The following is a 72,089-nucleotide window of genomic DNA, read 5'->3' on the forward strand; positions in this document are numbered from 1 at the left end:
GATTTCAGATTATAGGGTATTTGGTGGAGTGGTTATAGAATATACTTTCTTAAAAGGCAGAAACCACTTGCAAAGTGCTGAGTTGCAAGCTATGGATAGAAAAGAACTCAAAACACACTCTCATCTTCTTATAATGTGGTTGATTATTATGCAGGCATGGATATATCATAAACTAGCCATTATTAAGAATGGGCAGGCATTGGAGGTTCTTTAGTTAACCAAAGATAGTCATTCTCCAATTTTAAAGGTCTTACATATATTTCATTCAATTTATCTGACATCCTTTAAGTGCTTATTATGAGCAAGGCTCTGTTTAGACTCTGGGGATACCAAAATGAAAAATTACCCAGTCCCAGCACTCAAGGAGCTTACAAACTAATGTAGGGGATAAGATACACACACAAATATATACTAATAATACTTGACATTTTTATAGCACTTTAAGATATACAAAGCACTGTCTCTTATTTGATCCTTAGAACACTCTGGTGAAGTAGGTACAATAGGTATTATTATCTCCATTCTCCATTTTCTGGACAAGGAAATTGAGGCTCAGAGAGTTTTCTCAGAAAGGTTTTTCTAATAGCCATATAGCTGACAAATGACAGAGGCAAAATTTAAACTCAGGTCTTACTCTACTACTCAAGATATAAGTAAAAATGTGAAGAGGCCAAAGGACATATCTAGACAAACATATTTTTGGAAGGAGGATTAAGGAAGTCTTCTTGTAGGAAGTAGTGTTTGTACTTAGCCTTGAAGAAAGAGATGGATATTTTCACAAGCCAAAATCTAATGTGAGTACATTCTACACATGCCTGGGGTAGGGAGAGTATAAGACAAGATCAAGAAATAGCTAGCCATTCACTTTGGTTGAACAGAGAATGTGCCAAGGGGAGAACTGTAAAAACTGTTTGGGAAAATAGAATAGAGTCAGATTGTTATATGAGTGATCAGCCAGTACTACTATCCATGTCAGCATTATAGTCTTCCTTAGGTGCTAATAAAACTAAAAGCATTCTCTGAAATGCCAGATTCTTTTCTTGTTGGGCAACTAGTGATCCCCACGACTAAAGATAAAAGAATGAATGAGGAGTGGGAAGGAGCTATTTCTTCACATCTTTTGCATGGTAGGAAATGATTATAATTGTTGAATTAAATGTTCATACTGTGATAGGGAAGCCATTCCCAATATCCTATGTTCTGATTTATGTAGATCAGTGTGGTCTTGATCAAGTCAATTCACAGAAGCACAGAATTTGTGCTGGAATGAACTTCAGTAGCCATCTGATCCAACCACACCCCAAAAGAAAACCTAATGTAACATACCAGGTGAGTGGTCATTCAGACTATTTTGAAAATTTCCCAAGAAATGGAGTCCTTTCTACTTTTGGATTGCTTTAAGACATCCTTCGTAATTGGTGTATAGGTATACAATTTTAGAAGCATTAGACAGTGGCAGTAATCTATTGTCATGTGGAACAAAAGAAAAAAAGAACTTAATTCGTTCCAAAATGGCAAGGAAATCTTTTTTTGTCACAATGTCTATTTTTACAGATAGGTGATTATCCATACAAACATTGCTAATTTTCATAAATGCTAACATAGGTTTTAAGCTAAAGGTGGATGAAGTGTCAGTGCATAAATCATTGTCTTTTCCAGAATGGATATCCATGAAGGCTTTTCTTTGTTGTATGGTAGAACCTACAATTTGGATCATTCTCCTAATACCCAGAATTCTGTCTCTAAAGTTTGTTCATGTCCTAATCATTTGCTCAAGAAGAATGCTCAATTCCCTTAATTGCTTATTATTATAGACCAGAATGGCCTGGTTTCATTTTTGTGAAGCAATGTGTGCATGATTTTCCCTATACAGTTAGGGCTGTATTTCCAGGACTACTGGAATGGATGTAATGGATATGAGAAAATAGTCTCTCCCCACTTCCCATGAATGGAATATTCTTCTGCTCTCCTGGTTTGCAGTTGTCCCAGTACCACTCACCATTCAAGAGCTATTGAGGGAGTTAGCTAGGTGGCTCAGTTGTTTGAGAGCCAAGCCCAGAGACAGAAGGTCCTGGGATCAATTCTGGCTTCAGACACTTCCTAGCTGTGTGGCCCTGGGCAAGTCACTTAACCTCCATTGCCTAGCCCTTACCACTCTTCTGCCTTAGAACCAATATACAGTATTGATTCTAAGACAAAAGGTAAGGGTTTAAAACAAAGCTGTTGGGCTTTTTTTTGTTTGTTTTTAAGGAGCTATTGAGGTATCCTGTTATCCCTCTTTCTCCACATATTCTCACTCCTAATAAATTATGTTATTCAAATGCTGTGGTTCTAGGGCCTCACTGTTATCAGTTCAAAATTGGGAAATAGTACAGAATAGAATAAAATGTTGCTAGAATTTATATAACACTTTAAAATTTGCAAAAGACTTTAATCTCATTTGATCTTCACAACAACTTTGTGTAATAGGTCCTAGTATCTTCATTTTCCTAGATGAGGAAACTGAAGCTGAGAGAAATTAAGCGACTTGCCCAAGGTCACATTGCTAAGACATGTGGAAGGCAGGATTCAAATCAAATCTTCTGAATCCAAAGCTCTTCTCCACTGCTCCAGCTAGTTGCCTGCCTAACCCACTGGACAAGGAGTCAAAAAGCCAGAACTCTGAAGTTGGACTTTAATAATTTGCTAGTAATTCATTTTAAGCAAGTGATTTAACCTCTCCGAGACTCAGTTTCCTCATCTGAAAAATGAAAGGGATGGACTTGGGCTCTGATATCCATTCCAATGCTGAATCTATGATCCCATGACCTTCTTCAGGCCTCTACTTATTCAACAATCTGAGTCATCAAATCCACAGTACCCAAAGGAAAGCTGTTGTCTCTGGAATTACAAGACCCAGATTCAAATTCCACCTCTTAAATGTTAGACAAATCACTTACCTTTTGTTGAGCTATCTCAGGGGTAATGAATGGCTCTTAAATCCTCTGATCTCATAGTAATGTTTTGAGAATATAGCAAGGGGGCATATATGCAAAAGCATTTGGTTTAATATATGAATGCACATAGAAGAATCATTACTACTGTAGATCTCACAGCTGATTCTGACCAAGTTAAAGCAGGAATCAGACCTGACTTCTGTGGAAGAGTCACATCTCAAAGTTAGATGTTCCAAGAAGTATTAAATATCTCTAGGAAGTCATTCTGTCCTTTTAGGAGGCTGTCAGACTATATGATAAAAACTTTGCATCCAGGTACACACTACACTAGTAATTGGACCATCTTGCACTGGAGCTCAGCCTGCCAACACTAATATTTTTCAAATTCCATAGATAAGGAATATAGGTGAGGATAATCTATAGAGGACTCTTTTCAAATTTCCTCATGTCTTTTTCTCTCTTTTTTCTAATATTTTATTACTTCTAATTACAAGTGAAAATGATTTTAACATTCATTTTTAATTTTAAATTCCAAATTCTCTCCCTTCTTCCCTTTCCCCTTCATTGAGAAAGAAAACAATTTGAAATACATTATACATATACAGTCATGCAAAATATATTTCCATCTTGTGAAAGAAAACAAGACAAAAAAAACACAAAAAAAATCTTTTTGGGGAAGAAAACCTTTTATTTTTATTCATATCTTTTGTTTTCATATCACTTTCATTCATGAATACATCCCACCCACCTCTTCTCCCCAGCTTGCCAGTCTTTGTAACAAAGATTTTAAAAAGAAAGTAAATTCAGTAAGATAAGTCAACATAGCACTCATGTATAATAATATAAAAAATATTCCTCAACCATAGTCTTTCACCTCTCCAACAGTAGAGAGGGGTTCAAATTTCTCAGATCTACTACTCTGTGGTGAAGCTTAGTCAAAATAATGACATAATATCTTTAGTATTGTTTCATTTTGGTTCTTTTCATTTACATTGTTGAATACAAGGAGAACAGGATTGGTGATTTCATTGATATAAGGAACACTCAGATAAAGTAACACCCTTTGCTCATGCAGGTTGGTATCTTCTATGAAATTTTTAATCTTAAAGCACTGAGATATTAACTGATTAGCCCAGAGTCACACACTCAGTATGTGTCAGAATAGCCCAGCTTGGCAAGTCACTTAACCCCTTAGAATCTCGATTTCCTCATTAGTAAAATGGAGATAATAGTACCTGCTTCCCAGGACCAATGTGAGGGTCAGATAAGATGATATGTAAAGTGCCTGGTAAATTTGAAAGCACCATGTGTTAGCTTATTTCTGTTAATGTCATTATGATGAACATCATCATAATCATCATCATTATTTTCCCTGGCTTTAAGTCACCTCTTTATCCATTACACTAATACTTCTTCTCATTGTTTTATATATTGTCTTCCAGACTCTTGTTTTCTTCACTCTGGATCAGTTCATATAAATCTTCCCCTACTTCTCAAGATTCTTTATGTTCATCCTTTATTAAAGCACAATGATATTATATGACATCCATGTTCCACCACAGTTTAGGGCTCTTCCCAAGTCAATGGGCATTTTTATTATTTCCAGCTATCTGCTGCCACAAAAAGTGTTGCTACAAATACTTCCCATACCTAGCTTTTTCAGTTTCACTTCCCTAAATGTTCTCTGGCTTACTTAACCATTCCATGTCTTATTGGCTAATGATTCAGTGAGTTTTCATTTATTATTTTAAAGTTTGTACCTGTGCACTGAAAAAAAATTTTCATACAAAGAGCATAAATTGTATATTCAATTAACTAGACAACCACTCATGAGTATTTTAAATAAAAACATATTCATTTGTACCATTTCTTCTCTTCTTACTTTTTCTTGAACTAAACAATTCCTGACTGGCATTCCCCAAGCACACCTGCCTACATGCTCAAGCAGTTAAGTTTGAAGACTTCCCTTGCTTCTTTGTTCTCTCCACTAGGATCCACTTGATCTTGAGGAATCTATGGTCATGGTTCTATGACTTTAGTTTGAAGTTTTATTGTGAATGAAATGTAATCTAGTTTTTAGTTGAATAATGAAGCATTTCTTAATAGTCTATCATTTTGGCTCCTAAGAGCAATGATAAAAGTTTGCTTTCTCCCTAAAACTATATTTAGTTTCATTACTGAAATGTATTTATATTATGTAGAAATCCCAAATTTCATTATACTCTTAACCCAAAGAATCTTGGAACATGAGGAGTTAACAGGGTCATGGAATCCTATCCTAGTATTACTAGTTAGGGATTAGAGAAACCTATAAGCAGAGAGCTTTTCCACCCTGAGGATCAGAGTTCTTTCTAATGTGGCCTTGAAGCAGGCAGAAGAAAAGTGTTTAATACCAGTAGAGATTGGAGACCAGAGAGGATCAGAGAGGCAAGACATCCTTCACTAGGTGAAATTAAACAGGGAGAAAATAGGGGAATCAAGGCCCACAAAGAAGATCTAAGATGAGAATTAGGTCCAAAAGTCAAAACAACTCAATGTGAAGACAAAGATCTGAGGATAATTAAGGCCAACAATTCTTTAGTGGCTTCCACCCCCTTTTGTCTACAGGAATATTGTGGGGTATGGCTAAGGGAGAAGAAAATTGAGAGTGAGGAGGTTCTTGTGACCCAGTTCACTGATCCCTAGTATGTGACTATTGTTGTTCAGTCTTTTCAGCTTGTCATTTCCTTCTCCATTTTATAAATGAGGAACTGAGATGAATAAGATTTAGTGACTTGCCTAAGGTCACATAGCTAGTAAGTGTCTGAAGCTGGATTATGAACTAGTGAAGATGAGTTTTCCTGATTATAAGCCAAAGGCTTCATTCATTTGACCATCTTGATATTCTCTTACCTGGACAGACTTTAACTCTTTTGGAATTGTGCCTAGGTAATATTTTGACCATAGTAATAAACTGTCTTTCTAAGGATAAACAAGTTAAAAAGAAGTAAAACCAAAAGCCAAATAGGATTAAAACTAATCTCATTAGTTCAGGACTGGTGTATGTGTGTGTGTGTGTGTGTGTGTGAATGTATGTGTAGGGTCCCCTATCAGTGTGGAATACATTCCAAGACCTACTGTAGATGGCTGAAACCATAGATATAAGTGAACACCTTATATGTGCTCTCTCTCTCTCTTCTCATCTTTGGCTCATTGCTCCACAACCTCTCTCACCTTCCACTCCACAAATAACAACAACAAACAACAAACAACAAACAAAAACATCAACAACAACAACCAAAAAAGCAAAAATGAAAAAAGTAAAAGAGAAAACAGAAAAGATCATAGAGTGGGGAGACCTTTGCTCCAGGTGGATCTTCCATGTTTCACACACATATTTGGGTATATGTATGTATGTAAGTTTATAGGAGACAGAGAGAGAGAGAGGGAGATCAAAATCAAAGGCTGATCTTTTTGAAGAATTTCTTCTTAGAAGAGAATTATAGCTTGTTTCTGACATAACTCCTAAAAATCTATTCCTCTGGGAAAACAGAAGTTTTCTCTTTTAAATTTAATCTTCATAAAGAACCATAAGTATCCAAGTTCAAATCCTATTTTTGTTGCTTACAACTAGTTTGATGGGCAAGTCACTTTCCAACCTTCCTTAACCTCAGTTTCTTCATCAGTATAATGAGAGGAATTAATTTAGCTGCCCTATAAGGTCCCTTCTAGCTCCTGATTTATTATTCTAAATGATTCTTGTGTTTGTTGTTAATGTAATTTGTTTTTGTTTTTAAGCTTTTGTTCTTAGCAAAGGAAGAACTTTCTAAATATTCATGAGAGTTTAAAAACTCTTTTGTTCTAGGCAACTGACAGTTAAAAAAGAAGTTGTATTAAGTTCAAACTTGTTTTAGGTAGCATTAAAATCCATCCATAAATATGGGGAAATCTCTGTACTTTTTCCCAGACCTATAATTTCATTTATGTATTGAGGTTCTGGTAGGGAAATTTCATCTCCCAAAACAATTCTACGTCTATTAGAGGCTTACAGGTTTCCTCGAGTAGATAGGGAGAGATTAATGACTCATTCAAGGACATACAGCCATGTAGAAATAGAAGTTGAACCCCTGTTTCCTGATCCTGACATCAGTTCTCTATCCATTTCACCACACTGTATCTCTTTCCTTATTCATTTGTAATTCTCAAAGATACCCCTCAATGGCTTGCTCCATAAACTTCAAGCAGAATCAATGAAATTCACTCTTAAGGATAACAATAATATATATTTGAATAGAAATATTAAACTCTGAAAGAGTTCCCACCCTAAACAAAAACAAACCAATGAGAGAGATCATGTTGCGTCATTCTCCCTTGATTTCTTCCCTTCATTTCCCAACATTCTTTAAGTTTGCCCTCATCCAGGAGACCATTGATAGGAGATGAATCAGCCACAATAATCTCAATCAAATAATCAAGTTAGCAACCAACAACCCCTGTATTACATACTGGAATTACAAAGACAAAAACCAAACAGTCCTTGCCTTCAAGGAACATATTCTAATGAAGGACATGACATCTGCATATTTAAGTTGACACAAAATATATGCAAAGTAAAGAAAATGAAATTTCTAAAAGCCAAGGAGGATAGAACTATGAACAGCTTGTAGTTGGATGGGAATGGATTAAAGGTCATGTAAGAGATAACACTGGATTTGAGTTCTGAAGAAAGCTAAGAATTTTCAGTGATGGAATTGAAGCACTGTACAAAGGAAAAACTCTTAATCTACAGTCAGAGGATTTGAGTCCAAGTCTCACCTTGAATGCCTTCAACCTGGGTGGTCTTTGGGTCATCATTTAAAGACAATAAAATTTAGTTTCTTTTTTTTTCCCTTAGAATGAGAGGGCTGGACTTGCTAACTGCCAACCTGCAAGCTGTAAACCTATGAGCCCAGGCATGAGGAACAGTTGATTCAAAAGTATGGAGGCCAAAAATAAATAAATAAATAAAAAATTGAAAAAAACAAAAGTATCGAAGCCAGAGATACAATGCCATCTGTGATAAACAGCAAGATGGTCAGTCAGACAGGAGTGAAGAATGCATGAAGAAAAGTAATTTTTAAAAATTCCCAGGGAGATCCAGAATCTTTACTTTCAGGATATCATTGCTTATTCAGTTCCTAGTGCTAAAGTCCATCCCATTTCCTGGCAGATAGTCTCAGGCAAAATCATGAAGTGAGCAAAGTTTCCGTCTTGCACACCCTGACTTTAGCATACTTTTCCTTTCAGCAGTCTTTTTTATTGGCATCTTTATGTCGAAGATACCCTATCATCTATGGCTTGACATCTGCTAACGAAATGCCTTTCTTGATAGAAATCCTCCTCCTAATAGACATGACTCATAGTCACTATTAATATGGAAAGTCAAGAGGGCTCAGTGTAAAGAGCATTGGGTTAGCAGTCAGGATTCAACTCATAAATCTGCCATTGGCTCTCTGTGACCCTGAATACATTTCTTAAAGTCATTGTATTTCTGCTTCCTTATCTATAATATGGGGATAATCTTACTATTTAGTACCTGTCTCATGGCTGTTCTTAGGATCAAATGAGATAATAGACATAAAACACTTTGAAGACCATAAAGGGCCAGAAAAAGTCTTGTTCTTAATATTACTATTATTAATTACTGGTAATTAAAGATGAGAGAGCAATTAGGTGGCATAGTAGATGGAGTGGAAGAACTTGACTCTGGAAGATTCATCTTTTGGGATTTGAATGTGACCTCAGATATTTAAGTAGCTGTGTAACCCTGGGCAAATCACCCAGTTTGCCTCATTTTCTTCATCTGTAAAATGAGCTGGAAGGAAATGGCAAACCACTCCAGTATCTTTGTCAAGATGTCAAATGGGATCACAAAGAGTTGGACATGCTTGAAACAGCTGAACAACAATAAAAGGATGAGAAGGTACAACTAGTTCTCAACATGTATCAATTTTTTCTTAGTTCTAGCCTAGCAGCATTTGAACAGTATTTCGCCCCTATTATATGCCGACTCAACCATGAGAATCTTATGCCATAATGATTCAGGGCTTAGAAGTAGCAAGTGCTAGGAAAACAGGGGGACTATGTGTTATCCTTCCAGAGACCTCCAGAAACTTCAAAGCCCTTGAACTTGGTGACTTCTGGCTCATCATGCAGGAAACAACATTAAACAGAGATTTGCTTTGTTCCTCCAAATTCCAGGTATGCGATCATCATCCAAAACTGACTTTGACAGATGAGGTTCAATCTGGTACAAATGAAGTAAGAGAAACTTGGTGACTTTTTTTTTTTTATAAAATTCAGTCATGATCTGAGTGTTTATAGCATAGCCTTTTCTAAGGACAAGCTCAAGAAGAGCCAAATTTCTGTGATCAGAGGAAATTCAACTTCATCTAGATTGTGAGTGACAGTAATGAATCCCTCTAGTTAGTGCTATAATTAAATTCACCTTCAAAACTCTCTTTGAATGCAGTCTGAAATAATATAAAAAACATTGGCCTAGAAATTAAGAGATTTGGATCCTTACTTTATGACCTTAACAAGTCACTTTCCTTTTCTAGTCTCAGTTTCTCCATACACAAAATGGAAAGAGCAGACTAGATGATCACTAGAGACAATTCCTACTCTAACATTCTATGGCTATGGTCGAATTTGCCCAAGATATTCAACCTATAATGGAAACTACTGAACTCTCGACATGAATATTACCAGAACTTTAGGCATTCATTTTTAGAAGGGCCATTTGGTAAAATGGAATGTTCTAATTTTTTTTAAACCCTTACTTTCTGTCTTAGAATCAATGCTGTGTATTGATTCTAAGGCAGAAGAGTGGTAAAGGTTAGGCAATGGGGGTTAAGTAACTTGACCAGGGTCACATAGCTAGGAAGTGTCTGAGGGCAGATTTGAACTCAGGACCTCAAGTCTCTGGGTCTTTCAGACCAAGCGCCTGAATGTTCTATTTTTTTCTGCATTCATGGATGGCCCTTTGAGTAGGCAGAGTAAGTGATTGCCTAGTTGAGTTGATTTGAAAGAAGCTGATAAAAGTATCCCTGCAAATTGTAATATTGACCTTGCAGGACTGTTGTGAGGTTCAAATGAAAGAATATACATAAATCATTTTGCAAACTTTAAATACCAATGTCAGTGCCAACTCTTGTTATTACATAGTACTAATAATATGTAATGTAATATAATAATTACAAACTTATTGAACAAAAACTCAACGTTTTTCTTGGTTTAATTAATTCAGTAAAATCTTGTATGAAATATTGAGCCCAAAATAGGAAAAAAAGAGATTAAATCCTACTACCATCAAGAGGGTATACAAGTAGTTTTATTATTATCATAATTATAGATCTGGAGCTGGAAAGGACCTCAGAGACCCTCTAATTTAACTTCTTCATTTAATAGATAAGAAACTGAGGCCCAAGCAGATTAAATAACTTGCCCACACTCATACAGTGTCTGAAGTAGGATTTGAACTCAGGTATTCTGACTGTATTCTTTCCATTCCACTACTTTTCTGAAATAGTTTATGGAAGTAGATAATGAAAGGGATTCTTACCATGGTGTAGGTTGGTTCCTTTCTGGCCCCAAATCTGTGTCACATAGAACAGTCACCTGAAAACATTTTCTCTGAGATGGTAGATACACAATCAATTACTCAGAGAACATTACAGCTAAAAAGGACCAAAGAGATATTTTGTACAACCCCCTCATTTTACAGAGAAAAAAAAATAGAAACCTAAAGAAGGCAGGCAGCAAGGTGAAGATAACAAACTGAGAATAGAAGCCTTGTCAATTGGCTCTTACTCTGAGGATCCCTATTAAATGATGCAAAAAGAAGAGATATCAAACATTTAGACAGAAATATTTCTTGCAACTTGCCTTCATTATGTGTGTGTGTGTCCTTCTCTATGAGTTCTGCCTCTAGAAGAAAAAATAAAAAAGCAATTCCATTCAGGATATAAGTGACAAAATTTTCATGGTAGTGTTTGTATTTCTGTTATATCCACTTTGAAATTTCCAGCTAATTGGAGTTAATCACTGGCAGTGAAGTTAGGTAATTACCTATTAACAGTTAATGTTTGATAGGATGGAGAAAAGAGCCAGAGAGGCTATTTGGGGATTTCATAGCTCTTTGTCCTAAGCTCTATCCGTGACTCTTCTTTCCTAATATCAGATTTCGAGCCTAAGGTTCTCAAATCCCCAAATCCAACCCCCTCATTTTACAGATGCGGAAATATAAGCCTAGTGAAGATAATTGACTTCTCCAAGTTTTCCAAATCTCCAGGATTCTCCAAAATAATCTCCAGGATTCAAACTCAGGCCATTTGTCACTAATGCCAGGACTTTTGATGCTTTACCAAACTTTTATTTTCCAATGTAATCTTAAGCTTTGACTAAGAAGGTGCAAGTCTTGAATGCCGATACAAGGCAGAGGTTATTTCACAAACCTAATCTATGCTTGATTATGGAGTATTTTTTAAATGAAATGTTATTTTCATGATCCACAAATATCTATTCTCTCCCTCTCCATCCCATCCCATTGGAGGGGGGGCGGAACAAAAAGCAATAAATTCTTCATAATAAATGTGCTTAAAAAAGCAAGATTCTATTATTGTTCATGTTCAAAGATATATATATATATACATATATATATATGTATATATATATAATTTTACACTCTGTGCCCATCACTTCTCTGTTAGGATTTGGGTTACTTGCATCATCAATCTCCTGAAATCATGTTTATTGTGTTGATCAAAGAAATGGCTTTAAAAATAGGTTGTCTTAACAATGTTATTGTTAATGTACAAATTGTTCCCTCTGTGAGGCAACTAGGTGGCTCAGCAGATAGAGATCCAGGCCTAGAGACAAGAAGTCCTAGATTCAAATCTGGTTTCATATACTTAAATCCCTTAACACCCTTTGCCTAGAACCCTTAGCACTCTTCTGCTTTGGAACCAACACACAGAATTGATTCTAAGATAGAAGATAGGATTTAAAAAAACATCATTCTCCTGGTTCCATTCCTTTCATTCTGATTAGCTTATAAAAGCACTAAAATTGTTTGCTTTTAAATAGTATTTGTTCTATAATATAAATCTGTCCTTTATCCTTTTTATTTCACTCTATAGATTCATATATATCTTTCTGTGTCTTTTTGAAATCATCTATTTCTTCATTTCTTACAGCACAATTGTACTCTATCACATCCATACAGCACAATTTAAAGAAATGTTGAAATATGAATGTGACAAAAGCAGTTTACAAGGTCACATATTCCACATCTTTACAAAGAAAACAATGTATTATAGAAGAAGAAATTCTCATTTTGGTACCAGAAGATCTGGAATCAAGTCCTATCTCTAACACTTATTGTACTGAGACATTGGGCAAAATACTTAACTTTTCTGCATCTTGGTTTCCCTCATTTTCATACTGGAAATAAGATATAGTATTGTCTATCTCATACTATTTCTGGGAGCAACATATGTGGTAATGACTTTAAAGCATATTCTATGTAAACATAAGTTTCTCATAAAGAGAGGGAGTGTGGTAGAGTAGAAAGAATGTTGGGTCTGGGATTTGGGTTCAAATTCTGGTTCTGCATGTGTGTCCTTGGGAAAATAATTTAACTTATCTGTACCTATTTTCTCATAGTTTGATTGGTTGTTGACCTTTGTTCTGGAAGAAGACCAAAATGAAATCACTGGTAATGTCTTTTGTCTTGTGAATAAATTGGATTTCAATGAGGCAGTTAATTCTACAAAATCATCAGTCTTACCCTCTCTTCCAGAGTCATCGAAGTACAGTCGGAAGACAAAAATCAAGATGAAAGTGATGGTCATGGATTCAGGGAATGACCTTGGCTTCTTCAATGTCTAACCAACCTCTAAGCACTCCACAGTGTCTACTTCTGCTGCCTTCATGATGATTGGAACAAATCATGCTTGCCTGTCTATTCCTCTAGAAGTCTGAGATAGACGTCCCCCTAACTCACCAATGGGTTCCTGTCCTCTTAGTTACTCTCAGATGTAAAATGTAGATGTTGGACTATCTAGTCTCTGAGATTCACTCTATCTCTTTGAAAGGAAGGAATGAACATTTAAATAATGTTTACTATGCACAAGACTATGTGACAAGTCCTTTTGTTTTTATATTTTAACATTTGATTGTTAAAACAATCCAACAAGGTTGATTCTGTTATTATCCCCGTTTATAGATGAGGAAACTGCAGCACACAGAGGTTAAGTGACTTGCCCAGGGTTACAGAGTTTTGTCTGAATTATTATTTGAAGGTCTTCCTGCCTGGTTCCCAATCCACTATGCCACTGGGTTGTCAAGAGTTATTATAATGTCATATTTTTTTTTAGCGAAGGACAGATAAATTCTTTTCTTTAATTACCCAATTAAAGTCTTATCCAGATTTCCATTTCTCTTGATTCAAGTATTAACATTCGGATTCAGCCCAGGAAATCAGACTATGTTGGCCCCCAAAATACCTGGTAATAGAATAGCATTTTTCTATCTCTTAAGATAAACAGAAAACTTCATTTGCCCTTAGCAGCATCAATTATAAGAAATCATTTTAGAAATCATCCCAATGAAAGCTAGCAACAAACACCAAGGTGCTTATATAGAGACTGTGTCTATATGGGAAAAGCTGATGTAGAGGGGAAATACTTGGATAATGCAAGTCCCCAAACCAACTACTGTGGGCAATAATTGTTCACTCTGTGTCTCACTCACAGTCTGTAAAGGAACAGCCAAAACAGAAAGTTGTATCTGTCAATCAGCACAAAGCAATTTCATTGCCAATAAAAACTCCATCAAAAATGGGATTTTTTAAAATTTATTTTTGTGTGGTTCATAAAACTGAATGCCCATCATTCGTAAGCATTCTGCTGAAAACATAGAGAATCTGTGATGAGTACCAAGGATCCCTTGGCTCTCTGAAGTGATTGACACCTTCAGATGGGATTATGGGCACCCAAATCCTTCATGGAGTTAGATTAATGCCCCTTAGGTTGTGACTTTACAGCTAGTCATCAACTTACAAACATGACTTTAAAAATTCTACCTGGTCCAGTGCCTTATGCTTAGCAGGCACTTAGGAAATACATGTTGAATTAAATTGAATAGAAGATAACCAAAGTTTGCAAAATACTTTCTCACATGCTATCTCATTTGATTGCAAAAACCTTGGGACATTGGTGTTGTCATCATCCCCATTTTACATATGAGAAATAAGGTCCAGAAAGGTTAAATGACTTGTCTAGGGTTACATAGCTAAGTGAAACAGAATTCTAAGTCTCATACTCTATAATTGCACCAACTTCATATATATATTTCATACCTCATTCACTAGTAAAAAGAACACTAGATTCGAATATGGAAGAAACCAAGTTTTGATCTCTGGCTCTGACACTTATTCTGGCTTTAGTTAATTCAATTAATTTCCCCAAATTTCTGTTTTGTCATTTAAGAAATGGGATAATAATATTTGAAGAAACTATTCAAAGGGTTGTCGTAAGGAAGGGACTTTTAAACTTAAAGCACTTTATAAATGAATTATCATTACTGTGCCCCAAAATATAGATATGAGCTGTTATTAATCTGAAGAAATATATTCAAATAAACACAAAATAAAATAGAAAGAGTATTAGACTTGGAAACAAGAAAGACTTGAGTTTCACTGTATAGAGGTTGATCTATAGATCTATAGAGGTTGTAGGCGTTTTCATGCTAATGGGCAAGACTCTTAACTTCTTCACATCTCACTTTCCTCATCTACAAAATAAGGGTAATAAAAGCAATAATAACTGACTTTTATATAATAGTTTAAAGTTTACAAAGTTCTTTACATGCATTATCTCTTTTAAGCCTCACAACACAACAACCCTTTAAGATACTACCTTGTTATTTCCATCTTTCCAATGAGGAAACTGAGGTTGAAGTGGTTAAGAGCTTTGCCTATAGTCACATAGCTAGTCTGTTTCAGAAACAGGATTTGAACCCAGAACTTTCTAACACCATTTAAAAACTATGATAGCTGTAATAACTATTTCACAGTGATCAAATGAGATTACATACATATATTATACACCTACATATATAAAATATTTTGCAACCTTAAAATACTATTTAATGTCATTGATTGTTCTTATTTTCTCAATAATAGGCATTATTGTCTCTCATCTTTTTCAGAGTTCAAATAAAAATCATTTTAAAACAAACTGCTACCCTGCTATTATTCTTTTATTTAATGGTCTGTGGACTATTGCACAGATGGATATAATAACTGTTTTTTTTAACTGAATAAAAGAATTAAGAATGAAAGCACAGCTTTTGTAGGATCCCTGAAAACATTCTTGAGATAATTTAAGTGACCAACACAATCATGGGGATGATATAGACCCCATGTGATTCTCATTTGATTTTAAAAATTATTAATTTGTTTGTTTGTTACATTTAAATATCCAGTTAATTCCTTTCCCCCTATAAGAGAAGGTATCATTTGACAAAAAGATATATATTTATATAAAACCTTGTCTTATTTATTTCTATTTATCAATTCTTTCTCTGGAGGTAGAGTATTCAAGTTATTCTTTAAACAATATTTCTGTTGATGTATATAATGTTCATGGTTCTACTTGTTTCACTCTTAGTAATTTCATGTAAGTCTTTCAGTGTTTTTTTAATTAATTTGCTTGTCATTTCTTATAGCATAGTAGTATTCTATCACAATAACATGCCATGACTTGTTTAATCATTCCTCAATTGATGAGCATCTCAATTTCCAGTTCTTTCTCACCACAAAGAGAATTGCTATCAATATTTTTAAGAATGTAATTCTTTTCTTTTTTTCCCTGATCACCTTTGATTTCTTCCAATAGGTCTCTATATTTTGAATGTTCTTTCCTGTCTTACAAACAACATCTATAAAAAACATTGTTCTTAAGTTGTTTTTTGACAAATCAGAGTTATGTTTGAGGCATTTGTTGGAAACAATCTGTATGCAATAATGTTCCATTGCAAAGATAGTTTATTGGTTGACTTCTCAAAGATATTTAGGGTTTATGTTTGTACTATAAGAATTTGTCTTCTGTTACTTTATGAAATATAGTGTAAAAAGGAATTCTTTAATTTCTTTAATTTAATGGGGGACCTGGAGGTCCTCTTACCATAGAGATATGGTTTAACCAGCATACAGTGACAGGAAGTAGGAACCAGGGAGCCCTTGTTGAGCCTGCATCAATTGCAGGCTGTCAGTTGCTGACAGTTAGGGGAATCAGTTGCAGAGAAGGTGACTGCAGGGTGTGAATTGATCATTGGGGATTGGTTGCTGGTAGTGTGGGTTGGCATTTAGTTGCTGGAATATAAAGGTAGGCCTGAGCTTACTGAGAGGGCTTTTGGCTTTAGCCTTTAAAGGGCTTTTTGCCTCTGGGATCTCTAGAGAGCAGAAAGTCTGTCTCATAAGCAAAGACCTGCTGTCAGTTGGCTACTGACAGTTGGGCTGCTATAGAAAACAGATTGAAAGAGTGAGTGAGTAGTAGCTATCTATTATTTTAGGGAGTTAGGGTAGTTAGTGAATCATTTATAGATAATGTAGGTTAGATAGACCTGATGTTTGCCAGGCAAGAAGAAGCTGTCCTCAGAAGACAGTTAGAGGTAGTTATTAAGAATGTTAGGTAATATTAAGAATTTTAGGTATATTTATAGGGTATAAGATTAATAATCTCTCTTTCCTTTTTTCTCTTTTCTTCCTTTGCTATATTCTTTTACTATCTCTATTTTAATTAAACTAAATTGTTAATTGTTAAAAGCTGCCAGAAGTTTTCTTTTCTCTGGCTTAAAGGGATAATATTAATTTACAACTCTACTATATTCTCATTAAAACTTAAATTATTAAAAACAGCTCTCTTATTTTGTCAAAACCCCTATTTTAACACTTACAATAGAAAGTTTCCAATGCATAAATCTAGCCAACAGGTAATGTCTTTCTAGCTATTTAATTTTCTTATTTCTGTATTTCTGCAGGCTGCAGTGATATGTTGCCATTTCTACTTTTTCTTTGTGTAATCTTCATTGATACATAATTCTGGGCTCCTCAAAGAAAACTAGTCTGTTATTTCTATGTGGCAATGACCTGGTCCTGAATTGCCATCATAAACAACTCTGTTTCTACAAATAAATCAGCCTGACAACCACTTGTTTGATTATCCTTTTTCAATATTTTATTGGTTGAGGGTACATAGATGTCCATGGAGAAATATTTATTCTGCTCTTGAATATTATTATTGCTTTCATTGTTTTTATTGTTGTAATTATCTCATTTTCATCTTTTATAATGGAGTTCAAACAGAAAATCCTATGACAAGTTTTCATCATGCTATTGTTCCCTTATATTTGTTGTTCTATAAATTACTATACAAGTGGATAAAATATTTGGGAGTTTTTTGGTATTGAGGAATTGGTCTGTCTTCTGTAGATTCACTGAAAGCATCCATAGTGCACTTCGGATAGTAGTCAACATGATAAGGACTATTTGTGTTTCATAGTGTTTCCACATAACTTCATTTCATTGGCCTAGGTCTCTCTCTTTTGAAACATTTGCTTACTGGGTACTTGAGAGATTTTGAATATTTGGGATGGTGATTACTATTAAAATATTCTTAAATTATTATGAATCAATATAGTGTTCTTTATACCCTTGCGTACACATGTTAGCTAACATATTGTTTTCTTGATAAATGTTAATTACTTAGGATTTAATGTTTTTATTTTTTTCTTTTTTTTAACATTTATTAATATACATTTTTAACATGGTTACCTGATTCATGCTCCTCCTATCCCCTTCACCTCCAGCCCCCCGCACTCCCCCCACCCAGGGCCGATGCGCATTTCCACTAGTTTTGTCATGTGTCCTTGATCAAGCCCAATTTCCAAATCGTTGGTAGTTGCATTGGTGTGGTAGTTTCGAGTCCACACCCTCAATCACGTCCACCCCGACCCTTGCGTTCAAGCAGTTGTTTTTCTTATATGTTTCCTCTCCTGCAGTCCTTCCTCTGAATGTGGGTAGCATCTTTACCATAAATCCCTCAGAATTGTCCTGGGTCATTGTATTGCTGCTGGTACAGAGGTCCATTACATTCAATTTTACCACAGTATATCAGTCTCTGTGTACAATGTTCTTCTGGCTCTGCTCCTTTCGCTCTGCATCAGTTTCCGGAGGTCTCTCCAGTTCGCCTGGAACTCCTCCAGTTTATTATTCCTTTTGGCACAATAGTATTCCATCACCCGCATATACCACAGTTTGTTCAGCCATTCCCCAATTGAAGGACATCCCCTCCTTTTCCAATTTGTTGCCACCACAAAAAGCGCAGCTATAAATATTTTCATACAAGTCTGTTTATCTATGATCTCTTTGGGGTACACACCCAGCAATGGTATGGCTGGATCAAAGGGCAGGCATTCTTTTATAGCCCTTTCAGCATGGTTCCAAATTGCCAGCCAGAATGGCTGGATCAGTTCACAGCTCCACCAGCAATGCATTAATGTCCCAATTTTGCCACATCCCCTCCAGCATTCATTACTCTCCCCTTCTTTCATTTTTATTTTTTTCTTTTAGTAATACAAGCTTTGGATACTTTGTATAAGGTATGAATATGTGTAATTGGCCAAATAATTTCAGGGTTCACTCTTCGCTCTCACCCTTTGATAATAGATCTATGATAGCTTCTTATGAAAGGAAGAGTTAGGCTTCCATTTGAGAGGTAGCTGGGGAAGTGCCATACTAGACATTCATGAAACATTTCATTGTGCCACTCATTGTGACTTCCATTATTCATTATAGTAATGGTATTTGAACTTTCTGTTTCTCGTTTAATCCAACTTTCATTTTTGTGTTCAATTTCTCAGTACCATAAAAACAACTAGAGTATTTCTATAGACTTTTTTTGAGATCTATCTTGTTTCTAATTTCTTTACTTCTCATTCTTCTATTGTTAAATTTTTAATTGATGTTCTGTTGTTTAATCTATTCTTTGAACTGCTTTGACTTGTATAACCTTAACTTCTCACCTTTTCTTTCCCTAACTAATTAAAGGAATCAAGAATCTTTAATATGCTTTTACTTTTCAAGTCCCTTTCTACACATCTTTAGTTGAGCAACGTGACATTAAAGTTTTCCACTAGATAAAGCAGATCTATATTGTTTCCATCATGGATGTTGCTATTATTATGATTACTTTTTCCCATGAAATATGTGCTATACAGAAGCCCCAAACCAGAGACCCTTCTGTCAAAATTTTGGGGGCATTTGTTATTTTCGTTTTCCAATATAGTGCACCTTGAGAGAAGCTATGAGAGACATTCTAATGCCAATAAAAAGAGAGTTGATAAGCAATGGAAGTCCAAAATTATCTGCCTCGACATTTCTGACTAAGAGAGTCATGTGGTCCTGCTACCTTGATTGGACAGTTTGTTTTCCAGGACAGATGATACTATGAATATCAGTTAAGTATAACTGAAACAGTACTATGGCAATAGTGTATTTTTGCACTATCAGTAATTAAATAGACTTTTGTGGACTGGCCAGGGAGTCTAACCAACAATTATTAAGTTGTTTCTATGGGAAAATACACTCCAGTTCGGCACTACCTAGGGACTTTTGAAATACAACCTATTGACAAATTAAGGACTACACTTACAATGGAAGTATATGTCGTCATTTTTCAAGTCTGCCTTTTCCTAGCTTTTTTTTCTTAATAAATAATAGTATTAAAAATAAAAGGAATTGTCAAATTCTTCATCATGCCGGCTACTTAGAGTCACAGTCATAGGAATTAAAGATTGCAGAAATCTTAGAAATCATCCAGTTCAATCCTTTCACCTTACAAAAATGGAAATTGAAGGGCAGAAAAGTGAAAAATTATATAGTATGATTTAGTGGTAAGAAGACTTACTCAAGGATTTGAGTGCAAATCCTAGCTCTGCCACTTATTGTCTATGTAACCTTGAGTAAGTCTCTTGTCTTACTTAATTTGCATTTCCTCATCTCTAAGTTGAGAAAGTTGGACTAAATGATATCAGAACTCCCTTCTACCTCTAAATATATGATCTTCCTCACAGTAAAACGGAGTTAGCCAGGTCCATACAATTTTATCTCTCTGGGCCAAGAATCATTTCAGTATAGTTGTTATTGTTGTTCAATCAGGAAGATAAAAATCTTCCTGACCCTATGGACTATAGCTTTCTAGGAAGTTTTCTTGGCAAAGATACTGGAATAGTTTGCCATTATCTTCTTCAGTAGATCCAATGAATTTTTTTAGTGTAGATTAAGTGCAAAAAAGGGACCCCAGACACCCCAAGTTCAACTCTCTTTTTAACAAATGAGAAAATTGAGATGCAGAGAGGAGAGTGATTTGTCCAAAATAATATTAGGCAGAATCACAGGTGGAATTTAAAGCCAGATCTTTTTTATTTCAGTACTTTCCCCCTTATATGAAGATTCTTCCTTCTGGGCTTGATGGAATCAGCACAATATCATCTGCAAACAAATATCTCATATAAATTGATATGGCTCCTGCGTTCTCCAAAGGAATACAGCCTGTTTTTATAAAGGTAGCTTCACAGTAGGTCAGTCAACATATGCATGATACGGCTATCTACTGAGGCCCATACTCCAGAATCATAGAAATTCATATTTGTCTTTGAGGTCACAGGACAATCCAGTTCAACTCTTATCTAAACAACAATCCCCTCTAATTTATGCCCAATAACTGGTCGTCTAGATTTTGCTTGATGACTTCTAGTAAGGGAAATCCATTGACAAAATTTACTACCTCTAGATGTAGTCTTTTTTCTTAGATATGATCATTTATATGTGTCACACATATGCATATATGTATCTTCATACATATATATATATATATATATATATATATNCACACATATGCATATATGTATCTTCATACATATATATATATATATATATATATATATGTATTTAAAGGATTGCCTAAGGCACAAGAGGGTAAGTCAGCATAATAGGCAACTGTCTGAGATTCCCTCAATTGTTGAGAGCCGTTGGATGTAGAGAGCCAATTGGAAAAATAGGGTCAAATTTAGGGCCTGTTATCTGGATTCCCTACGTGACCAATCCAGGCTGAGGCAGTCTTTGTGTTTGGTCCTGGTCACCTGAGCCCTGAAAAGCTCTGGTACCAGCAGGTAGATTAATCCAAAAACAACTTGACCCCTCCAAGAGGCTATTAGGCGTCATTTAGAGAAACAGAGTCTGTAATAGATGTTTTATCTGGATCCCATTACAAAATCATCGGCAAGTAAAACTGTGTGTATGATTTTTCTGCACTGCATGTCAGATGCAGATAGAATGGACCATCTAAGGTAAAAATCTGAGGCTCCTCTTTTGACTCATTTTTAGATGCCCACATTTTCTCAATATTCTTATTGGAAAGCTTTGAGTCCTTAACCAGACCAGCAGCTACTGAGTTAACAATTCTTCTCCTTGACAATTTCTCTCCTTGATAATTAAGAAGCCTGAAACTTAAAAAATACATTACTTAGATAAGGACTGGAGCCAGACGATTTAGTCCAGACTATCTGACCAGGTGTAAATCTGTAAATCAAGGCAGAACGCAATTAGTAAACATCTCCATGAAATTTATTTCTGCTCCTAGAATTATCCCCTACTAATTGGTGGTTGGAATTTGGCCCTTGTAATTGCACCCATATCTCTATTTTTTAGACTTTAATGAATTGTGTATGATTTGTAACCCCTTCACAGCTGTGACTCTTTCTTTGTGTTCTTTGTTTGAAACCAGTATAAAATAAAGTCCAAAATCCCATAGCATTGGATCAGCATGGGCTAACCGCTAGTTCAGCTGTTCTCAGTTTCTTTTTCCTGTCTTAGCAATCTGATGCTGTAAAACGCCACTCAGAACCCTTACCATATAGAGCTGGTCCTCTATACTCAATTTTCTCATTAACAATTCCCTCTACCAATATAATCACAGATCCATTTATAGACAGAAATTTAAGAGGATAGATGGACAGAGACCTCATATATGTAATCTATAATATACACAAAATGTTTTCATATATAACATATACCTTACATTATGTGTTAATATATTATTTGCATATGATATATTATTTCACTTATATACACTTAGAAGCGAATAGGAGAAATATTTGTCTTTTGACATAAAAGAGGGAACCAAGGAGATAAGTAGGACTGGAACAATAGAAAATTAGATTCGCCAAAGGCAGTTGACAATTCCAGTTAATGCCCAAGACTAATTTAACCCAGTTGGTGTGGAGCACGCCAGACCATAACCCTTTTATAACTCAGTCATCATGTGTCTTTTCTTTCCTTCTCAAAATATGCCTTATTAGCAGTTGATGCCCCACTGTGATGATGAGAGGAGGTTACTGAAATTATGCAATTTCTTTGCTGAATTCCATTCCTCTGTATAGCTCATTAAAATGTAATAATAGGGAATTAGGAACTGCAGGGTAAAATTCTTTGATGGGTCCTGGTGCCATCACCAAACCAACTGACACAATTGGCATCAATAACTACCCAAGGGAAAGCTCAAGGGCACTGTGTAGTCACTGGAAAACTCTGGTGACTGTATTAAGGAATTGGCCACATCGTCTGAACCTAATTGGCCAGCCTCTCACTGGTTGTCTAAGCCAATAATTTCTCTGTACTCTATGCACAACACCAAAATGGAGTTAGCTCAGCTGTTTGGAGTCTGGTACTAATTAGGCTAAGGTCCCAGGTTCAGTTCATATGAAGTTGCTTTGGCTTTAATCCATGATTCACAGCCTACATTCATTACTTCAGTCAGCCAAAATCTCAAGAAGTGTGCTATGGGTCACAAGAACATTCAGGAAAGAGAACTGCTCGGACATATTTCCAACAAGAGTTGGGGCAACACCAGCTCAAAACATTTTTAATAATGGCAAAAAAAAATACTGGAACCAAAGTGGGTGGATATCAATTGGAAAATGGTTGAAAACTGTGGAATATGGGTGAAATAGAGCATTCTTTTATTTTCAGGAATAAGGGTAAAGAAACAATGTGGGATAGTGAATAGAATTCTGGCTTTGGACACCAGGAGAACTCTGTTCCATTCCTGATTCTTAGTACATACTGACTGTGGAATACTGGGTAGGTCATTTAATATAAGCACCTCCCTAAAATTACATTTCATACAAGGTTTCAACCAAATGAAATTTCAGATTCTCTGTCCCCAAGGAACAAGGAAAATAAGGAATTAAGAGAAACATAAAAAAGTTTATATAAACTGATCCAAGGTAAATAGAACCAAAAGAATAATATACTTTTCATCTCATCATATATATATATATATATATACATATAATCCTGGCTATATATTTTATAAATATTATTATATAGGATTATTATATAGGATATTATATACATAGGATTATATGTATATATCTACTTGATGTGACTGCCATATATAACACATATGGCAGTCACATCAAGTAAAGCATTTTGACAAACATTAAAATCTCTTTTTTCTGTTACATATATATATGTATATGTATATATATATACATACATACATATGTGTGTATATGCAATACATATATACACAAAATACATTATGAATATATTTTATATTTTAATCATGTTATATATCTTATTATATATACATACACTCTGGGTAAGTCACTATATATGCATATATATATGTATTCATACATACTTGTAATCTTTGGGCAAGTGTGTATGTGTATACAATATTCACATATAATAATACCTTATTAAAGTTCTATAAATATATTTTGAGGAGAGAGAGGGAGTGCAGATAGAGACAGAGACAGAGACAGAGAATGACAAGAAGAGAGTGCTTTTAAGGTTGGCAAAGTTCTTTACTTGAAGTGACTCACTCCCATGCTTGAGATGTTCTCCCTCCTTATTTCTACCTCTTGAGATTTCTGATTTTCTTCAAGATTCAGCTCAAGATCCACTTTATACATGGATCCTTCCCTGAACTCCCAGGGGCTGCTAATGCCTCTCTTTACCGTGTACTTCATTTTATATATGCTCTATGTGCCTGCATGCATGTATACCTACATGTGTATGCTTCCCATTAAAATGTATGATCTTTGAGGGCAGGGATTCTCACATTTCTCTTTGAAGTTCCATTGACTAGCATTGTAATTGACACAACGCAGATTCTTAAATGCTTGTTAATGGATGGATGGACAGATCTCATATTATCCTTTTAAGAGCTTTGTGAGGTAGGTGCTACTATTATTCCCATTTTATAGATGAAGAAACTGAAGTTCAGTGAAAAAGTGAAGTGATTCACCTGGGGTTACCTGTCAAGTAAATATCTAAAGTGGGACTTGAGCATGTTTTCAACATCTTCCTAACTCTGAGTTCAGCATTCTATCCACCCTACCTTTCTACCATAATTTTAAAGGAAAACAATACTATTTTCAAAGGAAATTAACATTGGAATAATTTAATAATAATAAAAACTAACATTTATGTATGTCTATGCTATGCCAAGCATTTTACAATTATTATCTGATTTGATCTTCATAACAACTCTGGAAAGTCAGAACTATTATTATCATCTCCATTTTACAGCTGAATAAACCAGGTAAAAACAGAACTTAAATGATTTTCCAGTGTTACCCAGCTAGTAAGTGTCAGAGGTAAGATTTGAAATGAGATTTTTCTGACTCCAGACCCAGTGCTTTATTTTCTATACCACCTACTGGTATATATACCAAAAGGATACCCATATATGTCAATATACCAATACAAATGCAGGTCCCAGTGAAAATATGATGGAGAGCTACTTTCTTTTGAATAGAGAAGTTGACCACTAGATGTGTGAAATGATGTATACAATTTTAGATGATGTCAAAGAGACACTTGATTTCATTATTTTTCCCTATTTTCCTTTCTTATAAGGCAGTGATTCCCAAAGTGGGTGCCACCGCCCCCTGGTGGGCACTGCAGTGATCCAGGGGAGCGGTGATGGCCACAGGTGCATTTATCTTTCCTATTAATTGCTATTAAAATTTAAAAAAAATTAATTCCCAGGGGGCTAAGTAATATTTTTTTCTGGAAAGGGGGTGGCAGGCCAAAAAAGTTTGGGAACCACTATTATAAGGTAAGGTTCAGTGTTAGGGGAAGAGAAGACAGCAGGAGTGAGGGATGCTCCAGAAATTATTGTAATATAAGAGACATCATGGTGTAGTAGACAGCAAGCTGGGTTTGAGAACAGAGGATGTTGGTTTCAATCCTTTCTCTGATTCTTAAAAACTGTGTGACATTGAACACACCCTTAATTTATCTCAGTCTTAGTTTCCTCCTTTATAGAATTAGGAGTTGGACTATATGGCATCTAAAGCCTCTTTCCTTCATAAAATTGTGATCATATGTAACTAAAAACAAAATGTGTCAATATGACATTTTTATTAAAGAAAGAAAAACATACTAAAACATGAGTCCTTCTGACATGGAGTCAATAGTGTCAATTTTGAAAAATGCAGATAATAAAGGTCCACAAGATATGGCATGGCTTGAACACACAATTATTTTCCAGCATGTGTTCTGTTGACCTGGCCTGAGGCAGCAATGTAGGAGATTTAGATCACTAAATGACTCCTACCAGTTTCAATTCAGTCACCCCTAACCGATCAAAGTGATAATGATTTCCCACTGATCCTACACAAGTCATCTCTAAATTGCTTTCTCTTTGAGAGTAAACTGCTTAATAGTGTCAGGCCCCTGTGGTGTCATTCATTTCGTTGGAAGAGAATATACCATGTGCCCATGGGCCAACATTTTGCAACCAACATTTCATGAGCCACATGTTGCTCTTTAAGGACATATATGTGACTTTTCAGATGAAATAAAGTTGTTGTCTCTGTCTCTCTCAAATCTCATTTATGAGCAAACATTTCATATAATAGGATGGATCCTTGGATGTAGTTCAGGTATAGAACTCTCATACTCTTTTTTTTAAGCCCTTGCCTTGGAGCAACTGGGTGGCTCAGTGAATTGAGAGCCAGCCAAGAGACAGCAGGTCCTAGGTTCAAATCTGGCCTCAGACACTTCCTAGCTTTATGTGTGTGTGATCCTGGGCAAGTCACTTAACCCCATTGTCTAGCCTTTACTGCTCTTCTGCCTTAGAACCAATATACAGTTTTGATCCTAAGACAGAAGTTAAGTTTAAAAATTAATTAATTAGAATAAAAACCCTTGCCTTCTGTCAGTATCAATTCTAAGACAGAACAGTAACAAGGGCTCAGAAATTGGAGTTAAATGACTTGCCCAGGGTCACACAGCTAGGAAGTGTCTGAGCTTGGATCTGAACACAGGTCCTTCCAACTCCAGGCCTGGTACTCTATGTAATAATAAAAGGGGCCAGTAATGGATGTTGGTAGAAGGGAGAGTGAGAGAGAGAGAAAGCCTGTGTTGTGACTCTCTCCTCACCACTCCCTTGAGGCCAAATATGCACTGGGAGACTTTAAGGGAGTGTCACCCCAAAACTATTGTGCTATACTGCTACTTCTCTTATGTCTTTTTTTTCCTGAATAATTATCACCATTATCCAAAATATTGCACATTTACTGAACTCCTATTTGAACTTCCTCAAATTAGTTATTGCTACTATTAGTAACTTCCTTTTCTTGCTGCTATCATCTTTCCCTCCTTCTTCCATTCAAGGAGTTTAAGGAGATAAGGGTCTTAGTTTGGGGAGTCCCAAAAATTGTAAGAAAGGAATGGATTGCTGCCCACATTTTCGCAAGAGTAACCATTTACAAACTTGTTTTATGAAACCCTCAAGTACCCAAAGATCTACTCCTAGATAGGATTAGAAGATATAATCTAACATTAAGTACCCTTTTGTCTTAGAAGTTTCTCCCATTATATCTAGGTCTCTCCCAGGTAGTTCAGCCCCTCACTGAACTCTTCCTTCCCTTGTCTCCACATAAACCAATTAGTTGTCTTTCCTTTCCTTTATTCCCCAAAGTGTATATAAGACCCCAAGGCCTTCAGTTCTTTGTAAATTCCCATGACGGAGATTCCCATCTCTGGTGCATTTTCCCAGAGACATTGTTCCCGGAGTCTCAGAACTTAGCTTGGTGTGGTCTTGGTGTTCTGTGTGTGTGCATGACTCTGTGTGGTGGCAATAAGAACTCTGTCTCTCTTGTCCTGATTAAAGACTTGTTCTTTTTAACTACAGTACTTTAGTAGTTCTATGTTTTTCAAGGTTGACACCATTTATTTGATTACTGATCTCAAAACAAAAATAAAGTAGAGAAGAAGTAGGAAAAGGACCAAGAGTTTTGGTGGTACATGACTTAACAGTATGGAGGCATCAAGGCAGATGGCAAGATACTCATTCTAGGTGTGTCCCAGGGCTCTAGTGAGATAGAGAGGATGTGAAACTTGTTCTAGGGCAGTGATGGTGGACCTTTTAGAGATGGAGTGCCGGGCTCCACCCCCACCTCACCTCACCCAGGCCAAGTGCTGTGCTGCACACCCCCCCCCAGAAACATGTGTGCCATGCCCCACTTCCTTACTCCACACATGGGAGGGAAGCGCTCCCATTGGGCTGCCAGAAGAGGGGTGAGGTATGTGAAAAAAAGTCATCAGGCATGGTGGAGAGGGGAAGGGGAGTAGCTCCTCCCAAGTCCCTCTGTCTTTCTGGTAACAAACTCAGGGGGAGGGGGATAGGATGGTCAAGTGCCCACAGAGAGCACTCTGTTTGCCTTCTTAGGCACCCATGCCATAGCTTTGCCGTTACTGATCTAGGGTCAAGTAGCCATAGTGGGCTAAGTCAGATTTCACTCAACCAAAAATCATGCAAACTGAGCCCCAAGGGTGGAATGCCAAATCTGAGTATATGAATTCCCTTAGGATGGTGGTGTTGGGGAGAGGATAGTCTCTGAAGTTCTAAAGAGTCATAGTCACTGTTCCTGATAAGGAGAAGATTGGCAACAAGCTGCAGAGATCCTATGGTTCTCTGATCCTAAGATTATGTCTAAATTCAATTCAATTTGGCAAATATTGAATGAGCTCCAAATGTGTTCAATTCATCCTGTATAAAAATGTCATAGGTGTTTTTTAAAGTTTTATTTTAAGAAAATTACAAAAGAACTCTACTTTGAAAATTTTGAGTTCATAGGTGATGAACCTCCCCTCCAGTCACTGTAATTTTTGTTGTTGTTGTTCAGTCATGTCCAACTTTCTGTAAACCCAATTGGGGTTTTCTTGGAAGGGATACTGGACTGGTTTGCCATTTTCTTCTTCAGCTCATTTTACAGATGAAAAAATGAAGCAAACCTGGTTAAATGACTTGCCCAGGGTCACACAGCTAGTGTCAGAAACTGAATTTAATTCTTAAGGAAGTCTTCCTGATTCTAAGACTAGTACTCTATCCATTGATAGTAGAACTTAATAGCAGTAATTCATAAAATCTCTTTTAAAAGTAGTTCAAAACAAATTTCTATTAAGATATAACCTACTCAATGTAAAGAGTAAATTATTAATTAATGATTGAATTTGAATTGAATTGAAATTGGGTTAAAATTAATAATACACAACTTAATTTTGATGACATATTTTCTGATATAGAATCCCCATGCCAATTTACATGTCTTTAATAATACTGAGATTCAGACCATTTTTTTAAACCCTTACCTTCCATCTTGGAGTCAATACTGTGTATTGGCTCCAAGGCAGAAGAGTGGTAAGGGTAAGCAAGGGGGGTCAAGTGACTTGCCCAAGGTCACACGGTTGGGACGTGTCTGAGGCCAGATTTGAACCTAGGACCTCCTGTCTCTAGACCTGGCTCTCAATCCACTGAGCTACCCAGCTGCCCCCAAGACCATTTTTTATAAAAGGGCAGGGGCAGATTTGATATAATCAGTACCCACCAAGTATAAAAGCCTATCCCTGTTCATTCAAAACAAAGGTCAATATACATTAAAAGGAGCCTTTTAGTAATGCAAATAGAAAGTAAGTTACTTTCAGGATAAGAGCAATGAATAAAACAGTGAAACATTATGGAGTACTTAAGAAATATTGAGATTTATATAGAAAATACCTGTCATGCCTGAGTCTGAGTCCAAAATGTAACTCTGGCCCGATTCATTAATTCCTTAATGTTTACCTGAAGTCCAAATAATAATCCTGATTTTTAATATTTTTTCCAAATTACATGTTGAAACAAATTATAATAATCATTTATTGCCATTTTTCAATCCACATTCTCTCCCTCCATCCTACCCTTTCCCTCATCCCCAAAAAAGGCAGGTAATATGGCATAGATTGCAGATGTGTTATCATACAATACATATTTCCATGTCCATCATGTTGTGAGAGAAGATACATATCACTTACACTAGAGAAAAGTTTATGGAGGAAATAAAGAGAAGAATGGTACATTTCATTCTGCATTCAGACACTATTAGTTCTTTCTATAGCAGCAGATAACCTTTTCCTTCATGAGTCCCTTGGAGTTGTCCTATATCCTTGCATTGCTGATATTAAGTCATTCACAGTTTATCATCATAATTTATTGCACTTCGGTGTTCGACATTCTCCAGGTTCTGCTCACTTCAAATCCTAATGGTTTTGAATCGTTTTAAAGTGTCTCCATATTTGGGTTAGGCTGGATAATCCATTTACAAACTCCCTGCAAATGAACAACTTTGCTTGAATAGACTATGACAACAAAGAGATTAGACATCATATAAATATATTATTAGTTTGGGAATCAGAAAGTTCTTGATTCAAAATCGCACTTGTGACACATATTAATAATTTTGAAAGAGTCATAACTTTTCAATGCCCTGGGTAATTCTAAGACTAAAAGTTACTGATGAATTGCCAATGTGCGTTGGTAGAAGGATCTTCCACAACAGGTAGGACCCACCCCCAATGATATTACAAACTCAGAGCATATCACAGATATCAATATCAGTTCATAAGCATTATTTTTCTTGAGTCTGAGTCCCAAAATTTTTTTTGTATGCATGGGAGGTCCACAAGTGTTTTATTTATTTTTTAATTAAGTTTATTTATTTAATTAGTTAATTTAGAATATTTTTTCCATAGTAACATGATTCATATTCTTTCTCTCCTCTCCTCCCACCCCTGCCTCCAACAGCCAACAAGCAATTCCACTGGGTTTTATAGGTGTCATTGATCAAGACCTATTTCTATATTATTAATATTCACACTAGAGTGATCATTTAGAGTCTATATACCCAAATATATCCCCATTAAACCATGTGATCAAGCAGTTGATTTCTTCTGTGTTTCTGCTCCCACAGTTCTTCCTCTGGATGTGGATAGCGTTCTTTCTCATAAGTCCCTCAGAATTGTTCTGGATCATTTCATTGCTGCAAGTAGAAAAGCCCATTACATTCAATTGTGCCACAGTGTATCAGTCTCTGTGTACAGTTTTCTCTTGGTTCTGTTCCTTTCACTCTGCATCAATTCCTGGAGGTCATTCCAGTTCACATGGAATTCCTCCAGTTCATTATTCCTTTTAACACAATAGTAGTCCATCACCAAGAGATACCACAATTTGTTCAGCCATTCCCCAATCAAAGGACATCCCCTCATTTTCCAATTTTTTGTCACCACAAAGAGTGCAGCTATAAATATTTTTGTACAAATCTTTTTCTTTATTATCTCTTTAGGGTATAAACCCAGCAGTGGTAAGGCTGGGTCAAACGGCGGGCAGTCTTTTATTTATTTTTTTTATTTTATTTTTATTTTTAGAAAAATTTTTTCCATGGTTACATGATTCATGTTTTTGCTCTCTCTCCTCCAAGTAGTTGACACGCATTTCCACTAGTTGCTTCCTGTGTCATTGAAACAAGACCCATTTCCATATTATTGATAATTGTTCTAGGGTGGTCATTAAGAGGCTACATCCAAATCGTGTCCGCATCAATCCATGTGTTCAAGCAGTTGTTTTTCTTCTGTTTCCATTCCTGTAGTTCTTCCTGGGTCAAAGGGCAGATAGTCTTATAAAGTCCTTTGGGCACAGTTCCAAATTGCCTTCCTGAATAGTTGGATCAATTCACAACTCCACCAGCAATGCATTAGTGTCCCAATTTTGCCACATCCCCTCCAACATTTATTATTTCCCTTTGCTGTCATATTAGCCAATCTGCTAAGTGTGAGGCAGTGTCTCAGAGTTGTTTTGATTTGCATTTCTCCAATTATATTTAGAATACTTTTTTATGTGCTTATTGATAGTTTTGATTTCTTTATCTGAAAATTGCCTATTCATGCCCCTTGCCCATTTATCAATTGGGGAATGGCTTGATTTTTTTGTACAATTGATTTAACTTCTTATAAATTTAAGTAATTAGAACTTTTTCAGAATTTTTTTTATAAAGATTTTTTCGAAATTTGTTGCTTCCCTTCCGTTTTTGGTTTACCTTGAACAAAAACTTCTTAATTTAAATTAATCAAAATTATTCTTTTTACATTTTGTAATATTCTGCATCTTTTGCTTGGTCTTAAAATCTTTCCTTTCCCGTATATCTGACAAGTATACTATTCTATGTTCATCTAATTTACTTATAGATTCCTTCTTTATATTTAAGTCATGCACCCATTCTGAATTTAGCTTGGTGTAGAGTGTGAGATGTTGATCTAAACCTAATTGCTCCCATACTGTTTTCCAATTTTCCCAGCAGTTTTTGTCAAATAGTGGATTTTTTGTCCCAAAAGCTGGGATCTTTGGGTTTATTGTACATTTTCTTGCTGAGGTCATTTGCTCCAAGTCTATTCCACTGATCCTCCCTTCTGTCTCTTAGCCAGCAGCAAATTGTTTCGATGACCACTGCTTTATAGTACAGTTTAAGATCTAGTACTGCTAGGCCCCTATTCTCATTTTTTTTCATTATTTCCTTTGATATTCTTGATCTTTTGTTCTTTCAAAGGAACTTTGTTATAGTTTTTTCTAATTCAGTAAAAAGTTTCTTGGTAGTTTTATAGGTATGGCACTAAATAAGTAAATTAATTTGGGTGGGATTGTTATTTTTATTATGTTAACTGAATCTACCCATGTGAAATTAATGTTTTTCCAATTGTTTAGGTCTAGTTTTAATTGAGTGGAAAGTGTTTTGTAGTTGTGTTCATATAATTCCTGTGTTAGTCTTGGCAAATAGATTCCTAAGCATTTCATATTGTCTAGGGTGATTTACATGGAATTTCTCTTTCTAATTCTTGCTGTTGAGGTGTGCTGAAAATATATAGAAATGCTGGTGATTTATGTGGGTTTATTTTAATTCCTGCAACTTTGCTAATGCTGTTGATTAGTTCCACTAGCTTTTTAGTCAATTCTCTGATTCTTTAAGTAGACCATCACATCATCTGAAAAGAGTGATAGTTTAGTCTTCTGATTGCTTATTTTAATATCTTCAATTTCTTTTTCTTCTCTAATAGCTACTGCTAGTGTTTCTAGTACAAAGTTAAATAATAGAGGTGATAGTGGGCATCCTTGTTTCACTTCTAATCTTACTGGGGAGGCTTCTAACTTATCCCCATTGGAGATGATGTTGCTGATGGTTTTAAATATATACAGTCTATTATTTTTAGGAAAGGCCCATCTATTCCTACACTTTATCAAAGGCATTTTCTGCATCATGTTAATCATGACAATCATGTAATTTCTGCTGATTTGGTTATTGATATGGTCAATTATGTGGATGGTTTTCCTAATATTAAGTAATTCTTGAATTACTGGTATAAATCCCACCTGATCATTAGTGAATAACCCTCCTTATCACTTGCTGGAGTCTTTTTGCTAGTATTCTATTTAAGATTTTTGCATCTAAGCTCATTAAGGAGATTGATCTATAGTTTTCTTTCTCTGTTTTTGGTCTGCCTGCCTTTGGAATCAGTACCATATATGTGTCATAAGAGGAATTTGATAGAACTCCTTCTTTGCTTATTTTGTCAAATAGTTTGTATAGTATTGGGATTAGTTGTTCTTTAAATGTTTTATATAGAATTCACTTGTGAATTTATGCCCTGGGGGGGTTTTCTTAGGGAGTTCTTTGATGCTTGTTGAATTTCTGTTTCTGATATGAGATTATTTAAATATTCTATTTCCTCTTCTGTTAATCTAGGCAGTTTATATTTTTGCAAATAATCATCTATATCACCTACATTGCTGTATTTGTTACCATATAATTGGGCAAAATAGTTCTTAATAATTACCTTAATTTTCCCTTCATTAGAGGTGATGTTGCCATATTCATTTTTGATATTATTAATTTGGTTTTCTTCTTTACTTTTTAAAATTAGATTAGCCAGTACTTTATATATTTTATTTGTTTTTTTCAAAGTACCAGCTGCTAGTCTTATTTATTAATTCAATAGTTCTTTCACTTTTAATTTTATTAATTTCTCCTTTAATTTTTAAGATTTCTAATTTAGTTTTCATCTAGGGATTTTTTATTTGTTCTCTTTCTAGTTTGTTTTTTTTAATTTGCATGTCCAAATTGTTGACATCTTTCCTCTCTGATTTGAGGGAGCTTTTCCTTTTTCTTTTTTGGTAGTTGTAGATTGTAGTTCTTAAGTGTTGGTGGGCATTGCTGTGTTAGTTTTTTCTTCCCTTCTCAGCCAAAAGTCGAAGTGAGGAGGATAGGCAGGTATCTGTGTACCAAGCTACAAAGTGGTTTTTGCCTGGAGGCTATTTTTCAGTCTCTGCCTTGTCTGCTGTGGACAGTTCCTCTCTGCCTTATCTCTGTGCCCAAGTTCCATGTTCCTCAGCCTTCTAGGCTCTCAAGTCTTGTTGCCCTCAGAGGTAAGTCTATGGTGTCCTCAGGCAACTCCCCCCAACCCCCACCCCTGGGAAACTAGAGATTGCCCCATACTTGCTCTGACTCTGACTGACTCTGTTGGTGGTATGGGGAAGGGGTGATCAGTTTGTGCTTTGGTAGGAGTAATTTTACCCCCTTATAGCATGGAAATGCACAACCCTGCCTACCTTCAAGGCTGCACCCTACAGTAGAGCCCCTGTGCTCATCTGATTTTGATTTTTGTCCCTTTGAAGCACTTTATATTGGTTGGTGGTGAGGAGAAGAAGACCCTTCCTTCTACTCAGCAGCCATCTTAGCCTGGAAGTCCCTGGGTCCAAAAAATATTGAAAGGATACAGATAACTTCTTTTATAACATGATAAACATGTAAATGCATGTTATTACAAATGTATTATAAGAAATGACAAAAAATGATATCAGAAAAATCTGTAAAGACTTACATGAACTGATGCAAAGTGAAGTGAGCAGAACCAGGAGATCATTGTACACAGAGTCAGCAATATTTTTTAACTAACAACTGTGAATGACCTGGTTATTTTCAGCAATGGAGTTGATCAAAGACAATTCTAGAAATTCATGAGGAAAAATGTTATCTGCCCTCTGAGAAAGAACTGGTGGAGACAGAACAAAGATAGAAACTTTTATTTTCTTTCTCCTTATTTTTTATTTTCTTTTATACTTTACTTTCCTTTTCCTTTTTTTGTTTCAGATATCTTTCACAAAATGATTAATATGGAAAAAATGTTTTACATGATTGAATATATAAAATTTATATTAGATTGTTTACCAACTCAGGGAAAGGAGAGAGGTAAAAGGGAATGAAAGAGGGAGGGTAAGAAGGAGGGAGAGAATTTAGAATTCAAGACTTTAAAAATAATGTTAAAATTGTTATTATATGTTAATGTGGAAAATGAAATATTTTTTAAAAATTAAAAATATATGTATTGTGTGATAACAAATGTACAAGGTATATCATATTATCTGCAATCTTGGAGAAGGAGTAGGGATGGGAGGGAGAGAACACAGATCACAAAATGTCAGAAAACTATTATTAAAAATTGTACTAACGTAAAAAAACAAAGTATTCAAAGTACAGGGGCTACTCATAAGTCCAATCTCATTAATGGTTGTCATGGAAACTTTGAAATCCTTTAATTGGTTCTCTCCTTTTTTGTCAGCCTTGTACCTCCTCCCCTCTTCCTAGAGGCTTTTCATTTTGGTCCCTGACTTAGTAGACATGCTCACTTCCTCTCTAGCTCAACCTCTCTAACTCAAGAGCTCTACCAGACTACCAAAGTGTAGGATTTATATTAAGCTCTTACTATATGCCAAGAAAAACCATTGTCTTTCCAGAAGCTTACATTCTAATATGGGAGGCAACACACCAAAACTATACACAACAAATCCAGAAAGAATAAAACTTTGCTCAGTTCTACTAATGATGGGGTAAATGGAAAATTGAAGAATATTTTCAAATAGAAGAATATTTTTCCAAGTACAATTGAATCACAAACAAGTACCCAGAGTAACATGTTAGTTACATTAGTATGTTTAACAAAGTATTGCCAAATGGAGTCTGCCACAGCCAAAACTTCTGTAAAAATAAATCTTGATGATTTATAGTTATCCCACTACTTTTTTTGGAAATGTTCCCACTTAAGTTGTTTGTTTTTTTGTTTTTAATTTTGAAAACATTTTTTACCAAAGCTTTCTTACGTATATATAAGTGCCAGGATAAAATCACCTTGTCAAACTGAATTATCACAGATCACAAATTGGTCAGGTTGGAATGAATACTAGTTCAACATCATTTCCACTACTGTCAACTTCTCCTCTTCCTTCTCAGCTCTCTAAAGATACAGTTTCCAAGCCATCCCTCAGGGAACAGTTTGTCCTTAGAGGAGTCAAACATGTGTTTGTTGCTGAACTTTACCCTGGATGACAAAATCATAACACAACAGAGTTGAATTTTCATATTTTTACAGCAGCATAAATGTGACAGCTGAGCTGCCAAAATTAGTATTGGGTTTGAAGAGCTTTCTTTTGCTTTTGTTTAATGGGGACAAACAACCAGAAGTTAGCACAACCCATACTAGAAGGACACCTGGCTCTTAAGACAGACTTTAGAAGCTTTTACATGAGTCATCATTTGGTCTGGCCAGAATACATCCTGTCTTCCTTACTGAATTCACTACATTTTTACAATCCTTGATTATGTCCCATTAGCCAAAGTATAACTAGAACATTAAGAAGAGCTGGGTAGTACAGTGAAACCAGATTCAGATATTTACCAGTTTTGTGACTCTGGGCAAATCCTTAACCCTATTTCCCTTCAGTTTCCTTATCCTCAAGAGCTAAAGAAGGAAACAGCAAGTCTTTCCAGTATCTACAAAGAAAATTCTAAAAGGAGGTCACAAAGAGTAGGGCAAAGCTGAAATGACTAAATAACAATGAACTAAGACATTTCCTTGAGTCCTGAAATTTAGAAGATGTTATCAGTATGAATTCCTTCAATTGGCAGAAATTGCATTGAGAACTAACAAGAACAAAAAACTTAAAAGGAAACTATTAGATTACATGCTTCCTCTTTTCCTCCAACACCAGGATTATCTCCTATGCAGCCAGCCTTACCCCTTCCCCTCCTCTAATAATCACCTCTTCAACTGAGAGCCTTTGAAGTCCCAGAGTTTCTGCCCAAGGGCTAAGAATTCTTCCAGTGCCCCATTTAGTAGAATTCTTGGCTCTCATTCCAAAGACCTTCTAATTGGAAATATCTAATAATTTTAAGTCTGAAGACTCCCCCAAGTTTAAATGAATTAGTCTTGATTTGAGAGCCCAAGGTTTCTTATTTTTATGGACATATTTCCAGGTACTTGCTCCAGGCACCAGAATTGCTAGTGGCAGTCCATTAAAATCAGTTTCAAGAGGCAGAGACAAAATGGTGGAGTAGAGGCAAAACTGGAACCTCTTTGAGAATCCTCTCCAACCAACCTTAAAATAACACTTCAAAACAAATATTAGAGTGGCAGAACTAATGAGGGGACAGAGTGAGACAACTTTTCTGCAGAAGAAAACTTGGAAGGTAGGCAGAGAGAGTCTCTTTCACTGTGCTGATAGGGAAATGCATACTGCCCAGGCTCCCACCAAGCCAGTAGCAAGCCTCTCAATCCAGCCCATCCACTACTCAAGGTTCAGAACCCAGACCCAATACTGAGATCTTAAGATCTTTTTTTTTTTTAATCTTTTTTTTAAAACTCTTACCTTCCGTCTCAGAGCCAATACTGTGTATTGGCTCTAAGGCAGAAGAGTGGTAAGGGTAGGCAATGGGGGTCAAGTGACTTGCCCAGGGTCACACAGCTGGGAAGTGTCTGAGACCAGATTTGAACCTAGGATCTCCTGTCTCTAGGCCTGGCTCTCACTCCACTGAGCTACCCAGCTGCCCCCTAGAGATCTTAAGATCTTGCCTAAGCTAATAGCAAGGCACCTCCATGCCCACTCCTTGAAGTTCTAAATCATAGTGTAAGCCCACAGTGAGGCTCCAAGTCTAAGCTCAAGGAAATCAACAGTGTGCCTCAGCCAATGCAAGCTCAAGGGGAGGCCCAGAATCCCTGCAAAAGCCTGAAGTGAGGCCCCAAGCCCTAGCACACAATAACTCACAGTACCCTAGATTCCCCACATCATCACCAGGTCCTGGAGGAAACTGAATCAACAGTGAGAGGAGGCTTCCAGAGTTTGTAGTCCACCTTTGAAGAACTAAAAATTATAGACAACCAGAACTAGAACTGAGAATAGCAGCAAGGAAAAATTGAAATTTAAGAGAGTACTCCCACTACCCTAAGAATAGATTTCACCTTGAAGTTAAAAATAAAAATTTAAAAAAGGGCTAGGAAAATGAACAAACATCAGAAAAACAATATCTAACTAGAAAACTACTATAGAAACAAGGAAAAGCAAGACACATATGAAAATTGAGGAATAGTATAGTCAAATTTTAGGCCTCCCAGAAGATGTAGAATATAATATTCTAGAGGGCAAAGTAACTAAGTTTATAATCAAGAATCATTTACCCCTCAAAATTGAGTATTTTCTTTCAGGGGGGGAATGGTCTTTTAACAAAATAGAAGTTTTCCAAGTATTCTTAAAAAACAAAAAAACAAACAAACAAAAAAAAAACAACCCTTACCTTCTGTCTTAGAATCAATGTTGTATAACTGTGTATTAGTTCCAAGGCAGAAAGTGGTAAGGGCTAGGCAGTGGGGGTTAAATGACTTGCCCAGGGTCACACAGCTAGGAAGTTTCTGAGGATGGATTTTAACCTAGGTCCTCCCTTCTCTAGACCTAGCTCTCAATCCACTGAGCCACTCAGCTGCTCCCTTCCCCCAAATATTCTTAATGAAAACCCAGACCTGAACAGAAATTTTGAGGTTCAAATTTAATGCACAAGAGAACCATAAAAAAGGAAACCAAGAAAGAAAAAATAAAGGAATTCTATAAAGTCAAACTGCTTACATTCTTATAATATTCTTATAAAAAAGTCTGAAGGGAGAGGCAAAATAGGATAAATTATTTCACTTGAAGAGGTGGGGAAAAACTAAAACAGTACAGGAGAGGATGGAGGTGGTTATGGGCAATACTTACCCCCATTGGAATTAGCTCAAATATGGAATAACATCCATACTCAGGTGAGTATAAAAACCTAGCTAACTCTATGGAAAAGAGAGGAATAAGAAAAATGTGGAATAGAAATGAGGACGAAGAGGAGCAGAAGCAAACTACAATTGAGAAGAGACAGAGTGAAAGAAGAGAGAAAATGGGATAAAAAGAGACTATAAGATGGTGGGAAATATACAGTTAGTAATAAAATAGAGTTAGTGAATGGGAATAGGATGAACTCACCCATAAAACAGAAGTAGATAGGAGAGCAGATTAAAAACAGAATGCTATGATATATTGTTTACAAGGAACACATTTGAAGAAGGGACACAGAGAGTAAAAGTAATAGCTTTGGAGCAGAATTTATTATGCTTCTGCTGAAGACAAAAAGCAGGAGTTGCAATCATTATATCAGACAAAGTTAAGCAATAACAGATCCAGAAGAGTTAAAGAAGATAAGTTAAGATAAAAGAGTTAAATAAGGAAATTGCAACGTGATAAAAGATAACCATAGAAAATGAAGTAATAACAATATAACACATATACACCATACAGTCTAGTATCCAAAATTTTTAAGGAAAAATGAAATGACCTATAGGAGGAAATAGACAGTAAAACTATATTTGTGGGGGACTCAACTTTCCTCAATCAGAACTAGATAAATCTAACCAAAAAATAAACAAGAAAGAAGATAAGGGGGTGAATAGGATTTTTAAGAATTAGATTTAGTAGTTATCTAGAGAAAATTGAAAGGGAACAGAAAGGAATATACCTTCTTCTCAGTGATACATGGTACCCACACAAAAATTTACCTCATATTAGGACATAAAACTTCTTAACTAAATGCAGGAAAGCAGAAATAATTAATGCATACTTTTCAGGATATAATGCAATATTAGTTACAATAAAGGGTCATGAAAAGATAAATTAAAATTAATTGGAAACTAGATAATCTAATTCTAAAAAAGGGATGAATTGAAGAATTAATCATAAAAACAATTTATAGTTCAATGAAAGAGAATAGCAACAAGGACTCACATTAAAATTTATGAGATTCAAACAAAGCAGTACTTAAGGGGGAATTTATATTTTTAAACACATCAATAAAATGGAGAAAAAGCAGATCAATAAATTGGGGATACAACTAAAACAATTGGAAAAAGAACAAATTGGGGACAGCCAAATGATTAGTGGATAGAGAACCAGACCTGGATATGAGAGGTCTTGGGTTCAAATCTGGCCTCAGACACTTCCTTGCTATGTGTCCCTGGATAAGTCATTCAGTCCACATCACCTAGCCCTTACTACTCTTCTGTCTTGGAACCAATACATAGTATTGATTCTAAGATGGCAAATAAAGATTTAAAAAAAGAAAAAATGGAAAATCCCCAATTAAAGACCAATTTGGAAATCCCAAAACTGAAATTAATAAAATCAAAATTAAAAAAAATGAAATAACAAATAATACTAAGAGTTGGTTTTATGAAAAAGTAGATAAAAGAGATAGACCATTGATTAATTTGATTTTTAAGAGGAAAGAAGAAAATCAAATTTCTAGTATCAAAAATAAAAAAGTGAATTCACCACTAATAAAGAGGAAATTAAAGTTATCATCAAAACCTTTTTACTCAATTATGTCAATAAATCTGACAATCTAAATGAAATGGATGAATATTTACAAAATACAAATTGCTCAGATTAATAAAGGAGGAAATATAATACTTAAATAATTCCATTTTAGAAAAAGAAATTAATAAGCCATCAATGAAGTCCCTAAGAAAAAAATCCCCAGGGCACGATGGATTTACAAGTGAATTCTATCAAATATTTAAAGAACAATTAATCCCAATACTATATAAACTATTTCAGAAAATAGGCAAAGAAGGAGTACTACCAAGTTCCTTTTGTGACATAAAAGTGGTGGTGTACCTAAGCCAAAGTGAGCAAAAGCAGAGATAGAAAATTATAGATCAGTTTCCTTAAAGGTGTAGAGGAGAAAAGTTTGAGTAAAATACTAGCAAGGATATTACAGCACTATATCACAAGGATCATTTACAATGACCAGATGGGATTTATACCTGGAACTTAGACCTAGATTAATATTAGGAAAACTATCAGCATAATGGATTATATCAATAACCAGATTAACAGAAATCACATGATTATCTCAATAGATAAAGAAAAAAGCTTTTCACAAAATTCAATATCTATTCTTATTAAAAACACTAGAAACATAGGAATAAATGGACCTTGCCTTAAAAATAGTGAATAGTGTCTATTTAAAACCATCAGCAAGTGTCATCTTTAATGGGTACAAGCTAGAAACAGCCCCAGTAAGATCAGAAGTGAAGCAAGGATGCCCATTACCACCACTATTGCTCAATGCCATACTAGAAATGCTTCAGCAATACTAGAAAACCTTAGCAATGAGAAGAAAAAGAAGGATTTTAAATAGGCAATGAGAAAACTAAACTATCACATACTATACTTAGAGAATCCTAGAGAACCAACTAAAAAACAAGTTGAAATAATTAATAACTTTAGCAAAGTTGCAAGATACAAAATAAACTCATACAAGTCATCAGCATTTCTATATATTCCTAAAAAAAAGGCCAGCAGCAAGACATAGAGAAATTCCATTTAAAATAATTCTAAACAATATAAAATATTTTGGTATCTACTTACCAAGAAAAACACAGGAATTAGATAAACACAATTACAGAACACTTTTCACGTGAAGAAAATCAGATTTAAACAAATCGAAAATGTTAATTGCCCATGGCTAGACTGAGGTAATATAATAAAATGAAAATTCTAGCTGAATTCTTATTCAGTACCATATCAATCAAACTACCACAATTTTATTTTATAGACCTAGAAAAAATAATAGTGAAGTTCATTTGGAAGAAAAAAGTCAAGAATATCAAAGGAATTAATAGAAAAAAATGTGAAAGAAGGTACTCTAGTAGTACTAGATTTAAAACTGTACTATAAAGCAATAATGATCAAAACAATCTTGTACTAACTAAGGAAGAGAAGGGTGGATCAGTGGAATAGACGAAGGATAAATGACCTCTGCAATCTAGTATTTGATAAATCCAAAGATCCAAGCTTTGGGAATAAAAATTCACTATTTGACATAAATTGCTGAAAAAACTTGAAAACAGTATGGCAAAAATGAGGTATTCACCAGTATGTCATACACTATTCAAAGATAAAATCAAAATGGCTATGTGATTTAGACATAAAAAGTGATATCATAAGCAAATTAGAGGAGCATGGAACAATTTACCTGTTACATATATGGATAAGGGAAGAATTTATAAAAAATAAAAGAGAATATTATAAGATATTAAAATGAATAATTCTGATTATACTAAATTAAAAAGCTTTTGTACAAACAAAACCATTATAACCAAGATTAGAGAGGAAACAACAAAATGGGAATGAAATTTACAGCAAATTTCTCTGATAAAAGTCTCATTTCTCAAATATAGAAAGAACTGAGTCAAATTTGTAAAAACACAATTTGTCAATTTTCCCAATTGACAAATGGTAAAAGGTTATGAACAAGCAGTTTTTAGAGAAAAAAATTCTCAATAATTATATGAACAATGTTCTAAATCACTACTGATTAAAGAAATATAAATTAAAAAAAGCTTTGAGGTATCACTTCACACTATCAGATTGACCAGTAGGACAATAAAGTGATAAATGTTTGAGGGGACATGGCAAAATTGAGATACTAATGTATTTTTAGTGGAATTGTGGACAACTGATGAAACCATTCTGGAGGGCATTTTGAAACTATGCCCAAAGGGTTATAAAATTGTGGGTACCCCATAATTCAGTTGTTCCCTTACTAGTTCTATAGCCCAAAGGGATAAAAAATTATCAATATTTATAGTAACTCTTTTTGTTGTGGCAAAAACATTGGAAATTGAGGGTATATTCATCATTTAGAGAATTTTGGTATATGATTGTGATGGAATATTATTGTGCTATGAGAAATGATAAGCAGAATTATCTCTGAAGAAAACTGAAAAGTTGACACATGAACTTATGCAGAGGGATGTACATAGAAATAGGAGAACATTGTACATAGTAAAAGCCATATTGTAATATGATCAACTGTGAAAAATTTAGACATTATGAGCAATGTCTGTCCATCCAGGACAATTCTGAAGGATTTATGACAAAGAATGCTAGCTACTACCAGCAAAAGAAGTGTTGGAGTCTGAATGTAGATCAAAGTGTATTATTTTTCACTTATTTTATATTTGTTTTATTTTGGAGTTTTGATTTTATTTAAGTATTCTCTCACAACAAAGATGACAATGGAAATGTTTGTATGATCTTACACATATAACCCAGATTAAATTTCTGATCATATCAGGAAGGGGGAGGGAAGACAGGAAAGGAGGGAGACAATTTGGAACTTATAATTTAGGAAAGTATATGTTGAAAATTGTTATTAACTGTATTTGGGAAATCAAATTATTTTTAAAAATCAGTTTCAAAAAGTATCTTTGATTTGCCTCCATAAAAGTTTGTTACAGACTTCTTCTTTACAACTTAATTATTCAGTCTTCCAGACCTAAAATTAACTGGCAAATTATAGTGACATTGACCAAAATGAGCAGTTTATAGCTGGAGATAACAGGTAACCAAAACTATTAGTTCATTGAAAATAGGGGAGGTATGTTTATAGACGTAGTTCTCTGTGAGAACTGAGAATTGAAACAAAGTAAATGCCCTTCAATTGAGGAATAACAACAAAATGTGATACTTGAATGTAATGGAGTATTACTGTGATATAAGAAATGATGTGAAGAATATTAAGAAGCATGGAAAGACCTGTATGAATTGATGCAGAGTGAAGGAAGCAAAGTCAAGAAAACCATTTATACAATTAACTGTAACAATGTAAATGGAAAGAATGACAAAATACCAAACAATCAAAAGAAAATATAACAAAATTTTAAAGATCAAGCAGTACTTGAATGAAGAAATGAGAGAAACCATCCCCAACCTATTACTCCTTCAAAGAGGCGGGAGGTCCACAGTTATACATTGCATGTGTGTTCAGACTTTTTTTTTTATTGTATCAATCCATTGTGTTGGTATTTTATCCTCTCTAAAAAAAAATGTTCTGTTGTTTTCAGTCCTCCTGAAACCATTTAGGATTTTCATGGTAAAGATTTTAGAGGGGTTTACACATTTCTTCTCAAGCACATTTTAGCAATGGGGAAACTAAGGCAAATAGTATTAAGTGACTTGCCCAGAGTCATAAATCTAATAAGTATCTAAGCCCCGATTTGAACTCAGAAAGATGTTTTCCTGACTCCAGGCCCAGAATTCTATCTGCTGTGATACCATGCTGCCCCACCCCCCATAGAAAATACTATTCATTATATGGGATAGCTTTCTGGGAAGGGGTAAGAGAAGGATAATTATGGTGATGTAAGAAACACAAAATATCTATTAAAACATAAAAAAACCCCAGAAATTAAAGATGCACAAGCTACTTCAATCTACACTCAGAGGAGATGAAAGTTAATAGTCAATAGATTGCATTCAAGCATCTGACTTTCCTGCAATGAATAAATCTTTAATGACAAAAAGTAAGAATTTTTGGTAATATATTTCTTGTGTTACAAAAGCAGGCAAGTGGCACTCCTCTTACAGTTTCTTTTTCTAATGAGGTTATCATGACTCCTGCATAAAACTTTCTATTTAGAAGAGGCAGTAGAAAGAACATGGACAATTTTGGGTCAGATTTAAATTCAAATTCTGACTCGGCCATTTACTACCTCTGAAACTTTGGACAAGTTGTTTAATCAATCACCAAGCACATACTAGGTGTCAGACACTTTGTACTTGGACTCTAGGTCTCATTTTTCTCAGCTACAAAATGAAGTAATAGGACTTCATAGTTCTCCCTCCAGCTCTCCACCTTTGATTCTATAATCCCACTCATTTCTTTACTTGATTATTTTCAGCACTAATTAATCTCCTCCTCCTCCTTTAAATCTATGCCTGCCTCCATCTGATGCTACAGAAGAGTGGTCTAGGCAAGCCAGGGCCCTACATTTTGGTACTTAATACATGATGATCCCCTGAGTAGCAACTATTGTTATCTATTCAGTGTAGTATGGCATAGTAGATAAAGAGTTGGACTTGTAATTGGGCAGTTAACACACATAGAAGCTCTGTAATCATAGGCAAGTCACATTTTGGAGCCTCAGTTTCCATGTCTGTACAATAGGAATAAATATATCTAGGTGGCATAGTAGATAGAGTGCTGGTGCTAGAAGCAGGAAGACTTTTATTCACTAGCTTAAATCTGGCCTCGGATACTCTATGTAACCCTGGGCAGGTCACTTAAGTTGGAGAAGGAAATGACAAATCATTCTGGCATTAATCAAGAAAACCCAAATGCTGTCACACAGTCAGACTCAACTGAGACTGAAATGGGTCACCTCAGAAAACGAGTCCAGACAGCCAGAAGTTCAAATTAGTGGAACCAATATTTATTTATCAATCTATTGATTAATCAATATACCTAGCTGGTCAGGGCAACTTTCCTAATGAGAGCTGCACTAGACTAAAATTACAATGCAGTTTTTATAGGGTGCAGATACAAAGCAAATGTTCATAATATGAGAAATAACCTTGAGGAAGAGCAGGCAAACCTTATCGTCTGAAGCTATTTTGGTAGTGGCATGGATTCTGGGACTTTCCACCGTATATTTCATCCTGGACTGTGAGGCAGCTATAGGGAGTTTCTCATGAATCCTGAGCTGACTGACCTTCACAGAAAAGCTCATTTTGATTTTTACTTTTCCCCAGGGAAAAATAGGTTTTCTGGACAATGACTCAGTTTACCTCACTTCAAAACAACTGAAAAACAACAACAAAATAGGGATATTACCTGCTCTATCTACCTCAAAGTTAACCATAACATTTTAAGATTTACTTTTTTTGAACTTAAATTTAATTTAAGTTTTAAGCTTAAATCTTTGGTAAACATTCAAGATTGAATTGTTATTGTGTTTTGTATTTAAAGATGCATAGTTTCAATGCTCTTCCCTGGACCATACCAGCCCAATTCAGGAACTCCGCTCAACAAATATATTTGCTGAATGCTGACTATGTTCAAAGTTCTCTGGTAGAATAATTCATCCTTAGAGGAGTATACCTAATAGAATTTTAAAAAATTAAAAACCATTGATGAAAGACTATAGTCAGTAGGGGAGTCTGGCCCCATAATGGGGGGGTGTCATTAAAGAAATAGACAACTCACCAAGTCCTGTATAATCTTCTAAGTGGTAAAAAATAGTAAGATTTCAGGACTTAACTACAACCAATCAAAAACAAAAGTTCCTTGGTTGCCATGCAACCAATCAAATGGTACATTTTAAATGGTTCAGGTTGGAGCCTGCATCAGCTGCAGATGCTCCATCCTTTCTGGAGTGTTAGAATGCATCACTGGCTTTAGCCAAAGCAGGGTGGAGCTCCCTTCTTTGGGTCTGTGCACAGATTGGCCCCACTTGGGGGCCACTCCCAGAAGGTGGAAAGAATTGTTCATCTTGCCAATTACACAAACAGACTATTTTTCCCCCCTTGACCTCTCTATGTTTGTTTTGCCAGCTTCCTTTTATGCTGTCAAAAAACTTGACCTTTAAGTCTGCCTGACTGATAGCACATCAGGACGTCAAAGGATGGTCCAGGACACCTCCTGTCTCCATCACACAGATGTCTCCTAAGGCTAACAAGCTCTTCGTGTTGCTGCCTCTGAACATGCTTTGATGTGCCTAACAAGGAAGCTTTTTATGTGTCAGAAAGGCAAGAGGAAAAACATACTCCAGAGCCTTCAGCAATATGTATTATTGTCTGAAGCTCACCAAAGATGTCTTATTTTAGGGACACTGAAACACTTAGAGACAAAAGAAAAAAAGAAGTCCAAACTACATGCTTCCAAAGGACCAGCTCCATTTCATAAGCGACCTGTAATGGGTAAGATCCAGCAAAGGGTTTATTTAGATGCAAAAAAATTTTTAAGGTCTCAGATTTCATACAACATTTTTTTCTGTTGGACCTCACATTATAAAGCTGTGAAGAAGGACTGTGATATACTATTTTAGGGCTAGAAGGGTTAACAGATTCTTATATATCATCAATCTCATTTTCCTTCATCTCCTTGTAGTATATACAGATGTCAATTAGCACTCTTTCTGAATAAATGCCCTCTCCTCTCATAGAATCTATTGTTCTGCTTTCAGCTGGTTCTATCCCAGCCTCTATGACTTCTCTTTCTTGATCTCCTTCACTGATAAACCATCCTCTTCCTGAACCTTAAGTATGAATGTCCCTTGTGGTACTCACCTGGGCACCTTCTTTCTTCTCTATGGTCTTTTCAATATCTAATTCCACTTTTCTTTCTGCCTGATGAATAGCTTCACCTGGATTTTCAGCACAGAGCCTGGCACAAGGTAGGTATTATATAAATGTTAATTATTATACCTGTTGTCATGATAGTAATGATGATGGTATACTGGTATATCAAATTCAGTTATGCTCAATATCTTTTTTCCTAAATCCATCTCTTCTCCAAACTTCTTTATGATAGTGGAATTATTAAAGAAAGGAAAGAAATAAGCATTAACATAATAACCACTATATGCAAGGCACTGTGCAGTGCTTTTACAAATTTTATCTCATTTGATCCTCAGAGAAATTGAAACAAACAGAGGTTAGGTGTCTAACCCAATGTCATATAGCTAAGTGTCTGAGACTAGATTTAAACTCAAGTCCTCCTACAACCTAGGTGACTCACCAGTATTTCTGACTTCCATCATCAATGCATAAGTCATGTTTCATTTCACTCTTATTTTCTATATCTAGAGAGTTGCCAAGTCCTGGTGATTCTACATTCAGAATCTTTCTCACATCTATCACTTCTTCTCTACCCATGCTGTCATTGTCCTAATTCAGTCTTTATCATCTTTTGTTTATACTGTTGAATTAGCTTCCCAACAACTTCCTTATCTTTGGTTTCTTTCCACTCCAATCCATCCTTCACAGAATGAATAAAATAATTTTCTTAAGGCAAAAGAATGACTACGTCACTCTATTATTCAAAAGTTTTTTTTTTAATATCTTCTCATTGCCTATAGGATAAACTACAAAATAAAATGATTAATATAGAACTGGAAGAAATCTCAGAGGGAATATATTTCAACACCCTCATTTTAGAGATAAAAAAACTGAGGGTCTAGGTGGCTAAATATTGTATCCCAGTTGTGCAAGTAGCATATATCAAATGTAAGTTCTCTGACTCCATAGATCTTTTTTTGTTTTCCTGTGTGATACCATGTTGACTCTCAAACTACTTATCTTGAAATTAAAATGCCATTCATAGCCTGGTTCTAGTGTATTTTTCCAGGTTTATTTGACTCTTTACTTTCTCTAACTTCCAGCATTGTTGCCTTATCTCATCTTACTCTCTCCATTCTCTCCAACCCTCTACCACTCTAGTATGACAGAATATTCAATTATTGGCCAATTCTAATTGTATTTTTAAAGTATTTTATTATTAATAATATGGAAATATCTCTTGCTCAATGGCATATGTAAAACCCAATGGAATTGGCTGGTTGGCTATGGGGGTGCTGGGGGGAGGGGAAGGAAAGAACATGAATCATGTAACCATGGAAAAAATATTCTAAATCAATTAATTAAAAAATTTCCGAAAAAAGTATTTTATGTCAAAATTTGCCTCTCTTTAACACCTATTTATATTTCCTAATTTTATACTATTGAGCCATAAAAACTGTCCATTCCTTTTTTCACATTACAACTCTAGAACTATTCAAAGGCGATTTAGTCTTATATTCTTCAGATTAAATGCTCTTACCCACTCTAACTTTTCTCATAACATTTTTCTATGCCTTTTACTATCCTTTTCACTTTCATTCCACTAGACTTTGATTTGTCAATGTCCTTTTCAAAACATAGTAGCCAAGACTGAACATAGTGCCTCGAATAAGTGATGTTTCTGTGCTTCAAAGGAGATTTAGATTTGGGGCTCAAAGGGATTTCAAAGAGTTTATCCATTCCTCAATACCTCATTTTGTAGAAGAGGACAACAAGGCCCTAAGAAAATGTTCAAGTTTGACTTGTCCAAGTTTACACAGGTAATAAAGACAACATTGTTAATGAAAATGATGAGCAATGTTATCCTCAAGAAGATAAGATAATGCGTTCACTTGCCCTGATCAGATATGTACTAGTCATCATCACTTTTCAAATACAGAATAAACAAGATGGAGTAGGGCTATTATGTTCAATGATCATGAAACTATGCTTCCTTTAATTTTATCCAACCCAAGTTTGTATTATCTACTTTGGCAGCAATTTCTCACTGTGCACTTATGTAGAACTTGTGGACAAATACCCACCCCACTCCCAAAACTTTTTCACACAAACTACAGTCAAGTTAATCTCTTTGATCCAGATCAGGAATGGTTCAGGGTTTATTTAAAGGACACAAAAAAACCAGCCCTGACAAGCCCCCACTTTTGATGATTCAGTTATTCCTGAGCCTCTAGTGCCAAAGAGTTTGTGGTACCATTTGAACAGTAAAGAACCCTTAGGAAATTTGTCAGCACAGTTAACAGAGACATAAGTAGGATGGAATAAGTAGATCTAAGCCCAGAGCATCAAAATTCAGAAAGTACAAATTAGAATAAGCATTTAAAGATATTATACAGTTCTAAAATTTGTTTTATATATATATATATAAATATATATATATGTACATATACATATATATATATATTTAGAGTACTTTTATTTCTTCAGCAATATAGTTATCAAGAATTATTCATTAGGGGGCAGCTGGGTAGCTCAGTGGATTGAGAGCTAGCCCTAGAGACGGGAGGTCCTAGGTTCAAATCTGGCCTCAGACACTTCCCAGCTGTGTGACCCGGGGCAAGTCACTTAACATCCATTGCCCACCCTTACCACTCTTCTGCCTTGGAGCCAATACATTGACTCCAAGACAGAAGGTAAGGGTTTAAATTTTTTTTTTAAAAAGAATTATTCATTAACTAAGAAACTTCCAGGTGAGAGATTTCCTCTCCGATCCAGTCCCAGTGGCCACAAAATAAGTAAGCATTTTTTTTTACTGTAGCTCTACTCCAACCTGTTCCTACTCATGTGATGGTGTCTCTATCAATGGACCTAAATAGCTAGTTCTACTGTAAACAAGAATATGAATACGTTCAAACTAAATCTATATATTAGAGAACATTTTGAACATAATGAAAATTTTAAACTTGCTTTTTTTCCCCAGTAAGGAGAGAAATATAGAAAATAGTGTCACTTTCAGAATATCTCACAATTTGAAACCCATTAGACACTCACTTCTACAAGCAAAGTCCAGGTATTTGTCAAGGCAAAATGCCATATTTATTGTACATCTTCTGGCACAGGATGAGCTTAGAGCAAAGGAGGGCTGGTATGATCGCTATCTCTTTCTACCTTAGTCTTTCTAATTTACCCGTACAGCCTGAGCTAAGCACTTGAGGAACCAGTTAAGGTCATTCTTTATTGTAGTATTTATGTATTTCTTAACCATCAACCTGTATAAAAATCATACTACCATTTTTATTAGATTACTATTATGTGAATGATGAAATTTTTGAGGAATTCACTTCTAACTTCATTTTCCCATGAGTTTTGAGGCTTTTTCTGAGCTATGCCAAATTGAATAATTAGTGCTTTTGAGGAGCACATTCTCATTATAGCAGAATTAACTGTATTTACTCAGGTTTTCTGTTTACCTATAAACAAGGAGCATCCTACTGTGTCTTATCTATGCACGGGGCTAGTGTTTGAGGTCTCCCTCCACTGTATGGTTGATTTGAGATTATGTTTAATATTTTTTCCCCAGGTAGCCTGGGGTAGTTTTTGCGCTGGGTGCCAAATTTTCTGGCTATGGCTCTGCCTGAAAATATTGATTTGATGTTCCTAGAAGTAAGTAGAGGTCTCTAGAAACAATCAGCTCTAGTATTTGTGAAATAAGGATGCCCCAGGGCTGCTGCTAATAAAAACAATTTCCCTCAACAGAAACAGGTCTCAGAACAGTAGTAGAGAAAATGACCACTTATCTCCATACCTTTACTACTATAATGTTTGTCCTCCTTTTATGTATCATCATTGAAAGATGTTACTGTAAAGGGGGGGGAGCCAAGATGGAGGAGTAACTAGAGCAGCAGCTCCTTGTCACCACAAGAATCCTCTTCGATCAAGATTAAAATATTGCCACAAAAAAACAAAACAAAACAAAACAAAACAAAACAACAAAAAAAAAACAGGAGGGAAAGAATCAATAAGCAGGCAGAGTGAAACAATTTTCAAGAAAAGAAAAACCCAAAAGGTAGGCAGACAACATCTGGGGCACTAGGGTGAAAGTAGAGCAGAACCAACAAGAGGCTATAGCAAGGAGTGAAAAGCAAACCAAGAATAAACTACATACACATATATCCCACCCCCACCCCACAGCTGCTGTCATAGGTTCTAAACTTAAGCCCAGATTCTGCCTGGACAAATAGTAGTCTAAGCCAACCCACACCCCCTGAAATTTCAAACCTGTGAAGAAGTCCAGAGTCCCAGTCCAGGGCACTCTGGGTTGAAGGGGGCCAATCCATGTGGGCCCAGAGTGAATCCAGGAATCCCACTCTGGGCTTGGGATGAGGACACAGTTCACGGAGGGAGCTCCCCAACCACCCAGATCTTTTTGCCTCAAACTAAGGGTGGAGCTCCAGGAAAAGGCAATCAATGGTGTGCCTGACTGGATCAAGTATACAGTGAGACTCAAAACTTGAGCCTAAGCCTGGGGCTAGAATTTGATCAGCCCCTGACATGATCAAGTTCAGAGTGAAATCAAAAGCTTATACCCAAGCCTGAAGAAAAACTTTAAGTTATCAGAACCTCAAGGGTCAATTGAATCAGCATGGGGAGGGGATTTTTAGAGCTCACAGCTCTCAGACCATCTGGCAAACTAGTAATAACCCAGAAAATAAGCTGAGGATAACATCAAGGACGGACTGAAGTTTAAGAGTGTACCCCAACTTTTGAGAAAACAGAGCTTACTTATAATTAGATAGGAAAAATGAGCAAAGAACAAGAAATGCACCTAACTCTAAAGAATTTTTTGAGGAGGCAAAGAGAAGGTACAGACACAGAAGCAAAGAAAACACATGCAAAGTTTAAAAAAATGGATTGGACACAGATTCTGGAAGAATTCAAAAAAGACTTCAAAAACCAATTAAGAGAGGTAGAGGAAAAGTGAGGAAGAGTAATGAAAGTGAAGCAAGAAGAAATGGGCCATTTGAAAAAGGAGAACCAAAAACAGACAGAGGAAAATCAGGTCTTAAAAATCAGAATTGACCATCTAGGAACTAATGATTTCATGAGAAATCAAGAAACAATAAAGCAGAAATAAAGGAATGAAAAAAAAACAGAGAAAAACATCAAATATCTTATTGACAAAACAACTGACATAGAAAATAGATCTAGGAGAGGCAATCTGAGAATTATTGGACTACCTGAAAGCTATGATCAAGAAAAAAACACTGGACATCATATTATAAGAAATTATCAAACAAAACTGCCAAGAGATCCTCAAACAAGAAAATAAAATTGAAATTGAAAGAATTCACAGATCACCTCCAGAAAGAAATCCTCAAATGACAACTTCCAGAAATGTAATAGAGAATTCAAGAGTTACCAAGCCAAGGAGGAAATACTCCAAACATCCAGAAAGAAACCATTCAAATACCATGGAGCTACAATCAGGATCACACAGGACCTAGTGGCTTCTACATTAAAGGACTGGAAGTCATGGAATATGATATTCAGGAAGGCAAAAGATTTGGGTGTATAAGCCAGAGTCACCTATCCATCAAAACTGAGTATATTCTTTCAGGGGAAAAAAATAGACATTCAACAAAATAAAGATTTCCAAGCATTCCTAAGGAATATGGGAAGCCCAAAAAGGGAAAAATGAGAAAGATAAAATTTAAGGGGCTCCTTAAAATCAAAATGGTTATATGTCTACATGGAAAGAGGATTTCTATAATTCTCAAAAATTACTCTTACTAGTAGAGAAGATAGAAGGAATTTACTCAGAAAGAGGTTGGAGAAGTAAGCTGATTATGATGATATGATTCATGTGATGATATATGATGATATGATGAATGTGTAAATGTGATGATATGGAATGATATGTATGATATGATATGATATGTATGCATATCAATGATTTGTAAAAAAATCAATCAAGGCCTGAAAGAAAGTTGCATTGAGAGAAAAGGGAAGAGAGAAATAGAATGAGGTAAATTATATAACATAAAGAGTATGAGGATTAAAAATTAATGATTTGACTAAAATATATGAAAATTATAAATAATAGTAGTGATTATTGATTCAAAGTATTAATGCTCACAGTCTAAATGAATTTAATAGTTTTTATCTACAAAAGAGGTGGAAAGAGTGAAAGCAAAGAAACACAAAAGGGTAGAGAAGACATTAGCCTATCTAACTAAATATTGCTCTGGTGCTCAACTCAGCCAGGACTTGTTGACCTTAAACCAGAATTAAACTCTGTCCAGAAGACAGGAAGGGAAAATCATGTATCCATTTGCCCAAGTTTCCTATAAGAGGCAGGTTAAGACAATAACTCAAGCTGAATGTGACTCCTGAGGCCAACTTTCTTCCTTCTTCTTGAAGCTGACTTCCTCCTTGAAGTCCAGCTCCTTCTTGAATCCAACTTCCTTCTTGAAGCCAACTCTCCTAGCCCCAGAAATTCAGGTCCTTTTATAATGGCTTTGTCCCTTCCCTTCTTCGCAAAAGCCAATAACAGCTTCCAAATTGTCCAGCACTTCCCAGGGGAAAGTTTTGTGGGAACCACTTCTCACCTTCTGGAGAGGTGAATACTCATGAAAAGATTTCACAGATTCCTGACTGATTGAGGTGAAAGGGTAGAGAGCTCCTCCACCTAGTGCTAAGTGGGGTATTCAAGCTTTTGTTGATTCAATTCAAAAGTAGACAAAGGTGGGCAGCTGGGTAGCTCAGTGGAGTGAGAGTCAGGCCTAGAGACAGGAGGTCCTGGGTTCAAACCTGGCCTCAGCCACTTCCCAGCTGTGTGACCCTGGGCAAGTCACTTGACCCCCATTGCCCACCCTTACCACTCTTCCACCTATGAGACAATACACCGAAGTACAAGGGTTTTAAAAAAAAAGTAGACAAAGGAAAGTTAATCCTGCCTTCACAATCTAGTGATATACTAAGTAAGGGTACTTAAGTTATTGTTAACCAAGTGTTAACTCAAAATAGACAAAGGGAATAAAGGATTCTCTTTCAGAAGAGTAAACTCAGAATAAACAAAGAGAACAAAGAATTCCCTTTTTACAAGAGGCATGAAAAATCTTTACAGAGAGGGGAGGATAAGAGTGGTGACAGGCAATGCTTAAACTTTACTCTCATTGTAACTGGCTCAGAGAGGGAAAACCAAGTATACTAAGTGGAGTATAGAATTCTATGATAAGACAGGGGAAAGGGGAGGTAATTAAAAAGGAGAAGTGGAGGGGTGACAAAAAACAAAATACTGGTAAGGAGGAACAGAGTAAAAGGGAATAGAGCACAATCTAAAGGGGATAATATGATGGAGGGCAATACACAGTTAGTAAACATGACTCTAAATGTGAATGGGAGTAACTCACCCATAAAATGGAAGCAGATAGTAGAGTAGATTAAAAACCAGAATCCTACTATATGTTGTTTACAGGAAGCACACTTGAGGCAGAGTGACACACCCAGATTCAAAGTAAAAGGCTGGAGCAGAATTTATTATGCATCATCTAAAGTAAAATAAGTATGAGTAGCAATGATAATATCAGATTAAGCTGAAGTAGAAACTGATCTGATTAAAAGAGATAAGTAAGGAAATTACATTTTATTAAAAGGTACTATATAAACAATGAAGTAATATCATTACTAAACATTTATGCATCAAACAGTATAGCATTTAGATTTTTAAAGGAAAAATTGAAGGAGCTCAAGGAGGAAATAGATAACCTCCCCCTTTCAGAACTAGATAAATCAAAGCAAAAAATAAATAAGAAAGAAATAAGGGAAGGGAATGAAATGCTAGAAAAATTAGAGTTAATAGATATCTGGAGAAAATTGTACAGTGATAAAAAGGAATATACCTTCTTCTCAGTAGTACATGGTACATATGCAAAGATCAACCATGTTCTAGGGCATAGAAATATTGTAACCAAATGCAGAAAAGCAGAAATAAGAAATGCAACTTTTTCAAATCACAATGCAACAAAAATTACAATTAATAAGGGTCCGTGGAAAGGTAAATTTGAAATTAATTGGAAACTGAATAATCTTCTTCAAAACTAGTGGGTCAAAGAAGAAATCAGAGAAACAGTTACAAACTTCATTAAAGAGAATGACAATGAGGAGACAATATAGCAAAATCTATGGAATGCAGCCAAAGCAATACTCAGGGGAAAATTTATATCACTGAGTGCCTATAGCAACAAAATTGAGAGGGAACAGTACAATGAATTGGGCTTGCAACTTTTTGGCAAAATGAACAAATTAAAAATCCCCAGAAAAAAACTAAATTGGAAATCCCAAAAATTAAAGGAGAAATGAATCAAATTGAAAGTAAAAGAACTATTGGATTAATAAATAAGACTAGCAGCTGGTAGTTTGAAAAAAAAAACAAATAAAGTACTACTTAATCTAATAAAAAATAGAAAGAAGAGAAGCAAGTTAACAGTATCAAAGATGAAAAGGAAGATCTCACCTCTAATGAAGAGGAAATTAAGGTAAGTATTAAGAGCTATTTTGCCAAATTATATGGCAATGAATGTGAAAATCTAGGTGAAATGAGTGAATATTTACAAATATATAAATTGCCTAGATTAACAAAAGAGGAAATAGAATACTTAAATAATCTCATCTCAGAAAAAGAAATTGAAGAAGCCATCAAGGAACTTCCTAAGAAAAAATCCCCAAGGCCAAATGGATTCACAAGTGAATTCTATTGAACATTTATAGAACAACTAATCCCAATACTATACAAATTATTTGACAAAAGAAATGAAGAAGTTTTACCAAATTCCTTTTATTACACAAATATGGTGTTGATTCCAAAGGCAGGCAGACCAAAAATAGAGAAAGACTTCAGCAAGTTATCACAAGGATTATTCACTATGATCAGGTGGGATTTATAACAGGAATGCAAGGATGGTTTAATATTAGGAAAACCATCCACATAATTGACCATATCAATAACCAAATCAACAGAAATTACATGATTATCTCAATAGATGCAGAAAAAGCCTTTGACAAAATATAATACTCATTCCTATTGAAAGCACTAGAAAGTATAGGAATTGAAGGGCCATTCCTCAAAATAATAAACACTATGTATTTAAAACCATCAGCAAATATCATCTGCAATAGGAACAAATTATAAGCTTTCCCAATAAGATCAGGAGAGAAGCAAAGATGCCCATTATCACCTCTATTATTTAATATTGTACTAGAAACACTAGCAGTAGCAATTAGAGAAGAGAAGAAAAAGAAATTGAAGGAATTAAAGTATGCAATGAGGAAATTAAATTATCACTCTTTGCAGATGATGTGATGGTATACTTAAAGATTCCTAGAAAATCAACTAAAAGGCTAGTGTAAATAATTAACATTTTTAGCAAATTTACAGGGTACAAGATGAACTCACATAAATCATCAACATTTCTGTATATTTCCAAGAAAATTCAGCAGCAGGAGTTAGAAAGAGAAACTTTAAAATCACTCTGGACAATATAAAATATTTAGGAATCTATCTGCCAAGACAAACACAGAAATTACATGAGCACAACTACAAAACACTTTTCACATGATTAAAACTAGATCTAAACAATTGGAAAAACATTAATTGCTCATGGGTAGGATGAGCTAATATAATGAAAATGACAATCCTACCCAAATTAATTTACTCATACAGTGCCATACCTACCAAACTACCAACAAATGTTTTTATAGAATTAGAAAAAAATTATAACAAAGTTCATATGGAAAACACAAGATTAAGAATATCAAGGGAAATAATAAAAAAATGTAAAGGATGGAGACCTAGCAGTACCAGATCTTAAACTGTATTAAGCAGTGCTCATCAAAACTATATGGTACTGGCGAAGAGACAGAAGGGAAGACAAATAGAAAAGACTAGGGATAAATGTCTCCAGTAAGCTAGTGTTTGATAAACTGAAAGAACCCAGTTTTGGGGATAACTCACTTTTTGACAAAAACTGCTGGGAGAATTGGAAAACGGTAAGGGAGAAATTAAGCTTAGAACAACATCTTACACCTTATATCAAGATAAATTCAAAATGAGTAAATGACTTAAACATAAAGAGTGAAATCACAAATAAATTAAGTGAACATAGAATATTAAAACTGTCAGATCTGTGGGAAAATAAGGAATTTAATACCAAGCAAGAGACAAGAACATTACAGAATGTAAAATGAATTAAAAAAGGTTTTATACAAACAAAATCAATGCACACAAAATTAGAAGGAAAGAAACCGATTGGGAGAACATTTTTTATAACAAAACTCTCTGAAAAAGGTTTAAATTTCCCCAATATATAAGGAACTAAGTCAAATTTACTGAAAAAATCAAGCCATTCTCCAATCAAAAAAAGGTCAAGGGACATGAATAAGCCATTTTCAAATGATAAAATCAAAACTATCAATAAGCACATGAAAAAGTGTTCTATATCCCTCCTTATTAGAGAAATGCAAATTAAAACAACTCTGAGGTACGATCTCATACCTAGAAGATTGGCCAATATGATGGCAAAGAAAAATGATAAATGTTGGAGGAATGTGGTAAAATTGGAACACTAATAAACTGCTGGTGGAGTTGTGAATTAATCCATCCACTCTGGAGGGAAATTTGGAATTATGCACAAAGGGCTTTAAAAGAATGCCTGCCCTTTGATCCAGCCCTACCACTGCTGGCTTTGTACTCCAAAGGGATAAGAAGAAAAAATACTTGTATAAAAATATTTATAGCCGTGCTCTTTGTGGTGGCAAAAAATTAGAAAAGGGGAAGTGTCCATCAATTGGGGAATGGCTGAACAAATTGTGGTATCTGATGGTTATGGAATACTATTGTGCTGAAAGGAATAATGAACTGGAGGATTTCTGTGTGAACTGGAAAAATCTCCAGGAATTGATGCAGAGTGAAAAAGTAGAACCAGGAGAACATTGTACACAGAGACCAATACACTGTGGCATAATCAAATGTAACAGACTTTTCTACTAGTAGCAATGCAATGATCCAGGATGATCCAGAGGAACTAAGGAGAAAGAATGCTATCCACATCCAGAGAAAAGACTGTGGGAACAGAAATGCAGAAGGAAAACATGTAATCGGTCAAGTGGTTCGATGGGGATATAATTGGGGTTTTGATGTTAAAAGATCACTCTACTGCAAATATGAATAATATGGAAATAGGTTTTGAACATGTATAACCCAATTGAATTACTTGTCAGCTCCAGGAGGGAGGAGGAAAGAGGGATGGGGAAAAAACCTGAATCATGTAACCATGGAAAAATATTCTAAATAATTTTTTTTAAAATAAAGATATTGGATTTCTGGGAATATGGTGGCTTAGATGGAGTGAATCTTAAAACCTTTGCACCCTTACACCCTGAGATAGAAAACAATGTGCTTTGAGAAGAAAGAGGACCAAATCTAATGGGACAGAGCAGGGGGAACCCTACTGCAGAACAAATAAAGAGGTACGCCAAGAAAAAGGCTTCAGTTCTTGAACTGTTGGGTCTGAGGAAATAGAAGGGGAATCCCAGGATCCTGGGACACCTCCCCCACATGCTGTGCAGAGTCTCCAGGGGCCTAGGGAAATCTCAGGCAGGTGGGTGCACAGTCCAAAGAGAGGGCCTTGCTGGCAGTGGACTCAGAGGAGTTAAACACATACACTGGAGAGGTGACTGGAGGAGAAAAACAAAAAACACAGCAAAAATGCCCAGAAGATGGTGGTTTAGAGAGAGCCAAATTCCAGACCTCAGAAAGATTGGCTTCCTCATACCGAGATAGAGAACACAGGGCTTCAAGAGGAAAGAAAACCAGTTCAAACACAGTGGGCAGTGCATGGGGACCCCACTTTTGGAGAGCTCAGTTCAGCAAAAAAATGCTCCTTCTTGTCCCCCCATGTTTTTGTTTGTTTGTTTGTTTTTCCCTCCTCTTGAGGTTTTAGCCTCAGGGCAGATTAAGCAGTAAGATTAATCCAATCAACACAGGATTAATCCCAACAACTGGACAGACAAGAAGTATTCATAAGGCAGAGAAAGTAACTACAAACCTCCATTGCTAGCTGGGGGAAGATCTTCCATCAATGATCATTATATAAATCTGCTCAAACTAGCAGAACAAGGAAGGAAAAAAATATGAGTAAGCAACAGAAAAAGAGAAAAGAAATGACAACTGACAGCTTCTTTCAAGGAAGTGAAAAGAGATCAAATGAAACAGAAATAGAAGAAGAGGAAGTAGTTGCAGCAAACTGGACACAGGCTTTTGAAGATCTCAAAATTCAACTTCAGGAACTCAAAAAGCAATCAAGAGAGGCTGAAGACAATTTGAAAAAGGAAATACATGAACTAAAACAATAAAATAAAGTCTTAAAACCCAAAATTGGCAAGCTTGAAAATGAAGCAAAGTAGGCAAAAGATGATCTACAAAGAAAATCAGACCAGAAGGAGAAGGAAGACCAAAAAGCCAGAGATGAAATTCAGTCTTTAAAAAACAGAACTCAACAACAAGAAGAAAATGACTTCACAAGGCAGTAAGAATATATTAAACAAAATTTTAAAAAAATTAAAAATTTAAGGAGAATATGAAACACTTCATTGAGTCAACCAAAGATCTGGAGATCAGAGCTAAAAGAGAAAACTTAAGAAAAATTGGTTTACCAGAAAATCATGATAAAAGAAAAAGTTTAGATAGCATATATTACAAGAAATTATCAGAGAAAATTGCCCTGAAGTTTTCGAACAAGAGGAAAAAGTGGAAATTAAAAGAATCCACAGATCATCTCCTACATTTAATCCACAACTGACAACTTCCAGGAATATTATAGCCAAATTAAACAACTACAAGATCAAGGAAAAAATATTACAAGCTGCTAAAAAGAAGTCATTCAGATATCAGGGAACCACAATTAGAATAACACAGGATCTGGCTACATCTACATTGAAGGACCAGAAAGCATGGAACACAATATTCCAGAAAGCAAGAGAACTGGGTCTATAACCAATAATTAACTATCCAGCAGAACTAACTATATTATTACAGGGGAAAATATGGTCATTCAAAAAAAATCGAGGACTTCCAAACATTCATCAAGAAAAAACCAGACTTAAACAGAGAGTTTGATGCCCAAACTCAGAACTCAAGAGAATCAACATAAGGTAATTAAGAGAATGGGGGGAGGAGAAAAACATTCTTTTCTTTAAGGGACACAACAAGTTCAATCAATTTGTATCCCAAGAAGAAAAAGAATATATTGGCAAATATTAAAAATTGTTATTACCAAAAGAGTAACTAGAAGAAGTTTACATAGAGGGAACAGGGACAAACTGTATAGGATGTAATGTCAAGCTATTATATGTGTGTGTGTGTGTGTGTGTGTGTGTGTAAATATATACAAAACTAGGGGAGGGAAGAAGGTAATAATAGGAAAAATAGGAAAACATACAAAAAGGAATAAATTTATATTCCATAAAGAAGTGCATGGGACCAACAGGAAAAAATAACAATACACTGTAAGGGTAAAGAGGTTAGAGAGAGGAAATAGTCAATACTTAAGTGCATTGAAATCAACTTAAAGAGAGAAGAACAATCAGATCCATTGGGACAGAGAATTGATTCACGTACTATATAGAAGTAGAAGGGTAACAAACAGACTGGTGGGAAGGGAAGCAATCCTAGGGTGGGAGAGGGCTTGGGGGGGGGAGCGGAGCATAGCTTTAATGAACAATAAGAGGGGAATAAGAAGGGAGGGGGAAGAAAGGGAAGTACAGCAAGGGAAGGGATTATAGGAACTCATTAAAAACAAAACACTGGTATAGAAGGAAACAGTAAAAGAATAAAGGACAGGACTAGGAGAGAGAATCAAAATGTCTGGGAATGCACAGTTAGTAATTATAACTCTGAATGTGAATGGGATAAACTCACCCATAAAACAGAAGCAAATAGCAGAGTGGATTAGAAACCAAAATCCTACCATATGTTGTCTACAAGAAACACACTTGAGACAGACAGACATACATAGAGTGAAAATGAGAGGATGGAGCAAAATCTATTGGGTGGCTATCATGATCTCTGACAGAGCCAAAGTAAAAATAGATAACATTAAAAGAGATAGGGAAGGTAACTACATCCTAATAAAAGGCAGTATAAACAATGAAGAAATATCAGCACTCAATATGTATGAACCAAAAGGTATAGCTTCCAAATTTCTAAAGAATAAGCTAGTGGAGCTCAAGGATGAAATAGTTAGCAAAACCATACTACTGGGGACCACAACCTTCCCCTATCAGATCTAGATAAATCAAACCAAAAAATAAATAAGAAAGAGATAAGAGAGGTTAATGAAACCCTGGAAAATTTAGAGTTAATAGATATATGGAGAAAAATAAATAGGGACAAAAAGGAATACACCTTCTTTTCAGCAGCACATGGAACATTCAAAAAGATAGACCATGTAATAGGGCATAGAAACATGGCAAACAAATGCAAAAAAGCAGAAATAATAAATATAACCTTCTAAGATCATAATGCAATAAAAATATTAGTAATAAAAAATATTAGTAAGGATACATGGAGAGGCAAACCAAAAACTAATTGGAAAATAAATAATATGATTCTCCAAAATAATTTAGTGAAAGAACAAATCATAGAAACAATTAATAATTTCATTGAAGACAATGACAATGATTAGACATCTTACCCAAACCTATGGGATGCAGCCAAAGAAGTTCTAAGGGGAAAAATTATATCACTGAGTGCATATATTAACAAATTTGGGAAGGCAGAGGTTAATGAATTGGGAATACAACCTAAGAAACTAGAAAATAAACAAATTAAAAATCCTCAGATGAAAACTAAATGAAAAATACTAAATATCAAAGGAGAAATTAGTAAAATCAAAAGTAAAAGAACTATTGAATTAGTAAGTAAGACTAGAAGCTGGTAATTTGAAAAAAACAGATAAAATAGACAAAGTACCTTTCAACCTAATGAAAAAAAAGGAAAGAAGAAAACCAAATTAACAGAATCAAAGATGAAAAGGGAGACCTCACCATTAATGAAGAGGAAATTAAGGCAATCATTAAAAACTATTTTGCCTAATTACATGGCAATAAATATAGCAATCTAGGTGATATGCATGAATATTTACAAAAATATAAATTGCCTAGATTAACAGCAGAAGAAATAGAATACTTAAATGATCCAATATCAGAAAAAGAAATTGAACAAGCCATCAAAGAACTCCCTAAAAAAAATTTCCAGGGCCTGATGTATTCACAAGTGAATTCTATCAAACATTCAAAGAACAATTAAACCCAATACGATACAAATTATTTGATATGATAAGCAAAGAAGGAGTCCTACCAAATTCCTTTTGTGACACAAATATGGTTCTGATTCCAAAGCCAGGTAGATCAAAAACAGAGAAAGAAAACTACAGACCAATCTCCTTAATGAACATAGATGCAAAAATCTTAAATAGAATATTATCAAAAAGACTCCAGCAAGTGATCAAGAGGGTTATCCATCATGATCAGGTTGGACTTATACCAGGAATGCAAGGATGGTTCAACATCAGGAAAACCATCCACATAATTGACCATATCAACAGTCTAACAAACAAAAATCACATGATCATCTCGATAGATGCTGAAAAAGCCTTTGACAAAATACAGCACACATTCCTATTGAAAACACTGGAAAGTATAGGAATAGAATGTCATTCCCTAAAAATAATAAACATTACATACCTAAAACCATCAACAAGCATCATATTCAATGGCAATAAATTAGAAGCCTTTCCAATAAGATGAGGTGGGAAACAAGGATGCCCATTATTACCTCTATTGTTGAACATTGTACTAGAAAAGCTAGCAGTAGAGATTAGAGAAGAAAAAGAAATTGAAGGTATCAAAATAGGCAATGAGGATACTAAGCTATCACTCTTTGCAGATGATATGATGGTCTACTTAAAAAATCCTAGAAAATCAATTAAAAAGCTAGTAGTAATAATCAACAACTTTAGCAAAGTGGCAGGATACAAAATAAATGCACACAAATCATCAGCATTTCTCTATATTTCCAACACATCACAGCAGCAAGAGGCATAAAGAGAAACAGCATTTAAAATCACCCTAGACAATATAAAATGCTAAGGTATCTATCTACCAAAGCAAACAGAGGAATTATAAGAAAACAACTACAAAACATTTTCCAAACAATTAAAACTAGATCTAAACAATTGGAAAAACATTGATTGCTCGTGGGTAGGATGAACTAACATAATAAAAATGACTATTCTACCCAAATTAATTTACTTATTCAGTGCCGTACCTATCAAACTATCAAAAAACTTTTTTACTGAATTAGAATAAACTATAACAAAGTTTTTTTTGGAAGAACAAAAGATGAAGAATATCAAGGGAAATAATGAAAAAAAGTGAAGGAAGGTGGCCTAGTATTACCAGATATTAAGCTATACTATAAAGCACTGGTCGTCAAAACAATATGGTACTGGCTAAGAGATAGAAGGGAGGATCAGTGGAATAGACTTGGGGTAAGTTACATCAGCAAGACAGTGTATAATAAACCCAAAGAGCCCAACTTTTGGAACAAAATCCACTATTTCACAAAAACCGCTGGGAAATTTGGAAAACAATATGGGAGAGATAAGGTTTAGATCAACATCTCACACCTTACACCAAGATAAATTCAGAATGGGTGAATGACGTGAATATAAAGAGGGAAACTATAAATAAGTTATGTGAACATAGAATAGTTTACTTGTCAGATCTCTGGGAAAGGAAAGATTTTAAAACCAAGAAAGTGTTAGAGAAAATTACAAAATGTAAAATAAATAATTTTGATTATATTAAATTAAAAAGGTTTTGTACAAACAAAAACAATGCAACTAAAATCAGAAGGGAAACAACAAACTGAGAAAAAATCTTTATAACAAAAAATTCTGACAGAAATCTAATTACTCAAATATAAAAGCAGCTCAATCAATTGTATAAAAAAATCAAGCCATTCCCCAATTGATAATCATGCAAGGGCCTTGAATAGGCAATTTTCAGATAAAGAAATTAGAAGTATCAATAAGCACATAAGAAAGTGTTCTAAATCTCTAATAATTAGAGAAAGGCAAATCAAAAGAACTCTGAGGTATCACCTCATACCTAGTAGATTGACTGAAATGAGAGAAGGGGAGAGTAATGAATGTTGGAGGGGATGTGGCAAAATTGGGACATTAATGCATTGCTGGTGGAATTGTGAACTGACCCAACCATTCTGGTTGGCAATTTGGAACTATGCTCAAAGGGCTATAAAAGAATGCCTGCCCTTTGATCCAGCCATACCATTGTTGGTGTTGTACCCCAAAGAGATCATAAATAAACAGACTTGCACAAAAATATCTATAGCTGCATTTTTTTTTGTGGTGGCAAAAAACTGGAAAGAGAGGGTATACCCTTCAATTGGGAATGGCTGAACAAATTGTATTATATGTTGGTGATGGAATACTATTGTGCTCAAAGGAATAATAAACTGGAGGAATTCCATGTGAACTGGAAAGACCTCCAGGAATTGATGCAGAGTGAAAGGAGCAGAGCCAGGAGAATGTTATATACAGAGACTGATACACTATGGTAAAATCGAATGTAATGGACATCTGTACTAGCAGCAATGCAATGGCCCAGGACAATTCTGAGGGACTTATGGAAAAGAACAATATCCACATTCAGAGAAAGAACTACAGGAGAGGAAACACAGAAGAAAAACAACTCTTTGAACACTTGGGTTGATGAGTACATGATTGGGGATGTAGACCAAAAAGGACCACACCAATGCAACTATCAATAATATTTAAATAAATCTTGATTGATGTTAAAACCAGTAGAAATGCAAGTTAGCTATGGTGAGGGGAGGAGTTTGAGGGGGTGAAGGGGAAAGTAAAAACATGAATCATGTAACCATGGAAAATTTTTCTAAAAATAAAACAATTAATTAAAAAAAAAGAAAAAGAAAAAAGAAAAAAGAAAGATATTAGTGTAACTCTATTACATTTACATTTTGTTTAAAGAAACACATAGCAGCATTCAGAGCCCTCTATAAGGGCTTTCCTAAAAGAAAGTTAGGAAGAAGCCCCAAATCCTCCTTGAAACCTGATACCAAATCTGCCCCCCAAATGAGGTGAAGCTTCCATTATGATTATTCAACTCACTGAAAGACTAGGTTACCCCAAATTAATCCATTTTCTTTCTGGTTTTTTCTACAGAAAGAAAAACCAATATGATCTCAAATTATGATCCAAGTAGAAAATAAAAACTATAGGAGGTACAGTAGGTTGCAAAATTAGGTCATTGTTTAAGATCTTTTCATTGTAATACAGACAGCATGGCACAGTGAGAGTTAGTCTTAGAGTTTATAAAACCTGAGCTCAATCATGGCTCTGAAACATAATGGTTATGTGACCTGGGAAAGTTCTTTAATTTTTCAGGGCCTCAGGCAACTTTCTAAGACTTTACGTTACCAATCTGCATTGGTAGAAGAAATTTCCTCCCTAGAAGTCACCTATATTAGAGAAATCACAGGTCTGATCCAACACAAACACACACTCCTACATCTCACGTTTCTGCCTCATAGAAGCCTTGTGACCTAGCCATGGACAATTAGCATGGTGATCATTACTGAGAAGCTGTGAGTTCCCCTGGCATAACGCCCAGTAATTAAGGTTTAACAGAATGAACACAATGAGCAAAAATGTGTTCTTTTATAGACTCCTACAAACCAATGCTAAGAAAGCCCAGAGTATTGATAAATACTCAGAGAATCTGCATTAAAAAGACTAATCAAGAATCTATCCATGAGGTACATCTATCCTCCTGTCCATAAGCATCAAGGTGTTACAGTAAATAAAGCACTTGTCCTGTAATTAGGAAGACCTGATTTCAGATCTAGCCTTAGACATTTACTATCTCTGTGACTCTGGGCAAGCTCTGGGCAAGTCACTTAACTTGTTTGCCTCAGTTTCCTCATCAATAAAATGAGGATAATAATAGCATGTGTATCCTAGAATAGTTGTGAGGATCAAAGGAGCTAATTATTGTAAAACACCTAGCACAGTGCTTAGTACATTGTAAGTGATATATATATGCTACCTATTGTTATTATTATTACTAGTTATCTGACTATGGGATTTGTATTTTATTGTAAAGGTAAAAGGGATCCACTGAAGTTTATTGGGGGCTGGAAGGAGGATGACATGGTCAGTCTGCTAAAGTCATGTCATTACAAACTTGAAATTCAAAATCAGAAAAAGTTACAAAGTAGAGCTTGATTTAGTGTTTTGTTGATTATCTAGATTTTAAAAAATGAATCAGAGGGGGCAGAGCCAAGATGGGAAGGAGAGGTAAGGAAATATCAATTCTTTCTGAGAATCCTCTCCAATCAACCTCAAAATAACACTTCAAAATGAATATTGGAGGGACAGAATGAACAAGATGGAGTGAAGCAATTATCCTGCAGAAAATAACTTGGAAGATAAGCAGAGAGGGTCTTGTTCTTTGGGGGTGAGAGGGGAGCACATGGCCCATGGCAAGGCTGGGCAGTACCCGCAGCAAAGCCATAGAGGATGCACAACAAGGCCACACAAAGGAATAACAGCACAACCCAACAGCAAGCCTTTCCTCCCCATCTCTACTGCTCCAGGTTCTGGATTTGGGCCAAAGCCACCTTTGAAACTCTAAGAACCTGCTTAATCTAACAGCAGAGCATCTATGTGCCTCACTGAGGGTTCAAGGTCTAGTTCAAGTCTCTGTTGAGACCCCAAGCCCTAATGCAAGGCGGTCTGAAGTGTGCCCATCTAATGCAAACCCAGCAAGCCCAGAGTAAGGTATAGAGTCTCTGCCCAAGCTTGCAATGAGGTTCTGCGCACCAGGGCAATACAGTATATGGTGCACCTGCCCAGTATACGCCAGGGTGAGGCCCAGAGCCCCTGTTCAAGCCTGAGGTAAGGATTGAACCACAAGTTGGCTCACAGCGTTCTATGATCTGCAAGACACTAGCAATCCCTGGGAAAAGCCTGAATCAGTGGTCGGAGGTAGCTTTCAGACCTCTTAGTCCAAAGGCCATCATACCATATTGAAAAAACTGAAATTTCTAGAAACTCAGAACTAGAGTTGAAGGAAGCAGCAAGGAAGAGCTGAAATATAAGAGAATGTACCCCTCTACCCTGAGAACAGTCTACCTTTAAAATAATAATAAAAGTCAAGAAAAGGAATGCTCTGCAGAAGAGATATGACAAGACACTTCCACCCCACCCCCCCTTTGCAGAGGAGAAAGTTCTCAAGTGTTGCACATTGTGTTTTCAAATTTCTTAATATATTGATAAGTTAAGTTGAAAAAAAGTGACTCAGAAATTGTTAATAATGCATATTAAATTTAAATGTGTATCATTGTTGTTGTCCCCATTTTACAGTTGAGGGAACCAAGGCAAAGGTTACTAAGGCTTGCTCAGCATCACACATCTAATGAATGTCTAAGAACTTAGGTCATCCTGGACCAGTGTTCTAGCCACTCTTCCACCTCCCTGCTTATTGGCAAAAAGAGCTGACTGGGACTCTAAAAGATTAATTTACTTGACTAGTGTCTCATAGTATATATCAGAGCAAGAATTTGCCCTGGTTCTTTATGACTCAGAAGCCAATTTACCATCTATCTTGCATCTACATTTCCTCTTGTCTCACAAATCACAGGCTTTTGAACAGAACTTTAGGCTTTAGGACTAGAAGGAACATCAGAAGTCATCTAATCAGCCTCATCATTTTACAAAAGAGGTCCAGAGAAGGGGAAATGACTCATCTGATGTCATACAGGGCCATTTTCAGTTACTATATCTGCAAATACAGCATGAACACACTATGTGCTAGTGACAAGTCATCAAAGGACACTCAGACCTTTTCTAAAATCCAATATCTTTAACTTTTATTTTATTATGACTGTAAACATCAACAAATACGGACATTTCCATATTTTAATAAAAATGGGAAAATAAAGATTGTACATGAAACCACGAGTCTCTATTATAGCTTAGTTTTCCTCCTGGGATAAATCAAGAAGGTTGTTCCTCAGGACTTTCCTTCCCCAGGTGCTATTAGTGTATAATTCCAGGAGATTTTGCTTTGTCGTGGCTCTCTCAACCTTTTGAAGCTCAGAGGGTCATAATGTAATCCATCTTTGATATTCATTTATCTAAAGACAGGGAAGAAGAAACAACAAAAGAAGAAGATCGCATGTGGTTTTGGAAACATGGCAAACTGGTGGGTCCTTCATTAAGAGGTTTACAATATTTCTTCTTCACTGGAAAATCTTTGGGGAAGAGAAATTTCATCGTTTTGTAACTTTTGCATACACACTCAATTTTAGCTCAACAATCAATTAGAAGACTTTTCTGTCACCATGAAGTAGATCAACAGGAAACAGTCACAGAATACCTGTGCATAGTCTGAAACAGGGTAAAAAGGTCTCTTTATCAAAAACTTTCTTTTGTTTTTGGTTTTGTTTTTCCAGCTTGCATGTCAGTACATGTAAGCAATATATTTTTTTCTGACATTTCACAACCCATATTCAATCTCTCCTTTCCACTCCTTCCCCATTCCCAAGATGGCAGGTGATATGATATAGATTGTACATACGTTATCATACAATACATATGTCCACATTCATCATGTTGTAAAAGAAGACACTTATTGCTTACACTAGAGAAAATTCATGGAGGAAATAAAGTATAGAATGGAATGCTTCAATCAGCATTCAAACTTCATCAGTTTTTTCTATGGTAGTGCATAACCTTTTTCATCATAAGTCTCCTGGAGTTGTCCTGGATCTTTGCATTGATGATAACAGTTAAGTCATTCACAGTTAATCATTGTACTTTATTGCTATGACTGGGTACAATATCACATACTTTCAGAAGCAGATTCACCAACCCTCCATGTGAATTGGCAGTAAGCTGATATTATTAGTCAGTCTCCCCATTTTGAAATAACCCCAAAATATGAAGTGGAGTTAAGAAAGCTAAGCCTACATGAAAATAATGTGCTTTTAGAAACTGGTTTTGCCCTAACTCTCTTTCCCATGACCTATTTGTTCCTGATTTTTAAATAGTCAAACACTATTAATTCTATGTTGACATTTCTGCTCAGAAATCTGTCGAGAGGCATGAAATCTGGAAATGCTCTGCCCACCTAGTCCCTGTGGTTTATAGAGATATACTATAAAACTGCCTTCTGTCCAAAGAAAAACTTTTCATATACATTCTTGACCTGTCTTTTTAACATGTCTTTTTCTTTTGTTAAACTGTAAGCTTAAGATCCTAGATGTCAGGAACCATGTCTTATTGTTTGCTATTATTTCCTTGCACATAGAGAAATTGAATGAATAGACAAATTTAAAGCTTTCTTTTTCCACAGCATGTCTCTCCTTTTGAATTTTTCACGGAGGCAGGTTTCTGTAGCAAATTCCTGTACCACTGAGGGAAAGTCTCACTTTAGATCATGCTCCTTCAGTGATTTTCTCCTTTGCGTATCCTTATTTTGAAGGCTACTCAGTTTCCATCTGACTTCTCTAGCTGCCCCTTTGATTCTTAGTGCCTATATTGACAACCTCAGGTTAATTTTGATTGAATGTATTTAATGACTTTGCAAGTTGACTTTTCAAAGTGTCAACCTTAGTTTGACACAGAGCAACACCTTTACATTATAAAATTATTTATGTGGACATCATATAGGCACATTTAAGGAAGTAATACAAGTAGTGAATAGAGAACCATCCTCGAAGCCAGAAAGAATTGAGTTCAAGACCAAAACAAACTTCCTTTATGACTCTGGGTGAGCCACTCAAACTTTGAGTGTTCTAATTTAGCCAATTGTCTGAGACTCTGAGCTGCAGAGAAGTTGCTGATGTGTATTAGTAAAGGAGATTTCCTCATCTGAGAATTCTATACCAATGAAATCATAGGTCCAGTTCCTATTCCTAAAGACCTTTATCCATAGTTAGGCATGGGATCATAGGATCTTAGGTTTAGATCAGAGATGATCCAATTCAACCCTCTCATTTTACATTTAGAAAAGTGAACCACAAAGAGGCTGAGGGACTTACCCCATGGGCACCAGTCTCTTTAATAAATGAGGTAGTGAACCAAATGAATACCAAGAATGCTAAAAAAAAGTATTTAATATTTGGTACTCTTTTCAAAGTTGACTTTCCATGTCTAGACTACTTTGCTTTCATTGATATTCTCACTGTCAGAGCTTGAGTTGAAGTCAAGTCACTTGCAAGAGATAACTAATAATAAGAATATGGGCATAATGCACATAAATCACTTTCAATATTAGGTTTTATTGATTGTGATGAAATGGATGAGTAAGAGCTAGCACTCCCTTCATTTATTTTGTTATATTAAGTAGCTTTAGCTTATTGGATTAGAGAGTGATTTATTTTATTCATTTATTAAAGCTGAGAATAGGGCACTATGATTGTTAGACTTCAGGTATTCTGGAAATTCTATTTCAATAAGTGCAGTCTTGATTAAGAGATGCTCCTATGCTGCCAATACCCATAATGCCACCAATGCATACTAGCTCACTCTCTATTCTATCCTCTATCAGGAGATCAGAGCTTACCCAATACTGGTATCTCACTGTCTGTCCTGCCACCATGTTTGTACCACTCCAGTCATGATTTTCACCTCTTCCAATCACCATTTCCTGCTCTTACTCTGTGAATAGAAATCAAATCAATATTATCATTGATTTCCCCTTGACTTTCTCACTGAGGTGAGTTTCTATAGTTTCTATACTATTAGTGATTTGGGAAAGGAACTGATAATCTGCTGTCCAATGATTCCACTTATGATTCCTGTCATTGACTACACCAAAACTCTTCTTCAGTCATCACTCTGTGTGATGGAGTATATCACATAAGGCAAGGACTCAGCTACAAAACCCAAATCTTTCTCCCCTCACTGTTGAGTCAGGAACTATCTTTTTTTTTCATTGAAATCCCCAACACCTAGCATAGTGACTGGCACATAGTAGAAACTTAATAAATCCTTGCCAATAATTTTGTATAGCACTTTGTTATTTACAAAATATTTCCCTCACACTAACCCTATAAGGGAGGTGAGAATTATTTTTCCTGTTTAACAGATAAGGAAAACTTAGTCATAGAGGTGAAGTAATTTGTCTCTAACAATAGATAAACCAGATATTCTATCTCCAAATCTGTTTTCTTGACACTAATCAAAAATGTCTTCCTCATTAAACTAAGTCAAGTAGTCTAATTCAAAACAAATTAAAAGGCTATGGAGCAATTGATGGGTATATTAGCATTGCTACCTGCATCACAAGGAGGGAACTAGGTATCTCAGTGGTTAGAGCACTGGCCTGGGGCCAGAAAAGCCTATATTCAAATCCAGCCTCAGATACTTCCTCACTGTATGACTTTGGATTAGTCACTTAATCTCTATATGCATAGGAGGCAGCTAAATGGTTCAGTAGATAGAGCATTGAGTCAGGACTCAGGACGATGAGTTCAAATGTGGCCTCAGACACTTTGTAACTATGTGACCTTGGGAAAGTCACTTCACTTCCAATGCCTGAAAAAGGGATCCACTGGAGAAGGAAATGGCAAACTACCCCAGTATCTTTGCCAAGAAAACTTCTTGGATCGAGAAGAATCACATACAACTGAAAGACAGGATGGCAACAACAATGACAAAAACTGAATAAATCCTAATCTTTCTGAGATTTAGTTGCCTTCATTGATAAATGGGGATAAGATTTAGACAAAGAGGGGCAGCCTTAGAGTTAGAAGGGCATGTGGTAAATATCTGCCTGTAACACACATTAGCTGAATGAGCAGGAAGAAGAAGCGATGGGCTTCTTAGTGTACCTGGAAACTCACTGAGTATTTAAGGTTCAGACAAATCCATAGGATCATAGTGTTCAAGATGGAAAAGAACTCAGATGCAGTCTAGTTTGACTTTGTTTTATAGATGAGTAATCTTATATTTAGAGGGTAAAGTGATTTGCCCATGTTCAAATACCTAGTAAGTGCTAGTAAGTGTCAGAGATAGGCGTTGAACCCAAATCTTGTTGATTC

Source organism: Gracilinanus agilis, chromosome 1 (assembly GCF_016433145.1).
Source record: "Gracilinanus agilis isolate LMUSP501 chromosome 1, AgileGrace, whole genome shotgun sequence".
Lineage (NCBI taxonomy): Eukaryota > Metazoa > Chordata > Mammalia > Didelphimorphia > Didelphidae > Gracilinanus > Gracilinanus agilis.